The 69,132-nt window shown below is 58.9% G+C and overlaps 3 protein-coding genes across 3 annotated transcripts; 2 read left to right on the top strand and 1 right to left on the bottom strand.

Moving 5' to 3' along the window:
• Positions 1-2,419: 2,419 nt before the first annotated feature.
• On the bottom strand, positions 2,420-3,127 carry NFILZ (NFIL3 like basic leucine zipper; the record flags this gene model as incomplete). Its single annotated transcript, XM_080715462.1, has 1 exon — positions 2,420-3,127. One exon carries the CDS (start codon positions 3,125-3,127, stop codon positions 2,420-2,422), a length of 708 nt encoding a protein of 235 aa, XP_080571588.1.
• A 17,966-nt stretch (positions 3,128-21,093) lies between these two features.
• Positions 21,094-39,664, top strand: ADAMTS10 (ADAM metallopeptidase with thrombospondin type 1 motif 10; the record flags this gene model as incomplete). Its single annotated transcript, XM_080715461.1, has 24 exons — positions 21,094-21,181; positions 21,790-22,136; positions 22,457-22,613; positions 23,942-24,159; positions 25,085-25,168; positions 25,238-25,383; positions 25,973-26,016; positions 26,082-26,187; positions 26,259-26,405; positions 26,484-26,625; positions 30,243-30,350; positions 30,940-31,085; positions 31,158-31,221; positions 32,952-33,054; positions 33,523-33,656; positions 33,725-33,848; positions 35,637-35,717; positions 35,789-35,952; positions 36,040-36,166; positions 36,240-36,369; positions 36,753-36,957; positions 37,022-37,198; positions 37,743-37,902; positions 39,555-39,664. 24 exons carry the CDS (start codon positions 21,094-21,096, stop codon positions 39,662-39,664), a joined length of 3,312 nt encoding a protein of 1,103 aa, XP_080571587.1.
• A 3,932-nt stretch (positions 39,665-43,596) lies between these two features.
• On the top strand, positions 43,597-67,071 carry MYO1F (myosin IF; the record flags this gene model as incomplete). Its single annotated transcript, XM_080715460.1, has 30 exons — positions 43,597-43,602; positions 44,305-44,378; positions 44,810-44,927; positions 47,979-48,116; positions 49,217-49,306; positions 49,381-49,475; positions 51,012-51,099; positions 51,175-51,264; positions 51,654-51,785; positions 52,301-52,435; positions 52,581-52,713; positions 53,098-53,294; positions 54,106-54,186; positions 54,267-54,353; positions 55,335-55,421; positions 56,554-56,721; positions 57,716-57,801; positions 59,399-59,480; positions 60,355-60,461; positions 60,569-60,667; positions 60,737-60,881; positions 62,192-62,306; positions 62,611-62,780; positions 64,048-64,193; positions 64,283-64,429; positions 65,017-65,165; positions 65,458-65,541; positions 66,205-66,400; positions 66,487-66,656; positions 66,995-67,071. The coding sequence occupies 30 exons, from the start codon at positions 43,597-43,599 to the stop codon at positions 67,069-67,071; spliced, it is 3,492 nt and encodes a 1,163-aa protein (XP_080571586.1).
• Positions 67,072-69,132: the final 2,061 nt, after the last annotated feature.

The raw sequence follows: 69,132 nt of genomic DNA, 5'->3' as shown, positions 1-69,132 counted from the left end.
AGAATGCCCCTGGGTTCCATCTCCAGTACCGCAAAAAAAAAAAAAATGAATAAAACAAATAAATAAAATAAAGGGATAAAGGGAGCAGGTCCTCTGAGGAGACTGAACCCCCACCGCCCTGTCACTGACTGGTGGAGCCATAACCAGCAGCAGAGGCATCTGGCCGGTCCTTGCTCTTTGCTGGAGGGCCAGCACGGGACTGAATAGCCTGACAGCCCTGGTCCCTGGACCAGAGCAAAACACAGCAGGCTGTGTGTTTGTGTGCAATGCTAAGGGTCCTGGGACTGCCCGGCGGGACCAGGGCCTCAGTCCCGGTCAGTGATGCTGTCTGTGTCCTGGTTTAACCAGCAACGGGGAGATGCCCTGATGCTCCGCTCTGCCCACGTTTATGGCCACTACAAACCCAGGGTGTCTGAAAACTGGCTCAGCCCCCACATTAGGGGTTTCCTCAGAAACCCAAAGACCCCGCCAGCCAGGGGTAGCCAATGTTCATGGATGACACGGGGCAGAGCGTCCCATCCACCTCTCCCCACAGTTGGAGCTAGAGCCTTCATTCAGAATGGAATAAAATCTCTGACACGAGAATGGTGTTTATTTATAAAAATATTTTGCATATTTATTTATGGATATGTGTGTATAAAGGGAAGATCCTGAGTGATTCTGGAGGAGAGAGAGGCTTTGGCAAGCTCTGAGGCTCCTGGGAGCCCCTTCCTGCAGAGGGACTCTTCTGCCCAGCTGGGAGTGTGTCTAGGTCCAAGAAGCAGCCATGAAGAGAGGACACTGGCCCCTCAACACACAAAAATATTACTGAGCTGTCCCAGCAGCCCAGGACCCTGATCCAAGACAGAGAAGGGCACGTAGCTGGGGAAGCCTGAGTCTCACATCCCTGAGAGACTCCAAGAAATGAGGATTTGAACATTTGAAACATTGCTTTCTCTGCTGGCATGGCCTCAGTAGGTCTCTCCCTGGAGGTCCATGTCTGCCCCCAAAGGAGGAATCCTAAGGCCAGGAAGGTGTCTCACACTGGCCAGTAAGCTGGACATAGGGCGGGATCCAGTCATGAGCAGGTAGAGGAGACACGTGAATTGCAAATAAAGTTAGAGAGAAAATGAATAAAGAACAAGGGAGGAATGGAAAGATAAATGATGAGCAAGTGGAGAGATGGGCAAAAAGCTGGTGGTGGACAGATGGATGGATGGATGGATGGATGGATGGATGGATGGATGGATGGATGAGTGGATGGATAGATGGGTGGATGAGTGGGTGGATGGATGGATGGATGGATGGATGGATGAGTGGATGGATAGATGGATGGATGAGTGGGTGGATGGATGAGTGGATGGATAGATGGGTGGATGGATGGATGGATGGATGGATGGATGGATGGATGGATGAGTGGGTGGATGGATGGATAGATGGGTGGATGGATGAGTGAATGGATGAGTGGATGAATGATGGATGATGGATGGATAGATGGATGGATGGATGGATGAGTGGATGGGTGGATGGATGAGTGGATGGATGGTGGATGGGTGGATGGATGGGTGGGTGGATGGATGGATGGATGGATGAGTGGATGGATGGGTGGATGGATGGGTGGGTAGATGGATGGATGGATGGGTGGGTAGATGAGTGGATGAGTGGATGGATGGATGGTGGCATACTCTGGTCACTCCAGTATTTGGGAGGCTGGGCCAGGAGGATTGCCAGTTGGAAAGGAGCATGTCGTAACTTAGCAAGACTCTGTTTCAAAATAAAATATGGCTGGGGTGTAGCTTGGAGGTAAAATGCCCCTGGGTTCAAGCTCCAGTACCACAAAAAGAAAAAGAAAGATGTTGGAGGATGCTTGGGTGGGTGGATGGATGGATGGATGGATGGATGGATGGACAGACGGACGGATGGACGGATGGATGGATGGACAGACGGACGAACGGATGGATGGATGGATGGATGGATACATGGATTGATGGGTGGGTAGATGGATGGGTGGATGAATGGATTCATGGGTGGATGGAGGGTTGGATGGATGGGTGGGTGGATGGGCAGGTGGATGGGTGGGTGGGTGGATGGATGGACTGATGGGTACATGGGCAGGTGGACAGGAAGCTGGCAGGCGGATGCCGGGATGGCTGCATGGACTGATGAGATGGATACATAGATGGATTCATGGATGAATGGGAAGATGGTGGATGGATTGAAAGGTGAGTGGATTTGGGACATGGACGGAGAGGCGAAAGGAAGGGAAAAGCCCAAAGCGCAGATAGAATCGGGCAGAGCAACAGTTATGGCAGAAGCCCAGATGGCGGCACCTCCCCTCCACGCAGAGGCCTGGTCTGCATCCCCAAGGTGGACCCTCAGGGCCAGGAGCCCCATCTTCCTCCAGGCCTGCCAAGTTCTAGCTAGGAACAGAGGAGCTGCCTCAGAGGGGGCCCCTGCCAACCTCCCAGCCCCCAAACGCCCTACCCAAGCCTTGGGATTTGACTCGCAACTTATGGGGCAGAGAGGGCAGGGCCAGACCCTCAGGACTGCTCCCTGGGCCCGGGCAGGTGCCCACCGCAGAAAGCCCGCCCTCCGAGGCTGTCAGCAAGACGCCGGGGGCCGCCGAGGCCGGGCAGCCAAGGGGCACCGGCGGCCACAGTTCCCAGCAAGGATGCAGCTGGGGCCGGGGCCCCCCGTGCCCACCCAAGGCCTGGCACCCGAGGAGGCCGGCGGGGAGCGCAGGCTGCAGGCTCATCCCCATCCTCCCGGGCGCGGGGCAGGCCAGGCCCGGCCACCCGCGAGCCAGCAGGCAGGCCGGGCAGCTCGGACTCGCCGTGGCCAGGGCGCAGGGCAGGGCCCCCCAGGGCGGGCGGGCAGCGTGGCCCGGGGTGCCCAGGCGCCGCAGCTCGGCCCGCAGCGCCGCGTTCTCCTGCAGCAGCGCGCTCAGCCGACCCTCGGCCGCCGCGTCCTGCAGCCGCCGCTTCTCCCGCGACTTCTTGGCCGCCTCGTTGTTCTTCCTCCTCTTCTCCCAGTACACCGTGTCCTTCTTCTCTTCTGGCATGAACTCCCGCTGCCTGCGCACGGCTGGGCCCCGCGGCGTCCTGCAGGGAGCCTGGGGTGCCGGTGGCCCGGAGATGCCCGCGTCCATGGCGGCCGGGACCTGGGGGCAGGGCCGGGTCCACGTTACTTTTTTCTCTTTTTTTCTTGGCGATTCTGGGGATGGAACCCAGGGGTATGCTACCTCTGACCTACAACCCCAGCCCTAGTTTTTATTATTTATTTATTTACTTATTTATTTTTGCAGGTTTTAGGATAGAACCCAAGGGAATTCGATCTCTGAGCTATACCCCAGCCCTATTTTTGTGTGTGTGTGGGTCTAGAGATGGAACCCAGAGGCTTTTGACCTCCGAGCTATACCCCCTGCCCTATTTTTTATTCTTTAATTTGAAACAGGGTCTCACTAAGTTGCAGAGGGCCTCACTAAGTAGCTGAACCGCGATCCTCTGGTCTCAGCCTCCCGAATGCTGGAATTACAAGCGTGCACCACCATGCCCGGCTCCCCCAGCCCTATTTTTTATTCTTTATTTTGAAACAGGGTCTCACTGAGTTGCGGAGGGCCTCACTAAGTAGCTGAGGCTGTCTGCGAACCGCGATCCTCCTGTCTCAGCCTCCCAAATGCTGGGATGACAAGCGTGCGCCACCACGCCTGGCTTCCACAGGTCCTAACAGAAGCCAAGGTGGAGACAGAGCTGTACCGGGAGGGGACAGGGAGCCGGTGAGCGGTTGGATGCGATGGGTTTGCGAGTGACACCACCAGGGCCAGTCCTGGGCTGTAGGAGGCTTGAGAGCACCCACAGGGATGTGGGAGAGCACACCTCGAAACCCAGTACTGGGAAGGCGGAGACAGGAGGACCGCAGGTTGGAGGGCAGCCTCAGCAAGTAGTGAGACTGTCAGCAACCCGGTGAAACCCTGTTACAAAAATAAAAGCAAAGCCGAGCGTGGTGGCACACTCTTGTCATCTCAGCATTTGGGAGGCTGAGACAGGAGGATCTGGGTTCCCGGCCAGCCTCAGCTGCTTAGTGAGGCCCTTTGCAACTTAGTGAGACCCTGTTTCAAAAAAAATAAAGAATATACAATCAGGCTGGGGTGTAGCTCGGGAGTAAAATGCCCCCGGGGTTAAATCCCCAGCACCGCAAAAATAAATAAATAAATAAATAAATAAATAAATAAATAAATAAATAAATATAAAAGATAAAAAAATTTGGGCTAGCCCAGCATGGTGGCACACTCTTGTAATCCCCACGCTTGGGAGGCTGAGACAGGAGGATCGCACAGGGTCGAAGCCAGCCTCAGCTACTTAGTGAGGCTCTCAGCAACTTAGTGAGACCCTGTTTCCAAATAAAATAGAAAATAGGTCTGGGAGTATAGCCCGGAGGTAGAAAAAAGCCCCTGGGTTCCACCCCCAGTACCACAAAAAAAAAAAAAAAAAAAAAAAAACACTAAGATGTCAGGAGGCTCCATGCCCAGGGGCTCGTCCCAGTCACTCTCCTTACCACTGAGAAGGGCCGCGAAGAAGCCAGAGGTTCCTCTTAATCACAGATCCAGGGTCAGTGCTCGCAGACTCGGGAGGGCGGAAGAGACGGCCTGGAAAGAGAGGCTGTGGTCATACGGTCAGACCGGCCGCATCAGCATCACTGAGAATATAAGGCGTCGCGGATGCTGACGAGGACCACAAACGGACTCCGAGATGCGGCCAGGGACTGCTCAAGGCCAGGCTCGGCCGCGCCGTGAGGCCCGCAGCCACTTAGCAAGACTCTGAGTCCAAATAAAAAAGGAAATGGGCCGGGGGCATGGCTTGGAGGTAGAATGCCCCTCAGTTCAATTTCCAGCATTCCCCCTAAAAAATTTAGTAAAACCAGTATAGAGATCAGTATGGAAGTTCCTCTAAAGAGTAGGAGAGGAGGCCCATAGGAGCAGCTACGACCCCCCCCCCAGCATCTTTCAAAAACAAAAATAAATAAAGTCAAAAATACTAGAGCCGAGTGTGGTGGCACACGCTTGTCATCCCAGCATTCAGGAGGCTGAGACAGGAGGATCGCGGTTCACGGCCAGCCTCGGCTACTTAGTGAGGCCCTTTGCAACTCAGTGAGACCCTGTTTCAAAATAAAAAATAGGGCTGGGGGTGTAGCTTGGAGGTTGAATGCCCCGGGTTCCATCCCCGGTCCAAAAAAATAAATAAATAAAACAAAACAAAGCCAGCCTCAGCAATTTAGCAAGACCCTGTTTCCAAATAAGATATGAACTTGGGCTGGGTATGTAACTTGAAGTTAGAATGACCTAGTACAAAAAAAAAAAAAGCAGGAATGAAATTTACTTATTTATTTATTTTGATGCTGGGGACTGAACCCAGAGGCATTCTACCTCCAAGTCATACCCCAGCCCAACTTTTCTTTTTTTTTTTTTTTTTTTTTTGCTGCAGTACTGGGGATGGAACCCAGGGGCATTCTACCTCCCAGCAACACCCCCAGCCCTATTTTTATTCCTTGTTTTTAAACAGGGTCTCACTGAGTTGCAAAGGGCCTCACTAAGTAGCTGAGGCTGGCTGCGAACAGCCACCTTCCTATCTTAGCCTCCCAAATGCTGGGATCACAAGCCTGGGCCACCACATCCACCATTTTTTTGTTTGTTTGTTTGTTTTTAATTTGGAAACAGGATCTCCCTAAGTTGCAGAGGGCCTCACAAGGCTGCTGAGGCTGGCCGTGAATCTGCGAGCCTCCCATCTCGGCCTCCCAAGTACAGATGACAGACATGACATTTGTAAGCACCAGCAAATGTCCAGGGTGCGTGACTCTGGGCCACCGCCGCCCCCAGCCCGGGCCCCAGATGCCCTGAGAGCGCGGCCTGGGTTTATTTAGAGCAGACGCCACTGCCCTGTGGTCAGGGAGGAAGCGAGGCACGGCCCAGGGGACGGGGAGGCAGGAAGGTGGTCCCCACCCACCCCACCCGGCCGCAGGCTGGCTTCCCGCGGGTGCCGGGCTCCTGCCCTCCAGACCCGCTGCTGCCGGGGCTCCGGGTGAAGAAGGTTCCAGAGCCCAGCTGGACCCTCCGAGCCGGGGCGCAGCTCGGAGCCCGACCCCATCCCCAGCCCTGCAAAGAGGAAAACCTGTTTCTACACCCTTCCGGGTTAGAATAGGTCAGGGTTTTGTTTTTGGTTTGTTTTTGTTTTTTGTTGTTATTTTTGGAGTTTTTTGTTTTGTTTTGTTCAGTACTGGGATGGAACCCAGGGGCATTCCACCTCCAAGCTGCACCCCCTGCCCTATTTTGTATTCTTTATTTTGTATTTTGGATTTTTTTTTTTTTCTGGTCTGGCGATGGAACCCAGGGGCATTCTACCTCCAAGCTACACCCCCTGCCCTATTTTTTATTCTTTATTTTGAAACCAGGTCTCACTGAGTTGCAGAGGGCCTCGCTAAGTAGCTGAGGCTGTCCGCGAACTGCGATCCTCTGGTCTCAGCCTCCCGAATGCTGGGATTACAAACAGGTACCACCACGCCTGGTTTAGGTCAGTTTTTTTCTAAGCTTTAATTTTTTTTTTGTTTTTGTTTTGTTTGATGGTACTGGAGATTGAACCCAGGGTCATTCCACCTCTGAGCTACAGCTCCAGCCCTATTTTATTTATTATTTTTTTAGTACTGAGAGTTAATCCCAGAGGCATTCTACCTCCAGGTTATACCCCAACCCAATTTTCTTTCTCATTTGAAAACAGGGTCTTACTAAGTTGCCGGGACTGGCTTCAAATATGTGATCCTCCTGTCTCAGCCTCCCAAGTACTGGGATTATAAGTGTGTACCACCATGCCCAGCCCCAGCCTCTGTGTGTGTGTGTGTGTGTGTGTGTGTGTGTGTGTGTGTGTGTGTGTGTGTGGTACTGGGGATGGAACCCAAGGGCATTCTATCTCTCTGAGCTATACCTCCAGCCCTATTTTATTTATTTTATTTTATTTTTTGAACTAGTGTCTCACTAAGTTACTGAGGCTGGTCTCAAACCTACGATCCTCCTGTCTCAGCCTCCCAATTCCTGGGATGACAAGCGTCCACCACCACACTGGATTTCAAGGTGGTCTTCGATGAAAGGCCTTCTGGGGCATGCCATCCCCCTTCTTCAAACCCCGAGACACCCCAAAGGAGGAAGGAGACGCTGCAGGGACCAACTGCCCGACAGAGGAGACAACTGAAACTTTGAAAAGACAAAAAGAGCCCGCGTGATGGGCACGCTTGTCATCCCCGCGCGTGGGAGGCGGAGACGGGAGGATCGCGCAGGTTCGAAGCCAGCCGCGCTGGCGTAAGAGACCCTGTTTCCAAATAAAAATATAAAAATAGATCTGGGAGTGTAGCCCGGAGGTAGAAGGGCTTCCAGGAACCCCAGTACCACCAAAAAAAAAAAAAAAAAAAAAAAGACAAAAAGAAAGCTGGGTGTGGTGACGCACGCTGTAATCCCAGTACTTGGGAGGCTGAGACAGAAGGACCGCAGGTTTGAGACCAGCCTCGGCTACTTGGAGGCCGCCTGCAACTTAGTGAGACCCTGTCTCAATGTAAAGAATAAAAATTAGGGCTGGGGGTGCAGCTGGGAGGTCGAATGCCCCTGGGCTCCGTCCCCAGTACCACAAAAGAAAAGATGGATAAAATGCTGGAGCGGACGAAGCGAGGCCGCCGCGGCCTCCCTCTGCTTCCCGCTGCGCAGAGGGCGGCGGCGACCACGGCCCGGCGGACGCGGCTCCCTCCTCGGGCCGGGGAAAGCTCGTCCCCTCACCGCCACGCTGAGATGACACTTTTTCCCACCGAAATCGGCAGAGATCTTAAAAAGTGATAGTGCCCAGTGCTGGCAAGGATGCGGTGAGACAGACGCTGGGCAGTCGGTACCCAGAAGGCGGAGGTGTGACGATTCCCAGCGAAGTCGAGAACCTATAGGAAGCCAAAGCCCGGCCTGGCGGCCCACGCCTGTCATCCCAGCAAGCGGGAGGCTGAGACAGGAGGATCGCCATTTAAGGACAGCCTCGGCTGTTCAGTGAGGCCCTCTGCAGCTCAGTGAGACCCTGTTTCAAAATAAAGAATAAAAAATAGGGCAGGGGGTGTAGCTCAGACGTAGAATGGCCCCGGGGTTCCATCCCCAGCACTGCAAAAATAAATAAATAAAATAAAATGGGCTGGGGTGTAGTTCAGAGATGGGATGTCTTTCAATTCGATCCCCAGTACCAGTGACTAATCCATGTATTAATTAGATAAAAATGAAAAAGCTGGAGCGTGGTTTAGCTCAGAGACAGAACGCCCCTGAGTTCAATCCCCAACATCAAAAAATAAATTAATTAAACTAAGACTCAATAAATAAGCCAAGAGTGCCGGGGCACGCTTGTGATCCCAGTACTTGGGAGGCTGAGAGCGGAGGATCGCAGGTTCGCGGCCAGCCTCAGCTATGCAGTGGGGCCCTCTGCAACTCAGTGAGACCCGGTTTCAAAAAATAAAATAAAATAAAATCGAGCTAGGGTGCAACTCGGAGTGGAATGGCCCTGGGCTCAATCCAGATAAATAAAGAGAGGGCTGGAGGCTTCGGTGCGGCCGGCTCCGGAGGGGTTTCCCTAGGCAGGCAGCCGGGTTGGTGGACCGCCAGCCGCCCGCCCGGGTGTGCAAGTAGCCGGCGTGAGAACTCCCGGGCCGAGCCGCAGGCCGCGCTCCCACGCTGCCCACGAGCCCCTCGGCACCCCAGCCGCACTCTCACAATGAGCGCGCCCTCGCCTCATGAAAGCTCCCAGTGAAACCAGCCTCTAATACCGAGAGGCCTCGGCGGGCGCTGGGATCTCGGGGAGGCCGGTGGCCAGGAAGCGGGGCTGGGCCACGCCGTCCCTCCCCAGCCAGCCTCAGTTTCCCCACCCGTTAAGTGGGCGAGAGACGGACGCAAGTTGAACAGGAGCCTTGCTGGGACAAAAGCCTGCTAGTATCTGTCTATATGTCTCTCTGTCTCTCTCTCTCTCTCTCTCTCTTTTTCTTTTCTTGTTTTCTTTTTTTTTGTGTGTGGCTCTGGGGATTGAACCCAGAGGCCTTCTACCGCCCAGCTACACCCCAGCCCTTTTTATTTTTATTTTATTTATTTATTTATTTTTGGTGGTTCTGGGGTTCCTGGAAGCCCTTCTCCCTCCGGGCTACACTCCCAGACCTATTTTTACATTTTTACTTGGAAACAGGGTCTCCTAAGCCAGCGCGCACGGCTGGCTTCGAACCTGCGCGATCCTCCTGTCTCCGCCTCCCAAATACCGGCATGCCAGGCACCCGCCACCGGCCCAGGTGAGGGTCCCCTTCTCAGGCATCTGAGCTGCCCGGTTCCCCACGCCCCTGGAGCACTAAGCCCTGAATATGGCCACGACTCGGCCCAGCACCCAACTCCCGCCACCGGCTTCTTCTCTAAGTCACCCAGCTCGGTGGCATCGGGTGTTTAGGCCCAAACCTCAGGGCGGCCCCCACTTCCCTCTCTCTCCCCCATACCGAGGCCCCTACCCAGAAACTACCGCTTCTCCTGCAAAAGTTCATCGACAATCTCTGCACCTCTGGCCCCATCCTGGGGCGCAGCAGAGCCCGCGTCCCCGCTCCGCAGACCCCAGGGCCTTTGTACCGGCCTTCCCCAGCTTAGGACGCCGACCCTGGGATTCACAGTCCCCCCGCCCTGTGATGTGGGACTCTATCACCCCCTTATCTTTTTTCCTTTCTTATTTTAATTGACAAATAATAAATATATAAGCTGGGCCTGGTGGCACTCACTTATAATCCCAGCATTCAGGAGGCTGAGACAGGAGGATCGCAGTTCGCGGACAGCCTCAGCTGCTTAGTGAGGCCCTCTGCAACTCAGTGAGACCCTGTTTCCATGTAAAAAAGTAAAAATAAGGCGCCTGCATCCCTGACCGGGCGGGCAGCCCGCGAGGCCTCTGAGCCCGGCGCCTCCTCCGCTGGACACTTACGCGTGTTATCTCCGGGGGATCTTCTCACCATGCAATCAGACTCTGCCACTTTCCTGCTTAAACCTCAGCACCGCGGCCGCACCGCGCACCCGCCCAGGGGCCTCGCGCCCGCCCGGGCCGGCCTGGCCCAGGACCCTGCAGAGACGCCCCCCTGCCCTGAGCCTTCTCGCCGGCCCCCGCAGGGCAGCGGCCTCCTGGGCGTTTCTGCTTTTTTTTTTTTTTTTTTTTTTTGTACTGGGGATGGAACCCAGGGGCCTTCTGCCTCCGAGCTACACCCCCAGCCCAAGTTTTTTTTTTCTTTCTTTTGAACCAGGGTCTCACTGAGTTGCAAAGAGCCTAAGTAGCTGAGGCTGTCCTCCAACCTTGAGCCTCCTTTCTCAGCCTCCTGAATGCTGGGATTCCAAGCGTGTGCCCTGCCCGGCCATTGGTGAGATTGTCTGAAGGGCGCCTGTTGCCCCGAGGAGGCCAGGGCCTGGGTGCGCTTTAGCCCACATACAGCTTGGCATGAAATGGCGCTTGTTGATTAAGTACTGGATGGGTGGGTGGGTGGGCTTACCCCATCCTGGGTCACCCAGGATGCCCGTTCCCAGTGAGCAACCGGCCACCTGAGGTCACAGCCGGGCGGAGCCCGCCAGCGCCCCTGGAGCAGACTCCGCCAGCCCCCACGCAGACCCTCCCGCCTGCCTCCGCCTCAGAGACTCCAGCGGCCGGTCCCAGGGGCCGTGGGTGCCCTTCGGAGCTGGGCAGAGCCGGGCGCTGGCAACCACTCGGTGCCAAGGAGGCTGCAAGCGCTCCTCAGCCGTGCCCGCGCCGGGAAAGGCGGGAGGGAAGCGAAGAAGGAGAGGAGGGGGAGAGGGCACCAAGCTCGGCCCCACCGAGCGGGCAACAGACAGAGGCAGAGGCGCAGGGAGGGACGGACACCCAAGGAGGCCAGAGCCCCGGGACAGAGGGCGAGAGACGGGAGACAGACCCCAGGGACAGGGACAGAGACCCCCGAGACCCCCAGGGACAGAGGGAGCTGGCGAAAGACACAGGACAGACACGCCGCAGGGGCAGCAGAGGAGAGAGGCCGGAGCTGAGAGGAGGCTGAGGCAGGGAGGCCGGGCAGGGGCCGAGGCCGGCCGCCGCCCCAGGGGTCTCCCCTGCACGCCGCTTACCTCCTGGCCCCTCGTGCGGGCCGGCGAGGGGGACCCTCCAGCCGCGTGGCCGCCGGGTTCAGGGTGCCCTCCACTTCCTCAGGTGCCAGGGCGCCCCCACCCTGCGCCCTGAGGGAGGTCCCCGACACCCAGCCCCCCAGGAGGGCGCGGGAAGGGGCTAGAACACACGCCAGCCGCCGGGCACCCCTCTGGGGAGCCCCAGCCGCAAACAGAAAGCGGCCGGATTTCCTGAGACCACGCTCCTGAGACCACACTCCTGCTCAAACTCCCGCCATGGCTCCCCACGGACGCTGAGGCTCGGCCTCAGCACGGCAGAAAAGCACGCGCACCTCGGGCCTCCCGGGGCCGGCCATTGTGGGCAGCAGGTGCCGCAGATGCAAAGTCCCGGGGGCCGCCGAGCCGAGGCGGAGGCGTCGCAGACACCGGAGGGCCGGCGCGGGCCAGGCGGCCGAGGCTGAGCCTCCAGGAGGCTGGGAGAGGAGGCAGCCCCGCCGGGATGCAGGATGCCCGCGGGTGCGGCCGGGAACGGCGGCCCCTGGTGGGCGCCTGCGGAACTGCACCCCTCCTCGTTGGCGGCCAGGGCGGGTACTGGGGTTGAAGCCAAGGACGCCATGCCTCGGAGCTACACCGACAGCCCTACAAAATGATAACGAAAAAAATAATAAAATAAAAGAGGCGGGCCGGGCGTGGGGGCTCACGCTTGTCATCCCAGCATTCGGGAGGCTGAGACAGGAGGGTCGCGCAGGTTCAAAGCCAGCCTCAGCTGGCTGAAGAGACCCTGTTTTCAAATAAAATATAAAATATGTCTGAGAGTATAGCCGGGGGTAGAAGGCCCCTGGGTTCCATCCCAGGACCACCACCAAAAAATAAAGAAAGAAGAAAGGAGAAAAATAGAGCTGGGGGTGTAGCTTGGAGGTAGAATGCCCCTGGGTTTCATCCCCAGTACTGCAATAACTATATAAATAAACAAATAAATACATTTTTTGGTGGTACTGGGGTTCCTGGAAACCCTTCTAACTCCAGGCTACACTCCCAGACTATATATATATATATATATATATATATATATATATATAGATATAGATATAGATATATATAGATATATCTATATATATATATATAGATAGATAGATAGATAGAGATATATAGAGATATATAGAGATATAGATATATATAATTTTTTTTAAATCTGGAAACAGAGTCTCTTAAGCCAGCACGGCTGGCTTCGAACCTGCACAATCCTCCTGTCTCCGCCTCCCAAGCGTGGGGATTACAAGCATGCGCCACTACACCCAGCTAAATAAATAAATATTTTTAAAAATTAGAGCCAGGCCTGGTGGCGCGCACTTGTAATCCCAGCATTCGGGAGGCTGAGACAGGAGGATGGCGCTTTCTGGCCAGCTTCAGCTATTAGTGAGGCCCTTTGCAACTCACCGAGACCCTGTTTGAAAATAAAGAATAAAAAAATAGAGTTGGGGGTTTAGCTCAGAAGTAGAATAGCCCCCTGGGTTCCATCTCCAGTACCACAAAAACAAACAAGTAAAAAAGAATTAGAAAAGGGGCTGGGGTGTAACTCAGTGATTAGCACCTGCCTAATATCCTCAAGGCCCTAGGTCCCTCCCCAGCAGTTAGTAAGTAGCTGTTGTTCCAGGTGCTACATTTTAGGAGTTTGTTGTGCAAAAAAGGCTAATCGATACAATGTTTCAACACATTCTCTTTGAGACATGCAGTCTCCTAAGTACTCCTCGGGTTCACTGAGGGATTGAATCCCCAGACACCTGTTACAAGTTGAAAAAACTGAGAGCCAAAGACCTATTCAGGGCGGGGGTGGGGGGGGTGGGGGGGGTGTAGCTCAGTGGCAGAGCATTGGTCTAGCTTGCACGAGCCCCCAGCCCTGCAAAAAAGAAAAATAGTAACTATTTTTCCAACTGCTAGATTAGAATTTGGGGATACTTTGTTACATGGCTAAGACTAACTGATACAATGTATAAACAATGTATGTACAATGTATTCTACCTCCCAGCGACACCTCCAGCCCTCTTTTTAATTCTTTATTTTGAAATAGGGTCCCACTGAATAGCAAAGGGCCTCCGCACCTGAGGCTGTCCACAAAGTCTGTGCTGTTCAGCACGTGGCCACGAGGTGGCAGGCGCTCTTTAATTCAAACTTCTGCTACGGGGAGGCCTCCACTTTTTTTGTTTTTTGTGTGTCTTTTAGTTTGTTTAGGTTTGTGGTACTGGGCATTGAACCCAGGAGCATTCTTTCTCTAAGCTACACCCCCAGCCCTATTTTTTATTCTTTATTTTGAAACAGGGTCTCACTGAGTTGCAGAGGGCCTCACTAAGTAGCTGAGGCTGTCTGCGAACCGCGATCCTCCCGTCTCAGCCTCCCCAGTGCTGGGATGACAAGCGTGCGCCACCACGCCCGGCTTGAAATGACTTTTTAACACCCCAAAGTAGGCCCTGCCCTGCCTGTGTGCCCCGACTTGAAAGCATCTCTGGTCCCTGTGCTGTGCCTGGCTTTGCTGCCAAGAAGCCAACCTCTGTCCTAACAGCATTGAGTGATATAGAAACCGGGAAAAGGACCCACAACCCATTCCACCTGCAGCCCACGCCTGACTCCAACAGCTGGCTGGACATGGCTGTCTCTGGTCCGTTGAGGTTTGCCTGGGATTTCCTGCTATGTGTGTATGTGTTTGTGAGTGTGAGTGTGTGTGTGTGTGTGTGTGTGTGTGTGTGTGTGTTACTAGGGATTGACCCCAGGGGCATTCTATCTCTGAGCTACACTTCCAGCCCTTTTTTTCTTTCTTTCTTTTTTTTTTTTTTTTTTTTTTTTTTTTTGCTTGAAAAAAATAGGGTCTAGCAGGCATGGTGGCGCACGCTTATAATCCCAGCATTCGGGAGGCCGAGACGGGAGGATCCTGGTTCGCGGACAGTCTCAGCTACTTAGTGAGGCCCTTTGCAACTCAGTGAGACCCTGCTTCAAAATAAAGAATAAAAAATAGGGCTGGGGTGTAGCTCAGGGGCAGAATGCCTCTGGCTTCCATCCACATTACCACAAAATAGATAAATAAAATTTAAAAATGTAAAAAAAAGACAAATAGGGTTTTGCTATGTTGCTGAGAGCCTCACTACTTGCTGAAGTTGCCCTCAAACCTGCGATCCTCCTGTCTCAGCCTCCCAAGCACTGGGATGATGGGTAGCAGGCGCCCCCAGGCCCGGCTGCTACTGTCTCTCTTAATGGTGCAGCCTGGATTTTTACTTATTTATTTTTTTTCCGGTACTGGAGATGAAACCCAGGGGTCTCACTGAGTTACTGAAGCTGGCTTTGAACTTGCAATCCTCCCGTCTCAGCCTCCGGAATGCTGGGATCACGAGCGCGCGCCACCACGCCCGGCCCCAGTCTGCACTTTCGACAGGACAGCCGTGGTCAGCCCTCTGGCCCGGGCTGCCCTTGACCTTGGGTGTCCTCGGCAGGAGTCCCCTTCTCAGAGCCGGCTGCTGCCTGAGCCAGTTAGGAGCAGTGGTTATGCAAGAGACGAGTCTCCCTGCCAGCTTTTCAGTTCTCCCCAGACAGCATCCTACCCCGAAGCTAAACACTGTCAAACTCCAGAGAGGCAGAGGCCTGGCAGGCGGGCACTGCGCGGGGTGTGGGGAGAGGGCCTGCCAGCAACCTGCTCCCCTACCCGCTGGCCTGCGAGAAATGCTTTTAAAAACAGGACAGGGAGCCCGGCGTGGTGGCGCACGCTTGTCATCCCGGTCCTGCAGCCTCGGCTCCTTAGCGAGGCCCTCTGCAACTCAGCGAGACCCTGTTTCAAAATAAAGAATAAAAAATCGGGCTGAGGTGCAGCTTGAAGATAGAATGCCCCTGGGTTCCATCCCCAGTACCGAAAAAAAATTTTTTTTTCAAGAGCAGGAGAGGGAGCCGGGTGTGGGGACACACACTTATAATTCCGGTACTTCGGAGGCTGAGACAGGAGGATCGCAGGTTCGAGGGCAGCCTCAGCAAGTACTGAGACGCTCATCAACCTGCCAGACCTTTTTTCAAATTAAAAAATAAATAGTAGGGCCGGGGGTGTCCCTCGGAGGTAGAGCGGCCCTGGGTTCCATCCACAAAGGGGTGGCCCCGGGGAGGCAAGCCCACAGCAGACAGATGCCCTGGGAACTCGGTGCGGGGCCTCCCGCGGGTCGTGGGAGAGAGGCGGCCGGTCTCCCAGGGCCACTGACCCTGGATGACATCTGCCATACCAAGCCGGTCCTCGCCAGAGAACTGCGGCCTCACGGGGCTTCCCACACGTCTGGACAGTGGTCTTTGTATGCTTTAGAGGGTCAGCCCAGGGCACTCTACACACAAGCTACACCTCCAGCCCTTCTTACTTTATTTATTTTTTATTTTTTAATTTAATTTTTTCGGTACTGGGGATGGAACCCAGGGGCATTCTACCTTCGAGCTACACCCCCACCCTATTTTTTATTCTTAAACAGGGTCTCACTGAGTTGCAGAGGGCCTCACTAAGTAGGTGAGGCTGTCCGAGAACCGCGATCCTCCTGTCTCAGCCTCCCAAATGCTGGGATTACAAACATGCACCCCCACGCCCAGCTTATTTGTTTTTATTTATCTATTTATTTTGTTGATACTAGAGATTGAACCCAGAGGCCTTCTACCTCTGAGCTAGACCCCTACCCTTTTTATTTTTGTTTTTGAAGCAGGTTCTCACTAAGCTGCTGAGGCTGGCCTCAAACCTGTGATCGGAGGGATTCCAGGTGTGCGCCCCACGCCCGGCTCTGTGTCTTCCCTGAGTGGCCCCAGCAGTAAAGCACAGGGGATCAGGTCCCCACGGGCGGCCCGAGGGGAGACGGCCGGCTGAGGCCTGCCAGGCATGGCTGCGGGCAAGGGCGCAGGGCCAGCTTGTCCACTGGCAGGGCAGCGGGCCGCGCCTCCCACTGTGTCCCGGCCTGGGGGACGGAGGCCAGGAGTGCAGGAGATGTTTCTCTGCTGAGCTAAGCCCTGGACTTTTCCCAGGGGACTCGGCAGCCTGTCTGCCTGGAGACCCCCCAGAGATGAGGGCGTTACCCACAGACAACTGAGCGGAGCCCTGCCTCTCCGGCCCAGCCCACCCCCATCCTGCCTGGGCTGACCGCGCCGCCCCGCGGGCCACCCCAGAGAGAGCTGTGGGACTCGGGCCTGGTTCTCCAAAGCCTGGGCCTGGGAAGAGGAGGAGGAGGAGTAGCCAGGAGATGACTTGGGCTAAAGCAGCCTTTTCTGTATCTCATCCAGAAGCCGGCAGCGCCCCCACCCCCACCCTCCAAAGACCTCCCGGTGGAGGGGGACATTGTGCCCCTCGGAAAATCTGCAAAACACGGGAATAAAGTGAGGCCCGGTGGCGCACGCCTGGAACCCCAGCACCTGGAGGCCGAGACAGGAGGACCGCGGCTTCTCAGCCAGCCTCAGCAATTTCGCGAGGTCCTGTTTCAAAATAAAGAGTAGGAAATAGCACCCGGGCGTGGCGGCACTCGCTCGCAATCCCAGCATTCGGGAGGCTGAGACCGGAGGATCGCGGTTCGCGGACAGCCTCAGCTACTTAGTGCGGCCCTCTGCAACTCGGTGGGACCCTGTTTCAAAATAAAGAATAAAAAATAGGTCTGGGGGTGGAGCTCAGAGGTAGAATGCCCTTGGGCTCCATCCTTAGTGCCACAAAAAATTTAAAAAGAAACGCTGGCTTCTGAATTAAACCTCTCCTCCCACACTCCCGCCCCACAAAGGTTGTTACCACCACCACCACAGAAACCGGACTCACCACCTCACCCCATCCTACTCACAGGCACCAAGGGGCTCCACCCGGGGTCTGGGGGCCAGCCCAGGGCTGATCAGGACCCAAAGGGAGCCCCCTCTCCAGCCTCAACTTCCCCATCTGTGAAAAGGGCCCACCACCACCACCTCATGGTGATCCCAGCATCTGGGAGGCAGAGACAGGAGGATCCCAGGTTCTCAGCCAGACTCAGCAATTTTTTTTTTTTTTTTTTTTTTTTTGGTGGTACTGGGGGTGAAACCCAGAGGCTTTCTACCTCCAGGCTATACTTCCAGACCTGTTTTTTGTTTGTTTGTTTGTTTTTTGTTTTTTGTGGTACTGGGGTTCCTGGAAACCCTTCTACCTCCGGGCTACCCTCCCAGACCTATTTTATATTTTTATTTGAAACAGGGTCTCTTTTTTTTTTTTTTTTTTTTTTTTTTTTGCAGGTCTGGGGATGGAACCCAGGGGCATTTGACCTCCGAGCTACAGCCCCTGCCCTATTTTTTATTCTTTATTTTGAAACCACGTCTCACTGAGTTGCAGAGGGCCTCACTAAGTAGCTGAGGCTGTCCGCGAACCGCGATCCTCAGGTCTCAGCCTCCCGAATGCTGGGATTACAATCATGCGCCACCACGCCCGGCTGGAAACAGGGTCTCTTAAACCAGCGCAGCTGACTTCGAACCTGCGTGATCCTCCTGTCTCCGCCTCCCAAGCGCGGGGATTACAAACGTGCGCCACCACGCCCGGCTCCAGACCTATTTTATACTTTATTTGGAAACAGGGTCTCACTGAGTTGCTGAGAGCCTCACCAAGTAGCTGAGGCTGGCTTCAAACCTGTGCGATCCTCCTGTCTCAGCCTCCCATCGCTGAGATTACAAGCGTGCGCCACCACGCCCGGCTAGACTCAGCAATTTAGTGAGGCCTTTTGCAACTTAGTGAGACCCTGTTTCAAAACAGAATAAAAGAATAGGGCTGGGGGCGTCGCTCAGCGGTTGAATGCCCTGGACTCCATCCCCAGTACCAAAAAAAAAAACAAAGACAAACCCCGGGAGGGGGGCACCCAGCTGAGATTTAGCCCCCGCCCTGGCACTCGAGTGGCGCCAAATATATGCTTGTCTGATGGAGGACCAGCTCTCAATAAATTCCAGCTGGCGGCCGCTGGCCGGGCCTCCTCGGGCTCCCCCGCCCCGGCCGGGCTCCAGGCGGCAGGCGGGGCTTGGCGGGCGGCCGGGCCTGGCCGGCCGGGCGGCGCTTGCTGAGCCCTGGCCGCCGCCCTCGCGTCCGCCCTGCCTGCCCGCGGGCCCACCGGAGCCGGCAGGTAGCGGGGCCTGGGCGGGGGCGCCACGTCGCGGCGGGCCGTGTGTGCGTGTGCAGCGCGTGTGCAGCGCGTGTGCAGCGCGTGTGCAGCGCGTGTGCACGGCGGCCTCGCCTGTGCAGAGCTGGCGCGGGGCGGGGGGCGGCGGTGTCTTTGTGTGTCTGTGCCCGCGTGTAAGCCGGGCGTGTGCACCGCAGATGCCTGCGCGTGTCTGGGAGGCCGGTGTGTGCAGACGTGTGCGGGGGAGGCCCGCGCGGCCGCGGGGGTGTCTGGGTGCAGCACTTTCGTGTGTGGGTGTAAATTCGGGCGTGTGTGTCCACGAGTGCGTGCGTGTACGCTAGTGTGTCTGCCGGCCTAGGCCCCGGGTGTGGGTGCGGGTCTGCACACGCGGGTCTGGGGTGTGCCTGTGTGTCCGTGCGTGCGCTCGGGGTGTGGGGACCGAGTGGTGGGGGGCCCGCGCTGCCAGCCGTGCCCGGTTTGTGATCTAATGTAGGGGTGCCACCCTCTGCCCCCCGCGCGGCCTTCCAGAGCTGCTGTTTGGGGAGGACTGCGGCGCCCCCTCCCCCGGCCTTTGTCTGCGTCGCCTGCCAGATGTGCGACCAGATGTGCCGTGGGGCTGCAGCCCGGGGCCTCAGCGGCCAGACGTGGCCGGGGCTGGGCGGGGCTGCAGGTCCCTCCAGGACCCCCGGGAGGGGACAGAGCCTGGTTTCCGGCATCCAGGGGGCATTTCCTTCCCTAGGTGGCCCCTCCCAAGCTGGCCCTCCTGCCTGTGGAGGAGGGGAGGGGAACCGAGCCTGGGTGTGCACACACACACACACCCTCACCTAGTGTAGATCCCTCCCCAGGGCCCCCACCCCAGCCCTGGCCTGCACCCCCAATCATAGACAGATACTGGAGACCCCCAACCCGGTCCCCACCCCATTGTGGGAACACCAGCCCAGCTCGGGGGGCTCCAGTGAGGACTGGGGGCTGACTGTGTTGGGGGCACCCTAGGGCCGAGGGTGGGCAGTGAGACAAGAGGGGGTTGGCTGAAACCGGAGGTGGGGACCCCAGCTGGCAGTGTTGGCCCCAGGGCTGGCTGAGCTCTCCAGAGGAGGAGCAGGGCCGTGCACCCCTGTAATCTCAGCATTTGGGTGAGAGGACCGCAGGTTCAAGGCCAGCCTGGGCAAGTCCGTGCCCTCCACAACTGAGACCCTGTGGAGGAGGAGATAGAGCAGGGCTGGAGATGTAGCTCAGAGGTAGAGCACGCCGGCCACCATCTCAGCACCCCTGCCCCACAGAGGAGGGCCGGAGGAGGCTAGACCGAGGCAGGGCAGGGAGAGCGCCAGAGAACCCGCAGGGCCCCGATGCCAACCCGGCCCTGCCCCTCTCCTTTGTGCCCTCCCCGTGCCTCCCCCAAGAAGGCGCAGCTGAGACCCCGCCCCGCACCTTTGAGCACCCCGGGGAACGGCTGGTCCCGGGTTCCTTCCACACCTCGCACAAACAGACGGCCGCCCCCACAAGGTAAATAAATAACCAGCCACCAAGGGGTGGGCCTCAGCTTAGCAGATGCTGGCGGGCTCTCCCAGGATCTGAGCGGAAGGGGGTGTGGGCTCCTCGGGGCAGCTCGCAGGAAACCTCGCCCCCTCCCTCCCTGGCTGTTTGGGATAGACTCGCAGGCTTGGCTGGACCGCAAAGAAAACAGGACCGTGTGTGGTTAAGGGGGCTTTGCAAGGCTGAGGGCGGAGACTGGTGCCTGGGCCGGCCAGAGACCTGCCGACCTGCCGAGGGGGAGGCCGCACTCTCGGGGTGGGGAGACCCCTGGCTAACCCCAGTGGAGTGGGGAGGGCGGGGCAGAGCATCTGCAGGCGGCCTCTACGGTGGTCGTGGGTGGGTGGGTTGCTAAAGGGCCTCAGCTTTGGCCGTGGCCGGGCTGGGTTGGAAACTCACGCAGACCACCACCCAGCCTTCAAACGCGCCCCCTGCCAGTACACTCTGTCTCCCGCCTTCCAGTCCTGGCCCCCGTGCCTGGGGCCTCCCTGCCGGCTTTAGCCCTGCGGTCGCCTGGCCTGGGCCAGCCAGGCCCGTCCCCACCCACAGTCCAAGTTTTCTTGACCCTCAGATCTCTGCTTCCAGCTCGGGGAGGGGCAGTGGCGCATGCCTGTCATTCCAGTACTTGGGAGGCTGAGATAGGAGGGTCACAGGTTTGTAGGTTCCAGGCCAGCCTCAGGAATTTAGGAAGGCCCTGAAAAACTTAGTGAGACCCTGCTTCAAAATTTAAAAAGTAGGGCTGGGGCCAGGCAGTTCACAGACAGCCTCAGCTACTTAGTGAGGCCCTCCGCAACTCAGTGAGACCCGGTTTCAAAATAAAGAATAAAAAATAGGGCAGGGGTATAGCTCGGAGGTTGAATGCCCCTGGGTTCCATCCCCAGACCCGGAAAAAAAAAAAGAGAGAGAGAGAGAGAGAAGAAAGGAAGGAAGGAAGGAAGGGAGGGATGGGTGGAGGGAGGGATAGATGATAGACATAGACAGATAGATAGACATAGATAGATAGATAGGCAGACAGACAGACAGACAGATGATAGATAGGTGGGTGATAGATGATATCACCTCTGGGCCATGTTGGCAGACAGGAGCTATTCACCAGCCCTGGTCCCTGCCGGTCCTGAGAGGGGCTGGGGCAAGACCCACCAGGCGAGCAGGCATCTGGGATCTTTAGGGGTGCCGTGAGCAACCTGGGCTCCTCTCCCTGACCCAGCTCCCTCTCCCAGGAATCCAGGGATGCTGTGTAGGCTGTGAGCGGGGCGGCGGCGCTGCAGGGGCTGCCGGCGGCCGGGGCTGAGAGAGACATGTGGACACGAGGCCCGCATGGCTTCCGCCTGCCAGATGCTCTGCTGGGCCCTTGCCCTGGGGCTGGGCCTCACGCTCAAGCTCACGCATGCCTTCCGGTCTCAAGGTAGGCGCCCTCTGAGGGCAGTGAGGCCAGGGGGGTGGGGGGGAGCTAAGGAGGCCATTTGGAGCCTGAGAGGCAAAGGGGTCCGCCGGCATGGCGGTAACTGCCTGTCATCCCAGTACTTGGGGGAGTCACAGGTTCGAGGCCAGGCCCTCAGGAACTTAGCGAGACCAGATGCTGTTGCAAAATAAAAAAAAAAAAAATAAGAGCCGGGCGTGGTGGCGCACGCTTGTCATCCCAGCATTTGGGAGGTTGAGACGGGAGGATCCAGGTTCACGGATGGCCTTTGAGGCCCTTCTTTGCAACTCAGTGAGACCCTGTTGCAAAATAAAGAATAAAAAATAGGGCTGGGGGTGTCACTCGGAGGTAGAAAGCCCCTGATTCCATCCCTGTGCGGCTCAGAGGTACTGGCTTCAATCCCTAGTAAAAACAAACAAACAAACAAACAAACAGACGTGGGTCCGTAGGCTCAGATGGAGAGGCCGAGTGGAGAGGGGCTGGTCCTTTAGCCTTGTGATCGAGGGTCTCAACTCGGAGTCTGTTCCAGAAACCAGGATGCAAGGGTCCCCCCACATCAGAGCCCACCCCAGGCCTCTGACCCGCCCCTGCAGACGAGTTCCTGTCCAGCCTGGAGAGCTATGAAATCGCCTTCCCCACCCGCGTGGACCACAACGGGGCACGGCTGGCCTTCGCGACGCCTGCCCTCCGGAGGCCGCGCCGTGGCACCGGGGCCCCGGCCGAGTCCCGCCTCTTCTACAAGGTGTCTGCGCCCAGCACCCACTTCCTGCTGAACCTCACCCGCAGCCCCCGTCTGCTGGCAGGGCACGTCTCCGTGGAGTACTGGACGCGGGAGGGCCTGGCCTGGCAGAGGACAGCCCGGCCCCACTGCCTCTACGCCGGCCATCTGCAGGGCCAGCCTGGCAGCTCCCGCGTGGCCATCAGCACCTGCGGGGGCCTGGTGAGCTGAGGATTCTGGGAAGCAGAGGGAGTGGCCGCACTTGGGGAAATTAAGAAAACAAGACACTTCTACATAGAAAGAAGCTGGTGAAAGTGGGACCTTTTTAAAGTCATTTAAGGTCATGTGGACTTGGGGGGTACATCTAAAGCAGCGCCTAGAGGGAAATGTGTAGCCTTTGGTAAGGTTAGAAATCCAGTGAACTGAACACCCATGACAAGAGATGAGAAAAGGACTAGGAACGAGGTCGTGAAGACAGACGGGCCCTGCGGGCCCGCGCGCCAGAGCCTGACCTGAGCTTTCTGTCCCGCTCCCGGCCCCAGCACGGCCTCATCGTGGCGGAGGAGGAGGAGTACCTGATTGAGCCCCTGCAAGGTGGGCCCAAGGGCCCCCGGGGCCCAGAAGAAAGCGGCCCCCACGTGGTGTACAAGCGGTCCTCTCTGCGTCACCGCCACCTGGACACGGCCTGCGGAGTCAGAGGTATTCCTGTCTCGGGGCAGCAGCGGGGTCACGCGCCTCTTTCCACGGAGGCAGAGCTGGGCCGCAGTGCACCCCGCAGGTCAGCAGGCAGCTGCGTTAGGGGAACACGGAACTCTCCAGAAAGACGCGGTGCTGTGGGTGGGAGTCCATCCCCCTGCAGGCGGTGAAGGGCAGGACGCGGCTTATCGGGTCTGATAAGGCCTTAGGCAGTAGAGCAGTTGTACCCAACACAGTCATGGTTGTACGGTCAGAGTACCCCAGCGGGGCGCCATGGCACAGGCTTGGAACTCCGGTGCTTGGGAGGCTGAGGCGGGAGGACCCCAGGTTCAAGGGCAGCCTCATCAACTTAGTACGCCTCTGTTTCAAAAATAAAAGCCGGGTGTGGTAGCGCACGCTTGTAACCCCAGTACTGGGGACGCTGAGACGGGACGATCGCAGGTTCAAAGTCGGCTTCCCGAACTCAGCGAGGCTCCCGGCAACCTAGTGAGATCCTGTTTCAAAATAAAGAATACAAAATGGGGCTTGGAGGTAGAATGCCCCTGGGTTCAAAAATAAAAAATTAATTTTAATAAAAAGGGCCAGCCGGGCGTGGTGGCGCACGCTTGTCATCCCGGCATTTGGGAGGCTGAGACCGGAGGATCGCGCTTCCAGGACAGCCTCGGCTACTTAGTGAGGCCCTCTGCAACTCAGTGAGACCCTGTTTCAAAATAAAAAATAACAAAAAAAAATAGGGCAGGGGTGTAGCTCAGAGGTAGAATGCCCCTGGGTTCCACAGAAAGAGAAAAAGCGGGAGGTTTCATTAGCGAGTCAGCAAGGCTGCATTAGAGCCAGAGGCACAGAATGCCCGGTTAATCTGCTGTGCCAGGAGCCCAGTGGGACGCGGGCGCGAGTCGGCCGGGAGCTGGCGGCCCCTCCCACCGATTCCAACACTGGAATCCTCGTGGGACCGTCCAGCAGCCTGGTCATAGCGGCACACTGGGAGGGTGCCCCGCCAACCCGCGTGGCGGTTGCATGTCTGGTTGGTCACTGCGATGTCGGTCCGTCTGGTGGCTGAGCGGAGGCGCTGGGTTGCCCGCTGGCAGGGAGGCCGGGCTGTTCTAGAACGGGGTCGGTGCACACGCTGAAGCAGGGTGCCTAGGACCGGCGGTATGCTGCCAGGTGCCAGGCAGAGCGGGGAGGCGCTGGCCAGGGCGGCCGCGGGGCCACTGGGCAAGGGCACAGGCTTCAGAGGCAGCAGAGCGCCCGCGGGCCCGGAGGCGAAGGTTCCAGGAGACGCCGGCAGGCGCGGTGCCGCCGTCCACAGGGGCTTATGGGCTCCGCTTCCCCAGATGAGAAGCCCTGGAAAGGCCGGCCCTGGTGGCTGCACGCCCTGAAGCCGCCGCCCGCCCGGACCCCGGGGAACGAGACGGAGCGCGGCCAGCCGGGCCTCAAGCGCTCGGTCAGCCGCGAGCGCTACGTGGAGACCCTGGTGGTGGCCGACAAGATGATGGTCGCCTACCACGGGCGCCGGGACGTGGAGCAGTACGTGCTGGCCATCATGAACATTGTAAGTGCCTTCCCCTGCCCGGCTCGGGCCGGGGCCTCGCGGGGCCACAGACTGGGGCCCACTGCTCCAGCCTAGTCCCGGGCCTGGGGCCAGAGCGCAGCCTGGGGAGGGGGCGGCTGGAAAGAGGCCTCCCCAGACATTAACAAGGAGAGAGAAGCCGGGCGCGGTGGCGCACGCTTGTAATCCCCGCGCTTGGGAGGCTGAGACTGGAGGATGGCGCGGGTTCCAAGCCAGCCTCAGCTACTTAGTGAGGCTCTCAGCAACTCAGTGAGACCCTCTTTCAAAAACAAAAATAAAATAGGGTGGTGGAGGCGTGGCCCAAGGTGGAAAGTCCCTAGTACCACAAAAAGTAGATAAGTAAAAAATAAATACATAGATATAGGGCTAGGGCCATAGCTTAGAGGTAGAATGTCCCTGGCTTCAATTCCCAGTACCCCAAAAAGTAAATAAGTTTATATATATATATATATATATATATATATATATATATATATATATATATATATACACACACACACACACACACACACAGTGCTGGGGTTGTGTAGTGGTAAAATGCTCCTGGGTTCAATCACTAGTACCACAGGGAGTAAAACAGAAAAAAAAGCAGACAGATGTGGTGGCGCATGCTTATAATTCCAGTATTCCTGAGGCTGAGACCGGAGGATCGCGGTTCGCGGCCAGCCTCAGCTACTTAGCGAGGCCCTCTGCAACTCAGTGAGACCCCGTTTCCAAATAAAGAATAAAAAGTAGGGCTGGGGGTGCAGCTCGGAGGTAGAAGCCCCTGGGTTCCATCCCCAGTACCAATAAATAAATAAATAGCGAGAGCGGGTGGGGTGTGTGGCATGGCCGCCCGTATCCCTGCTTTGCACTCCTCCTCTGGGCCCCTCTTAAGACTCCGTTTCTCTTGTTTCTTGGAGGTCAGGTTGCCAAACTTTTCCAGGACTCGAGTCTGGGAAACATTGTTAACATCCTGGTCACCCGCCTCATCCTGCTCACGGAGGACCAGGTGCGGGGCGGGCCCCCTCCTCCCCTCCCCCGGGATGGGCGGCCACCCACTGCTCACTCTCCCACCCAGCCCACCCTGGAGATCACCCACCACGCGGGGAAGTCCCTGGACAGCTTCTGTAAGTGGCAGAAGTCCATCCTGCACCGGGGCGGCCACGGCAACGCCATCCCTGAGCACGGCGTGGCCAACCACGACACGGCCGTGCTCATCACGCGGTGAGCGCGGCGACCGGGGCGGGTGGGGGGCCTGAGGAGGGCCCCATTCCGGCCCTGACGCGGTCCTTCGTTCGCTCCCCATCCATCCGTCCGTCCACCCGTCCAGTCAGTCACTCATGCCGGGTGTGAGGTTCGCAGGGTCGCGGCCAGCCTCAACTACTTAGATGACTGTCCTCTCATCCCAGTACTTGGGAGGCTAAGACAGGAGGATCACAGGTTCGAGGCCAGCCTGGGCAACTCATCGAGAGCCTGATTCGAAATGTTAAAAAATAAGCCGGGCGTGGTGGCGCACGCTTGTAATCCCCGCGCTTGGGAGGCTGAGACAGGAGGATCGCACGGGTTCAAAGCCAGCCTCAGCTACTTTAGTGAGGCTCTCGGCAACTTAGTGAGACTCTGTTTCCAAATAAAGTATAAAATAGGACTGGGAGTGTATCCCGGAGGTAGAAAAGCTCTGGGTTCCACTCCAGTACCGCAAAAAAATAACAAAATGCATGCAATCAGCCAGTGGGGTCCCCAGCACCCCAAGGCAGCTGCAGGTGCCCCGGGCGTCCACGGCGGTCCCTCACCTCCCTCCTTCCCTCCTTCGCAGCTACGACATCTGCATCTACAAGAACAAGCCGTGCGGCACCCTAGGTAGGGCGCGGGCCGGCGGGCGCTGGGCCGGGGCGGGCGGCCGGGCTCACGCGCGCCCTCCCCAGGCCTGGCCCCCGTGGGCGGCATGTGCGAGCAGGAGCGGAGCTGCAGCATCAACGAGGACATCGGGCTGGCCACGGCCTTCACCATCGCCCACGAGATCGGGCACACGTGAGCCGGCGGCCGGGCGGGCGGGCGGGCGCCCCCTCCCCGCGCCCTGCGAGCCACGGCCCTCTCCCCAGGTTCGGCATGAGTCACGACGGCGTGGGCAACAGCTGCGGGGCCCGCGGCCCGGACCCCGCCAAGCTCATGGCGGCCCACATCACCATGAGGACCAACCCGTTCGTGTGGTCGTCCTGCAGCCGTGACTACATCACCAGCTTCCTGGAGTGAGGACCCGGGCGTCCGCGGGGCTCCCCCCGGCGCGTGCGTGCGCGTGTGCACGTGTGTGTCTTCTCTCCCTGCAGCTCGGGCCTAGGGCTCTGCCTGAACAACCGGCCCCCCAGGCAGGACTTCGTGTACCCGACGGTGGCGCCCGGCCAGGCCTACGACGCAGATGAGCAGTGCCGCTTCCAGCACGGAGTCAAATCGCGCCAGTGTAAATACGGGGTAGAGAGAGCCTTCCTGCTTTCTTCCTGGGAGGGGAGGGCTGCCAGGGCCACGAGGGCACCCTCCAGGAAGGGCACAGCCGGGAGGGCGGGCACGGCGCGTGGGCAGGAGTGCCCCCGGCCAGCACCAGGAGTGCCTGCGCTGGGGAGGCTGAGAAAGGAGGACCACAGGTTGGCCAGCCTTCAACGTAGTGAGGCCCCGTTCAAAGTTTAAAAAAAGTAAGCCCGGCGTGATGGCGCACGCCTGTCATCCCAGCATTCGGGAGGCCGAGACAGGAGGATGGCGGTTCGCGGCCAGCCTCAGCTACTTAGTGAGGCCCTCTGCAACTCAGTGAGAGACCCTGTTTCAAAATAAAGAATAAAAAGCCGGGCGTGGTGGCGCACACTTGTAATCCCCGCGCTTGGGAGGCTGAGACAGGAGGATCGCACGGGTTCGAAGCCAGCCTCAGCTACTTGGTGAGGCTCTCGGCAACTTAGTGAGACCCTGTTTCCAAATAAAATAAAAAAGGTCTGGGAGTATAGCCCGGAGGTAGAAAGCCTCTGGGTTCCACCCCCAGTACCACGAAAGAAAGAAAGAAAGAAAGAAAGAAAGAAAGAAAGAAAGAAAGAAAGGGCTGGGGGTGTGGCTTGGAGATCAAATGCCCCTGGGTTCCATCTCCGGTACCACAAAAAACAAATAAATAAATAATAGAATAGGACCAGGGTTCTAACTCGAGGCAGATGCCCCTGGTGTAATCCCCGGCACCGCACAAAAAGGGATTGTGTCACTCTGGCCCCCAGAGCCCTGGTGGAAAGGGCTGGCGCTGGCCGCGTTGCACTGAGCGATCCAGGCCGCCCGCAGTGCATCCTAAGTCCGAGCACCACTGCCTGGGCGGTCTGTGCGGTTTTGTTTGCTCATTTTTGTTCTTTGCAGAACTGGAGATTGAACCCAGAGGGGTGGTACCGCTGAGCTACACCCCCATTCTATTTTAGTTTTTATTTTTGAGACAGGGCCTCACTACCTTGCTGAGGCTGACCTTGAACCTGCAATCCTCCTGTCTCGGCCTCCCAAGTCCTGGGATGACATGCATGCCCCACACTCAGCTTACCAGGGCAGTTTTGTTTTTGTTTTTGCGGGTCTGGGGCTGGAACCCAGGGGCATTCGACCTCTGAGCTAACACCCCCAGCCCAATTTTTTGTGTGTGTATGTGGTACTGGGGTTCCTGAAAGCCCTTCTACCTCCGGGCTACACTCCCAGACCTATTTTTATTTTTGGAAACAGGGTCTCCTAAAGCCAGCACGCGCAGCTGGCTTCGAACCTGCGCCATCCTCCTGTCTCCGCCTCCCAAGCGCAGGGATTACAAGCGTGCGCCACCACGCCCGGCCCAGCCCAATTTTTTTATTCTTTATTTTGAAACCGGGTCTCACTGAGTTGCGGAGGGCCTAACTAAGTAGCTGAGGCTGTCCGCGAACCACGATCCTCCGGTCTCAGCCTCCCAAATGCTGGGATGACAACTGTGCGCCCCCACACGCGGCTCGGGGCAGTTTTTAACTAAACATTTCAGGCCTGATAAAAAGTTACCCTGGAGACGGCCATCTACTTGACTTGGCAAAGAAGCAGGACTTTTCAGGGCCGCCCTCCACCCTGACCTCCGTACACTGACGGTTCCCAAGGGTTCCTGGACCCACCCCTGGCCGGCCCGCTCCGAGCTTCCTAACTGCTCCCCACTCTTTCTTGAGGTTCAAAACACTCACCATTAATCTGTATGCATCTCAAAGGGGCAGAGGTGGCGGACACCTGGTATCCCAGAACTAGGGAGGCAGAAACAGGAGGATCGCAGGTTCCAGGCCAGCCTCAGCAACTCAGAGAGCCCCTTGGCAACTTAGCAAGACCCTGTTTCAAAGTTGTTGTTTATTTTTTTAAGACCTGAGGGTATAATTTGGAGGTAGAATGTCCCAGAATTCAATCCCTAGTACAAAAAAAAAAAAAAAAAACACCCAAGAACTGAGTGACGTTTCAGGATTACGCTTGCAATCCCAGCATTCAGGAGGCAGAGACAGGAGGATCGCAGTTGGCAGACAGCCTCAGCTACTTAGTGAGGCCCTTTGCAACTCAGTGAGACCCTGTTTCAAATAGAAATAAAAAATAGGGCTGCAGTGTAGCTTGGAGGTAGAATGCCCCTGGGTTCCACCCCAGTACCGTAAATAAAAGAAAAAAAGAAAAGCCCGGAGTCCTTTGCAGGACAAGAAGGTGATCCCGGAGCTCAGAGCATGGCATTGTCCCTTCCCACCAACCTAGCTGACACCAGCCTTGAAGGCATTCTGAGCTACCCCTGCAGGTCTGCTGGGTCCTGGGCACCCTGATGAGGAGGGCTGAGGCCTAGCCAGCGGTGGGGACATCTTACCGTCTCACTGACGCCCTTGACAATCCCAGTATCCCCAAGTTCCAGACACAATCTGTACCTAGGGAGGGCCAGTCACCCCAGGCCACGGTTCTTTTTTTATTTTTATATTTATTTATTTATTTATTTATTTAGTGGTACTGGGAATAGAACCCAGGGGCATTCTATCTCCGAGCTACACCCCAGCCCTGTTTTTTGTTCTTTATTTGAAACAGGGTCTCACTGAGTTGCGGAGGGCCTCACTAAGTATCTGAGGCTCTCCTCGAACCGTGACCCTCCTGTCTCAGCTTCCCGAATCCTGGGGTTACAAGCGTGCGCCACCACGCCCGGCTTCAGAGGTATCTTCTTAGAGGGAGCAAAAAGACTGGGGTCCTCTGGGGAGGTTCGAGGACAACCCTCATCTCTCAGGCCTGAACCTAAAAGTGTGACTTCTTACAGCCTTCTTTAGTCCGATCCCAGCTCTTCAAAGCTGGGAAGAATTCAGGTCAAATAGAGGACTGCCCGGGAAGGGGGAGCAGATGTGGGGGCGGAGGGGGTGGGCCACTGTGAACCCGAGGCCGCTTCTAGCAGGATGATAATTACACAGGCTGAAAGTCAGACTGACTCCCCGCCGCTAGCCCGGGGCCAGCGGAGTCCAGACAGGAAGAAAGTGTTTAGTGCTCCCTGGGGAGGCCGCGGCCCCGCCCGCCCAGCCCAGCCCGGGGCTGTGTGCGCTGGAAACACCCCCACCTCCGGCTGAAAGCTCTGGGGTCCCCAGGGCAAATGGGGCCCAAGAGAACCGCCCCCGAAGAAGCTGGGCCGGCTGGACTGGGCCCCAGCCCCACCTCCCAGGACCCCACCCTCACCTCCCAGGACCCCACCCTTCCCGGGCTCCTCCCCTCCCAAGGAGGAGGCCCAACCCTCCGCAGGCTTCTCCAGACGCTCCGGGAAACTCAGGAGGCGCGGGGCCCTGAGCTAGGTGCAGTCCTCGAAGGCGGACCCTGCCCCCGGCGGCTCAGACGCCAGGCCGCCCCTGGCCGCAGTGCGAGCCGCAGCCAGGGACCGCGGTTTTGTTTAGAGACAAAACGGCCACAGCAATGTCCCCGTTTACGGCAGACATGTGTGTTCCTTGAGCACAAGGAATGGCAGAGGAGACTCCCAAGACAGGCCCCAGGGGGTGTCAGGGGAGCGCTGGGCCGGCTCCCCGCCTGCAGAGACAGGCAGGGAGAGGGCGCGCTGACGGCGCCCCGGCCCGCAGGAGGTCTGCAGCGAGCTGTGGTGTCTCAGCAAGAGCAACCGGTGCATCACCAACAGCATCCCGGCCGCCGACGGCACCGTGTGCCAGACGCACACCATCGACAGCGGGGTGAGCGCCGCCCGCGCGGCTGCCTGCGTAGCCCCGCCCCGCCCTCCAGGCCCCGCCCCCACGGCGGCCGGGACCCGCGCCACGCCCACCCAGGCCACGCCCCCACGGCGGCCGGGGCTCAGGCCACGCCCCCACGGCACCCCGGGCTCGGGCCACGCCCCCACGGCATCCCGGGCTCAGGCCACGCCCCCACGGCATCCCGGGCTCAGGCCACGCCCCCACGGCATCCTGGGCCCAGGCCACGCCCCCACTGCAGTCCGGGTTCATGCCACGCCCATCCAGGCCACGCCCCCACGGCATCCCGGGCTCGGGTCACGCCCCTCCAGGCGCTGGTCACGCCCACTGATTGCGTGTCCCGCCTAAGACCACGCCCCCGGTCTAAAGGCCACGCCCCCTGAGTGCCGCCTGCTTGGCTTCGCCTCCTCTGGGTGCCCCTACGCCCTGGCCACGCGTCTGGCCAAAGCCCGGGGTCCCGTCCCTATCCATCCCCTTCCGCCCATCCCAGGGGGGCTGAGAGGTGCTCCTGGGGGGTCGGGAGCACCTGCGAGGCCAGGCTCCGACCCCCATCTCTTCCCCGTGTCCCGCCCAGTGGTGCTACAAGCGGGTGTGTGTCCCTTTCGGGTCGCGGCCGGAGGGCGTGGACGGGGCCTGGGGCCCGTGGAGCCCGTGGGGCGACTGCAGCAGGACGTGCGGCGGCGGCGTGTCCTCGTCCAGCCGGCACTGCGACAGCCCCAGGTCAGCCTGCGGGACGAAAGCGAGCGGCCAGCCGCCCCGCCCCGGCCCTGCATCTCTCCCGTCCCCCTCCAGGCCTACCATCGGAGGCAAGTACTGTCTAGGCCAGAGACGGCGGCACCGGTCCTGCAACACCGAGGTGACCCCCTGAGCCCCCAGGGCCCAGCCCCACCTGGGCTCCCGCCCCCACACCCGAGGTCCACCCTTTGGGGGAGAGTTATCAAAGGGCACAAGGCCTGCCCTCCTCCGGCCCCGCAGCCCCTCCCTAGCCCAGGGCCACCTGCCCAGGGCCTGCTCCCCCAGACCTGGTTCCTTCCCCGCTCCCCTCCCTCCAGCCTTCTCCCTCCCAGTACAGGCATCTCCCCAGCCCCCTAAAACCCCTGCTTTGCCCTCAGGCCCCTCCAAGGCCAGCCCAGTGTCCCCCACCCCCCGGCCTAGCTGCCCCCAAGAACGCAGCCCTGCCCTCTGCCCTCGTACAGCCCGGCTGAGCTGCCAGCCAAACACCGATGGTGTCTTCCGCCTGCGCCTTGGTCTGACCAGGGACCTCAACGCCGTCTTTCTGGGCCCCAACCGCGACTCCTGGGGCTTCTGAGCTGCCCCTGCCTTAAATACTGGGGTTCCCTATGGTGGGGTGGTGTCTGGAGCGTAGGTGTGCACTCGGGTACGCCAGAGGCCTACTGCAAAAGGGACGTTCACAGGGCAGGAAGAGCTTTGGGGTGAGGAGCGGCCTTCCCGGCCCCCACCTGGGGAGGTCAGCGCATCAAGGAACCCACAAAGAAGAACTCAGGCCCGGCCCCCAAACCGCACCCCATTCTAGGCCTCCTCTCTTGGGAAGGGCCTCCTGGGAGCCGGCTCGGTGGTACACGTCATCCCAGTGACCCTGGGGGCTGGACCAGCAGGATTGCAAGTTGGAGGCTAGCCTGGTCCACTTAGACCCTGTCTCCCGCCCGGTGCAGGCTTGTAAGCCCAGCACTCGGGAGGCCGAGACAGGAGGATCCCAGGCTTGAGAGCAGCCTCAGCTACTTAGTGAGGCCCTCCGCAGCTTAGTGAGACCTCCACAATTTAATGAGACCTTGTTCCAAAATAAAGAATAGAAAGTAGGGCTGGGGGTGGAGCTCAGAGGTGGAACGCCCCTGGGTTCCATCCTCAGTACCACAAAACTAAGTTAACTAATTAGTTACGTAAACGAATAACTATAAAGGGCTGGGAGTGCATCTCAGTTGGTAGAGCTCCCCTGAATTCAATCCCGTTTTACACACACACACACACACACACACACACACACACACACACAATAATACACAAATATTTTTAAGATCCTGAGCCAGGCATGGCAGCACATACTTGGGAAGCTGAGACGGGAGGATCGCAGGTTTGAGGCCAGAGCATGGTAATTTAGCAACGCTCTGTTTCAAAATAAAATATTAACAAAGAGCTGGGCTGTAACTCAGAAGAGGAACACCAGCCCGGCGTGCTGTTGCGCGCTGGCAGTCCCCATGCTTGGGAGGCTGAGACAGGAAGAGCGCGGGTTCTTAGCCAGCAACTCAGTGAGGCCCTGCGCAACCTGGGGAGACTCTGTTTCCAATTAAAAACTAAAATAGGGCAGGGGGTGTAGCTCAGAGGTAGGATGCCCCTGGGTTCCATCCCCTGTACAAAAATATCAATCTCCAGTACCACGATAATAATAATAAAGGCCCCCTGGTCTGAAGCAAGAGGCAGGCCCCACCCTGCTCACCCTAACGAGCCACGAGCCCCAGCCTAGACGCTGCACCTGGACCATCACGGCCTCCTTCCTGGCCTCCCTGCCTCCAGCCTCCCCTCCCACCCCATGGCACTCAGAGTTTCTTTGCCCTGACGTCCTCCCCTCAGGACTGTCCCCCCGGCTCCCAGGACTTCAGGGAGATGCAGTGTTCTGAATTCAACAGCGTCCCCTTCCGTGGAAAGTTCTACACTTGGAAAACGTACCGGGGAGGTGAGCAGGGGTGGGGGCCTGGGGCGGCGGAGGGAGCATACGGCAGCAGGTGGGATTCACAGCGCCCCGGAGCCCCGAGCCCCAACTTGTCTAAAGAACCGGAGCGCTAAGCCGTGTGCGCGTGGTGGCCGGCGCTTGTAAGCCCAGCATTCGGGAGGCTGAGACGGGAGGATCGCGGTTCGCGGACAGCCTCGGCTACTTAGTGAGGCCCTCTGCAACTCAGAGAGACCCTGTTTCAAAATATAGAATAAAAAACAGGGCAGGGGGTGTAGCTGGGAGGTAAAATGCCCCTGGGTTCCATCCCCAGGACTGCAAAAAAGAAAAAATAAAGGGCAGGGGTGTCGCCGGAAGGTAAATAATGCCCCTGGGCTCAGTGCCCGCTGAGGAGGGCAGGGAGCTGGCGCAGCACCGCGTCCCCCTGGCCGGCCCTCCTGGGCGTGGGTCGGGTCTGACTGGGCCGGGCCGCAGGGGGCGTGAAGGCCTGCTCGCTCACCTGCCTGGCCGAAGGCTTCAACTTCTACACGGAGCGGGCGGCGGCCGTGGTGGACGGGACGCCCTGCCGCCCCGACTCGGTGGACATCTGCGTCAGCGGCGAGTGCAAGGTGGGGGTCTCCCGGGGAGGGGGCAGGGGATGCGGCTGGGCCCGCTAAGCCGCGCCCTCTGCACGCAGCACGTGGGCTGCGACCGCGTCCTGGGCTCCGACCTGCGGGAGGACAAGTGTCGCGTCTGCGGGGGCGACGGCAGTGCCTGCGAGACCATCGAGGGGGCGTTCACCCCTGCAGCCCCCGGGACAGGTGAGCCGCTCCCGGCCGAGCCTGGTGGCTGGGGACCCGTCGCCGAGACTCGCTAGCCAAGACCAGCAAGACTCCGGGGGGGCCCTTGGACTCCAGGGGCCTGTGGCTTCTGAGTTAGGGTTAGGGTTCAGGCTTGGGGCTCGGGGAGCCCCCCCAAATCCTGCAAGCACAGAAATGCCCACGCTCAGGGTCAAGAAGGGCCCGGCCGCTGGCTTGGGCTATGCGGCTTGGAGCTTGGAGCTCGGGTGCCGTAAGGGACAGGAGCCTCTCACCTCCCGCTTCAGGCTGGGACCGTTTTCCATTCAGAAGGCTGCCTTGTGACCCCAGTACTTGGGAGGCTGAGACAGGAGGACCGTAGGTTCGGAGCCAGCCTCACAACTTGGTGAGGCCCGCAGCAGCAACTTAGTGAGGTCCTCAGCAACTGCATGAGACCCTGTTTATCAAAAATAAGAACTCAAGAGGGTTGGGCTATCGCTCAGGGGTAGAATGCCCCGGGTTCCATCTCCAGTTCCCCAAAAGGAAAGAGTCATCTGAGTCAGGCGCGGAGGCCCGGCCTGGAGTCCTACTACTTGGGAGGCCGAGGCTAGAAGCCTGGAGGTTTCAAGGCCGGGTGGGGTCCCAGGCAGATAAGCCAGGACTTTTTGTGGGGTACAGGTGGATTAAGGAAGAGGGGCCACAGAGGTCCAGAGGGTCGGGAGTGGAGTCTGCTGCAGACCCAACCCTGACCACTGAGTCCGCGTCACCCCTGGGCGGAGAGCAGCCCAGCCTTGCTGCACGGCAGGAGTTGCCAGAGCCGGACGAGACCGTTGTGGTAGAGAGGCAGGAGGCCGCGAGTTCAAATCCCACCCCAGGAGGCCGCGAGTTCAAATCCCACCCCAGGAGGGTGCGGTTCAGCGCCAGGGTGTTTGCCTGGCATGCAGGAGGCCCTAGGTTTCATCCCCCAGGACTGCCAAAAGAAAAAAAAGCCATGGTGGTGCACACCTATAATCCTGGTACTAGGGAGGCTGAGAAAGGAGGATCGCAGGTTTAAAGCCTCGACAGCGTAACAAGACTCTCAGCAACTTAGCAAAATCCTTTTTCAAGCCGGGCGCGGTGGCGCGCTCGTCATCCCAGCATCCGGGAGGCTGAGACCGGGGGATCGCGGTTCGCGGCCAGCCTCGGCTACTTAGTGAGGCCCTCTGCAACGCAGTGAGACCCGGTTTCAAAATAAAGAATAAAAAATAAGGCAGGAGGTGTAGCTCAGAGGTCAAATGCCCCTGGGTTCCACCCCCAGACCCGCAAAAAAAAAAAAAAATCCTTTTTCAACTTATTTATTTATTGCAGGTTTGGGGGTGGAACCCAGGGACATTCGACCTCTGAGCTATACCCCCAGACTTATTTTTTCTTCTTGATTTTGAAAAAGGGTCTGACTGAGTTGTAAAGGGCCTCACCAAGTAACTGAGGCTGTCCATGAACCACGATCCTCCTGTCTCAACCTCCTGAATGCTGGGATTACAAGCGTGTGCCACCATGCCCGGCTTCCATTTCAAATTTAAAACTAAAACGCGGCTGTAGGCACAGCTCAGAGGTAGAATTTCCCTGGGTCTGACCTCCAGTGCCAAGTTAAAAACAAAACAAAATCTCTCGGCCCCGCCACTCCCTCGCTGCAAAGGCCTGTGTCTCGGGGTGCCCTGCTAATCTGAGCGAGACATCTTGGGGTGCCCTGCTAATCTGAGCGAGACGGGCGTGCGCTTCTGGGGAGGCCACGGGCGTGAGGGGCTGGCCCGCGGTGACCTCGCGCTCCCCCAGGCTACGAGGACGTCGTCTGGATCCCCAAGGGCTCCGTCCACATTTTCATCCACGACCTGAACCTGACCCTCAGTCACCTGGGTACGCAGAGGCGGGGGGCTGCGGAGGGGCCAGCCTGAGCGCAGCGCCCTGAGCCCGGTGCCCTCCTCTAGCCCTGAAGGGGGACCAGGAGTCCCTGCTGCTGGAGGGGCTGCCCGGGACGCCCCAGCCTCACCGCCTGCCCCTGGCCGGGACCACCTTTCACCTGCAGCAGGGGCCGGACCACGCCCAAAGTCTAGAAGCCCTGGGACCCATTAACACATCTCTTGTCGTCATGGTAACGGTGGGGCTGGGGAGGACCGTGGCCTCCTGAGGGATGGAGACTCGTGAGAACCCTCACTCCCCTGCCTCCCCCCATCCCCAGGTGCTGTCCCGGACGGAGCTGCCGGCCCTGCGTTACCGCTTCAACGCACCCATCTCCCGCGACACGCTGCCCCCCTTCTTCTGGCACTACGCGCCCTGGACCAAGTGCTCCGCCCAGTGTGCTGGAGGTGAGGCCGCGGGAGCACCGGGCGCCCGGCACCCGCCGGAGGCTGTGGCTGAGCCGGCCTCTCCCTCCACCAGGCAGCCAGGTGCAGCTGGTTGAGTGCCGCAACCCGCTGGACAGCTCGGCTGTGGCCCCCCACCACTGCAGCGCCCACAGCAAGCTGCCCCGGAGGCAGCGCGCCTGCAACACGGAGCCCTGCCCGCCAGAGTGAGTGGCCGGCGGCCTTGGGAAGCGGGCTGTGGGGGGGGGTCTGGTTCCCCTTGGAGGGGTGCACCCTGCCCCCACCTGGGCGTAGAGCTTGCTAGTGCCTATGCTGAGGCACGCCTGCAAGCCCGGGACCTGGGAGGCCAAGACAGGAGGATCACAGGTTCAAAGCTAGCCTCAGCAGCTTAGCGAGGCCCTCGGCCACCCAGTGAGGCCCTGTTTCCAACGAAAAATAAATAAAAAGGGCTGCGGGTGTGGCTTAGTGGTGGAACGCTCCTGGGTTCGATCCCCAGTACTACCCCAAAAATAATGTGCCCGCGGAGCCTCGACGGGAGGGGAGGCCGGCCGGGGGGCGCAGCCGCAGCCTCAGAGCCCCCTCCCCGCAGCTGGGCGGTGGGGAACTGGTCCCGCTGCAGCCGGAGCTGCGACGCGGGCGTGCGCAGCCGCTCGGTGGTGTGCCGGCGCCGCGTGTCCGCCGCCGAGGAGAGGGCGCTGGACGACGCCGCCTGCCCGCAGCCGCGGCCCGCCGTGCTGGAGGCCTGCCTGGGGCCCGCCTGCCCCCCGGAGTGGGCGGCGCTGGACTGGTCCGAGGTCAGTCTCCGCGCGCCCGGGGGGGGCCGGGGGGCGGCCGCGCGCTGAGCCCGGCCCTCCGCAGTGCTCGCCCGCCTGCGGGCCCGGCCTGCGCCGCCGCCTGGTGCTCTGCCGCAGCGCTGACCAGCGCGCCACCCTGCCCGCCGCGCTCTGCCCGCCCGCCGCCCGGCCGCCCGACACCGTGCGCTGCAGCCTGCGCCGCTGCCCCCCGGCCCGCTGGGTGGCCGGCGACTGGAGCGAGGTGCGCGGGGGGGGGGGGGGCGGGGGGGGGGGGCGGGGGGGGCTGGGGGACAAGGGGGCAGGGGGCAGGGGGAAAGGGGACAAGGGGGCAGGGGGAAAGGGGACAAGGGGGCAGGGGGAAAGGGGACAAGGGGGCAGGGGAAAAGGGGACAAGGGGGCAGGGGGCAGGGGGAAAGGGGACAAGGGGGCAGGGGGAAAGGGGACAAGGGGGCAGGGGGAAAGGGGACAAGGGGGCAGGGGGCAGGGGACAAGGGGGCAGGGGAACTGGGGGACAAGGGGGCAGGGGGCAGGGGACAGGAGGACAAGGGGGCAGGGGAAAGGGGGAAAGGGGACAAGGGTGCAGGGGGCAGGGGACAAGGGGGCAGGGGGAAAGGGGACAAGGGGGCAGGGGAAAAGGGGAAAAGGGGGCAGGGGAACTGGGGGACAAGGAGGCAGGGGAAAGGGGACAGGAGGACAAGGAGGCAGGGGAACTGGGGGACAAGGGTGCAGGGGCCGAGGGGGGCCTGGGCCGGGCCGGGGGCCCAGGCTCAGCGCCTCTCCCGCAGTGCTCCGCCCAGTGCGGCCCCGGCCAGCAGCAGCGCGCCGTGCACTGCAGCAGCCACACCGGACAGCCGTCGAGGGACTGCGCCGAGGCCCTGCGGCCGCCCAGCACGCGGCCCTGCGAGGTCAAGTGCGACGCTGTGCCGCCCGACGACGGCCCCGAAGGTACTGCCCCGCCGCACCCGGACGCCCAGCCCGGACCCAGCCCCGGACACAAAACCCAACACCCAGCCCCGGACACCCAGCCCAACACCCAGCCCTGAACATTCATCCCCGACGCCCAGCCCGGACACCCAGCCCGGACGCCCAGCCCCGGACACAAAACCCAACGCCCAGCCCCGGACACCCAGCCCCGAACATTCATCCCGGACGCCCAGCCCCGAATATTCATCCCCAACACCCAGCCGGGACGCCCAGTCCCGACGCCCAGCCCCAGACACCCAGCCCCGACGCCCAGCCCCGGACACCCAGCCCCGGACACCCAGCCCCAGACACCCAGCCCGAACGACCAGCTGTGACACCCAGCCCCGGACACCCAGCCCAACACCCAGCCCCGAACATTCTTCCCAACACCCAGCCGGGATGCCCAGCCCCGACACCCAGCCTCAGACACCCAGCTCCGACACCCAGCCCCGGACACAAAGCCTCAGACACTCAGCCCCAGATGCCCAGCCCGACGCCCAGCCCGGACACTCAGCCCCAAAAGCCCAGCTCTGACACCAAGCATTCTCCCAACTGCCTCCTCTTCCTCCCCCTTTTCTCTTCTTCCTCTTCCCTTTTCTTCCTCCTCCTCCTCCTCCTCCTCCCGTACTGGGGTTGAAACCAGGGGCCTTCTGCTTCTCAGCTACATCCTCAGCCCTATTTTATTTATTTATTTATTTATTTATTTATTTATTTATTTATTTACTGCATTACTAGGGATGGAACCCTCAGGGGCATTTTACCTCTGAGCTACACCCCCAGCCCTATTTTTAGCTCTGTATTTTGAACAGGGCTTGCTAAGTTGCAGAGGCCCTCACTAAGAACCTGAGACTGCTGGCAAACCCACGGTCCCCCTGTCTCGGCCTCCCAAGTACTGCCTATCTTTATTGTATTTATTTATTTTGCAGTCCAGGAGGTTGAACCCGGGGGCATTCCACCTCTGAGCTACACCCTCAGCCTTATTTTTAATTCTTTAATTTGAAACACTGAGTTCTGGAGGACCTAAGTAGCCGAGGCTGTCCGTGAGCCATGATCCTCCGGTCTCAGCCTCCCAAGCCCTGGGATGACAAGCGTGCGCCGCCACGCCTGGCTACACCCCCTTTTTCATTTTTTTATTATTTATTTATTTATTTGGTGGTACTGGGGGTGGAACCCAGAGGCTTTCTACCTCCAGGCTATACTCCCAGACCCATTTTTACATTTGATTTGGAAACAGGGTCTCACTAAGTTGCTGAGAGCCTCACTACTTAAGTAGCTGAGGCTGGCTTCGAACCTGCGCGATCCTCCTGTCTCAGCCTCCCAAGCGCTGGGATTACAAGTGTGCGCCACCACGCACACTTTTTTTTATTTTATTCCCGGCCATTTTTTTTATTTTAGAGTCTCGCCAAGTGGCTGAGGCTTAAGCCTTCCATCCTCCGGTTTCAGCCTCCAAGTACACCCCCACGCCCAGCTCCCTGCACACTTTAAGTCCTCAAAACGCCTCGTGACATAAGGCCCCTTTGCGGGTGGGGGAGACGCGGGGCCAAGCCCGCAGCCAGGAGCCCCGCGCGGGCGGCGGACGCGGCCCGGCGAGGGGGGGCGCTGAGCCCTGGTTTCCGTCCTCTCGCGACCCCCAGAGTGCAAGGATGTGAACAAGGTCGCCTACTGCCCCCTGGTGCTCAAATTCCAGTTCTGCAGCCGAGCCTACTTCCGCCAGATGTGCTGCAAAACCTGCCACGGCCGCTAGGGGGCGCCGGCCGGACCCGCGGAGGGCGGGGCTGCGAGTTATTTATTGGGAAGCCCCGCGGGGCTCCGGGCTCCGCGGCCACCCCGAGGGGACGTCCGTCTGCTGTCCAGGGGCCGGGCAGCGCCCCTGCGCCCCGGGGCCCACCCCCAGGCCACCCCCGGTGCTACGAGCCCGGCCCCGCAGGAAGCCCTCCATCAATAAAGAGCGGTCCCTGTCCACCGCGCGTGCGCAGGCGTGTGTCCTTCCCCCGGCGGCCTCCAGGAGGGCGGGCGGGGCGGCGGGGCGCGGCCCCGGGGGGCGTGGGGCCTCCATTTCCCCCCAAGATGAAGGTGTGGGGCCCTGGTGAGCCAGGCCTGGCCGGGAGGGTACAAGCAGAAATGGGGAAACTGAGTCATCCCGCAGTGGTAAAGCTGCGGGGGGCTTTATGTGTGGCACTGGGATTGAGCCCAGGGCCATTCTACCTCTGAGCCGTGCCCCCGGCCCTATTTTATGCTTTTATTTGGAAACAGGGGCGCGCTAAGTTGCTAAGGGCATTGCTGGGCTGTGCAGGCTGGCGTCTGGTCTGCGATCCTCCCAAGCACTGGGACGACAGCTGTAGGCCACCACGCACGCCTTTATTGTTTTATTTTTTTATTATTTTTTATTGATGCATGTAGTAATACATCTTTTTTTGTATGGTACTCGGGATGGAAACCCAGAGGCATTCGACCTCTGAGCTCTTTATTTTTGAAACAGGGTCTCACCTAGTTGCAGAGGGCCTCACTAAGTAGCTGAGGCTGTCCGCGAACCGCGATCCTCCGGTCTCAGACTCCCCAGTCCTGGGATGACAAGCGTGCGCCCCATGCCCGGCTCCCCAGCCCTATTTTTTATTCGTTTGTTTGTTCGTTTGTTTGTCGTGGTACTAGGGTTCCTGGAAACCCTTCTACCTCCAGGCTACACTCCCAGACCCATTTTTATATTTTTATTTGGAAACAAGGTCTCTTAAGCCAGAGAGGCTGGCTTTGAACCTCCACCTCCCAAGCGCGGGGATTACAAGCGTGCGCCACCACGCCCGGCCTATTTTTTATTCTTTATGTTGAAACCGGGTCTCACTGAGTTGCAAAGGGCCTCACTAAGTAGCTGAGGCTGTCCGCGAACCGCGATTCTCCTGTCTCAGCCTCCCAAGTACTGGGATTACAGGCGTGCGCCACCATGCCCAGCTTGTAGTCATACACCTTACAGGAGTCCAAGATGGTGGAGGCATACGTGTGCACACACGTCACCCAATATTCTTTTGTTTTGAAGCAGGGCCTCGCGGAGTTGCTGAGGCTGGTCTCCAACCTGCAATCCTCCTGCCTCAGCCTCCCAAGTCCTGAGATGACGGGCGTGCACTACCACGCCCAGCTAAGGCAATCTTTACCCTTCAGGCCCACGGGGAAGAAGCTTGGTCCCCGCCCCACCCTCACACCCAGCTTCCCTCCCCAGCCTCGCCCCTCCCGGCAGAGGAAGTGAGAGAGGCCGGGGTAAGAGGAACTAGGGCCGGAGTCCTGGAGGAGCTGGAGTAGGGTCATGCCCAAACCGCCCCCCAGAGCCCCCTGAGCCCGCACCCCTGTCGCCAGCCCACACAGGTGTCCCTGCCGCAGGAGCCCCGCCACCCACCGTCACCATGGTAAGTCCTCAAGGGTGGGGCCAGGTGGAGCGACCCTGAGACCAGCGTCAGAAAGTCGTGCAGTGGAGAAGAGAGCCCCTCGGTCCCTCACCGGAGGCCACAGCTGTCGGAGGGGGCCGGCGCGGCTGTGGGAGCCACGGGTGGGCTTTGGCTGGAGGACGGGCCGCTGCCCCCAGGAAAGCCCACGGGGCGGGACATCCTCAGATCCTCTCCCAGCTCAGATGCTTAGCACGGCGAGCCTGCGGGCCAGGAGGTGGACCTGCCTTCCGGGGGTGGGTGGCGGCGTTTGGTGGGGGCTGGGGCTGCGGCGCGGGGGCCGCCTGAGCCCACGGGTGGGGACCGTCTCGCGGCGTGGGGGCCAGTGTGGCGGGCACGCGAGGACGGGGTGGCGTCGGAGATTCCCACGGCCCCCTGCCTGGCTGCGTGTGCGGTTGGGGATGTTGGGCTCCTGGGTCCAGCCCCAGCAGCCCAGCCAGGGCTCACACGCGCATGCACACACACGCATGCACACACCCGGCCACTTCAGCTTTCTATTATTGTCACCCTGCCGACGGGGACGGTGTGCGCTGGGCAGGCTCGGTTCTGGGCCGCGCAGGTTGAGACCCCAGCTAACTGGGCGGAGCCGCCCCAGGCATCTCAGGGCATCCGCGTAAGATCCTGGCTTGGAGCGAATCGTCCCGCATCCTGGAAAGTTCTGGAGCTCAGATGGGCTGGCCGTGATCAGAGGGACAAGTTCTGGAGCTCAGATGGGCTGGCCGTGATCAGAGGGACGCAGGAAGCTACTTCACAGGGCCCTCCTCCCCGCCAGGAGGCCCACCGGGAGCAGAGGAGCCTGGGCCGCCCGGGAGGCCCGGCCGGGACGGTGCAGGAGCTCTCTCCTGGTTGGTACTCTGGAAGAGTCACCTGGGCGGCCCTGTGGCGTCTCTGGTGTGCCCGTCGAGGGTGTCACGGCTGCTGGTTCTCAGCCGGCCGTGGTGGCACACACCTGTCATCCCAGGACTCGGGAGGCCGAGACCGGAGGACCCGGGGTTGGAGGCCAGTCTTGGCAGTTTAGACCCTCAGAAACTTAGCAAGACCCTTTTTCAATTAAAAAAGTGGAGGAGAGGGTGTAGCTTGGAGGTAGAATGCCTTTGAGTTCAATCCCTAATACTATTAAAAATTTCAAATTGAGCCGGGCGTGGTGGTGCACACTTGTAATCCCAGCCTTTGGGAGGCAGAGACAGGAGGATGCTGGTTCGCGGACAGCCTCAGCTACTTAGTGAGGCCCTCTGCAACTCAGTGAGACCCTGTTTCAAAATAAAGAATAAAAAATAGGGCAGGGGGTGTAGCTCGGAGGTAGAATGCCCCTGGGTTCCATCCCCAGTACCACAAAAAAATAAAAATAAAAAATAATTAAAATCGGGCTGGGGGTGTACCTCAGAGGTAGAATATTCCTGGGTTCAATCCCCAGTAACACACACACACACACACACACACACACACACACACACAAAGGAACGGTGGTGGCGCACGCTTGTAATCCCCGCGCTTGGGAGGCGGAGACAGGAGGATCGTGCAGGTTTGAAGCCAGCCGCGCTGGCTTAAGAGACCCTGTTTCCAAATAAATAAAAAATATAAAATAGGTCTGGGAGTGTAGCCCGGAGGTAGAAGGGCTTCCAGGAACCCCAGTACCACCAAAAAAAAAAAAAAGAGCGGTGGTTCTTGTGGGCGGTGGTGACTGTCTTTGATGACCGCCGTCTTTTGCTGGTCATGAGTGGTGGGTCTTTTTTTTTTTTTGGTACTGGGGATTGAACCCAAGGGCATTTTACCTCCAAGCTACACCCCTAGATGTGTGAGTGTGTGTGAGTGTGTGTGTGTGTGTGTGTGTGTGTGTGTGTGTGTGTTGCTGGAGATTGAACCCAGGGGCATTCAGCCTTCAAGCTACACCCCAGACTTTTCTTTCTTTTTATTAATTTGTTAATTTTTTATTGTTTGCAATACTGGGGGCGGAACCCAGGGGCGCTCCACCTCCCAGCTTCACCACCCAGCCCTTCTTTCTATTCTTTGTTTTGAAACAGGGCCTCACTCAGTGGCTGAGGCTGGCCGGGAACCTGGGGTCCTCCGGTCTCAGCCTCCCCAGCGTGGGGCGCCCGCCTGGTCGGGCGACTTACGGGGTGATGGCGTGGTGATGGCCGCGCTCCTCTCCGTCCGACGACGTTGGCTGCCTTCGGGCCATTCGCAGTTTCTGTTTGACTTTGTGGGTGAGGCGGGGCGGAGGTAGTGACTGGTTGGCAATGGCGGGAACATGAGGGTGAAGGCGGTTGTTTTAAAAGTACAGACAAGCCGGGCGTGGTGGCGCACGCCTGCAGTCCCAGCATTCGGGAGGCTGAGACAGGAGGATCACAGTTCGCGGACAGCCTCAGCTACTTAGTGAGGCCCTTTGCAACTCGGTGAGACCCTATTTCAAAATAAGAATAAAAAGTAGGGCTGGGGGTGTAGCTCGGAGGTCGAATGCCCCTGGGTCCCATCCCCAGTACCACAAAAATAAAAAAATAAAAATAAAAATAGTAATCCCAGTGTTTGGGAGGCTGAGACAGGGGGATCGTGGGTTCAAGCCAGCCTCAGCTACTTAGTGAGGCCCTCTGCAACATAGAACCTGTTTCAAAATAAAAAATTAAGAAATGGGCTGGGGGTGTAGCGTAGAGGTAGACTGCCCCTGGGTTCCATCCCCTGGACCACAAAAGAGCGGGCGAGCAGACCTGGCCCAGGGTGGTGTGCGGGCGAGACGCGGGTGGCCGGGGACCACCGCGCAGCCCAGCTGAGATCCCGGGACAGGGCAAAGTGGCAGGTGGCTGTCCCCGGCCGCTGAGGGCTGGGGGCTCAGCACCTATGCCGTGTGAACCCCCAGGGACCCCATTTTCCTAAGAAGAAACTGAGACCGCGAGAGGTCAGGTAAGGTGCCGCACAAAACAGGCAGGGACTCCAGCCGGCCCATCCCCACCCTCCGACCCAGAGAAACCAGAAGCCCAGGAGTGGCCAGGTCCTGTCTGCCCCCACCACCGCCCAGCGAGCCGCAGAGATCGGGAAGTGAGCGGGCCCGGGCGCCACCTCCACGCCAAGCAGCTTGCCTTTTTTATTTTATTTTATTTATTTATTTTTTGGTACTGGGGATGGAACCCAGGGGCATTCTACCGCTGAGCTACACCCCCAGCCCTGTTTTTTAGTTTTTATTTGGAAACAGGGTCTCACTGAGTTGCAGAGGGCCTCACTAAGTAGCTGAGGCTGGCCGTGAACCGCGATCCTCCGGTCTCAGCCTCCTGAATGCTGGGATGACAAGCGTGCGCCCCACGCCCCGCTCAACCTGCCCCTCTCTAGCGCCAGGAAGGCGCCGGCCCACCCCCGTGGGCTAGGAGCCCCTCTGAAGAGCCGAGGAAGACACGGCCTCCCCCGGGCCCCAGCCCCGCCGCCTTTCACAAGAGCCCCACAGATTGAGTCACCCTCTGCTTGCTTGCGGTCAGCTGCGACCACAAACCCTTCTTTGCACCCCCTCCCCCCGGGAGGGGCTTGCACACAGCTCTGGCTGGACCCATGGAGCCACGGGCGCAGGCGGGCCTGGGCCAGGCAGCCCCAGCCGCGGTACCTCGGCCATGCATTCACTGGGCCAGTGTGCGTTGAAGCGCCTCTATCCCCGGTTCTCCAGAAGGTCTTCCTGGAATCCACTTGATAACTTGGGGAAACTGAGGCTTGAAGTAGTGAAGGGGTCTCCCCAGAGTCGGGCAGGAGGTCAGTTATCAAGCCAGACCCTGAACCCAATTTATCATCAACTTATGTACCAAAATTCTTTTTTTTTTTTTTTTTTTTTTTTTGCTGTACTGGGGATGGAACCCAGGGACATGCTGCCTCTGACCTACGCCCCCATCCTCCTGTTTCAGCCTCCCGAATCTTGGGATTACAAGTGCGCGCCATCATGCCTGGCTCCCAGAATCCTTGTTTTTTTTTTTTTTTTTGAGGGGGGGGGTGCTTACTGGGAATTGAACCCAAGGATATCCTATCTCTGAGCTACACCCACAAGCCGTGTTTTATTTTATTTTTATTTGGAAACCAGGTTTCACTGCGTTGTGGAGGGCCTAAATTGCTGAGGCTGGCCTCGAACCAGCCTCCTCCTGCCACAGCCTCCCAAGCACCAGGCTGACAAGCAGGCCCCGCCGTACCATGCCAAGATTCTTGACTGTCCCACTCCGCGCTCTGGGACGAAGCCCCCTCTCCCTCCCTTGCAAACGGCCCCTTTCTGACTGGCTGGAGCCAGCAGAGTCTGGGGGCCTGGATCTGCAGCCAGTCAAGGGAGGGATGGGGGGCAGAGGCCGGGGCTGCAGGGAGGGGAGCGCGGGAAGAGGAACCAAGCTGCGGCCAGACGCCCTGGCCTCCGAGCCCTGACCGCAGCTAGAGGAAGTGACCGGGCCTCAGCTCGCCCGAGGGGCCCGGACACAGCCAGCCCCAGGCCACAACCCCGAGGGCCGGTGCTGTCCACCTGGCCCCTCCGCCCGGCCTCTGGGGCTGTAGTTTTCCCTTCTGCAAAAGGGATCCAGGAAGAATCCTGACCTCGGCTGTGTGGACAGGATGGCATGAAGTTAGTCACTTAACCAGCTTAGATGAGGCCGGGCGCGGGCGCACGCTTGCCATCCCAGCCCTCGGGAGGCTGAGACCGGAGGATCAGGGTTCGCAGACAGCCTCAGCTACTGAGTGAGGCCCTCTGCAACTCAGAGAGACCCGGTTTCAAAATAAAAAATAGGATGGGAGGTGGAGCTTGGAGGCAGAATACTCCTGGGTTCCATCCCCAGTGCCACTTAAAAAAAAAAAAGCTTAGATGAGCCAGGCGTGGTGACGCATGACTGTCTTCTCAGGACTTGACATGCTGAGACAGGAGGATTGCAGGTTTGAGGCCAGCCTCAGTAATTTAGCAAGATCCTCTTTCAAAATAAAAAGGGCTGGGGGTGTGGTATAGAGGTAGAACACCTCTTGGTTCAATCCCAGTGCTACACACACACACACACACACACACACACACACACACACACACACAAAATTATTCCAGGCCTGGTGGCCCACACTTGCAATCCCTGTAATTCTTTGGGAGGCTGAGACAGGAGGATCACAGGTTCAGGACAGTCTCAGCAAGTAGTGAGACTTAGGTCAATCTAGGAAGACTCTGTTTCCAAATAATAAATTTTAAAATTTAATAATAAATTAAATAAATAATTAATTAGATTAATTAAAATTAAATTAACTTTAAATTAATTTAATTAATTAATAATAAATTAAATTTAAAATTTAATAATGAATTAAATTAATTAAAATTAAATCAACTTTAATTTAATTAATTAATAATAAATTAAATTTTAATTTTAATAATAAATTTTAAATTAAAAACTTTTCCAAATAATAAATTTTAAAAACGTAGCTTGAAGGTAGAATGCCTCTGGGGTCAAGCCCCAGAACCACAAAAAAAAAAAAAAAACAACTAACTGGGCGTGGTGGCGCACACTTCTAATCCCTGCACTTGGGAGGCTGAGACAGGAGGATCGCGCAGGTTCAAAGCCAGCCTCATCTGGCTTAAGAGACCCTGCTTCCAAATAAAACATAAAATAGGTCTGGGAGTGTAGCCTGGAGGTAGAAGGCCCCTGAGTTCCATCCCCAGTACCATGCACACAGAGGGAAAAAAAAACTAGTAGAGCCCGGTAGGCTAAGTGTGTTATCCGTGTTGACCAACCAGACCACACTCCTCAGAGTCCTGGCCCCCGGCCCCTCAACCGGCCGTACCAGCCCCCATAAAACATCGCCTGACCATCAGCTCAGACACAGCAGACGGCAGCGCCTCTCCCTCAGCACATGCCCGGGGCTTCCCCATCTTGAAAAGAGGAAATGCCGGCTCCCTGACCCCAGGCTCCGGCCCATCCCTCTGGCCCTTTCCAGCCCTGACAGCATCTCAGCACCCACGTCCTCTGCGCCTCCCAGCCCCAACCCCCCATGTTGGTGATGGAACGCAGGGGCATTCTACCTCCGAGCTCCACCCCCAGCCCTACTATTTAGTCTTTATTTTGAAGCAGGGTCTCACTGAGTTGCAGAGGGCCTTGCTAAGTAGCTGAGGCTGGCTGCGAACGAAGCACAACCTTCCTGCCTCAGCCTCCCAAGTGCTGGGATGACGGGCCTGCACCGTCACACGCGGCTCCACACACCCTTCTTGATGGCAAACGCCTGCCTCACCGAGGTGTCTGCAGTCCAGCAGAGCCCGGGACACACCACCTCCCTGTCATCCCAAACACAGTTGCGGAGACTGAGCCCCGTGGTGCAGAGGAGAGCACAGTGCACTGGAAACTTCATCTCCAATAGAAAAGTGCTCGGAGCCGGGGTGGCGGCGCACGCTTGGGATCCCAGCACCTGGGAGGCTGAGACAGGAGGATCTTGTGCACAGAGAGGCCGGGGAGGCTGGCTGTGGGTCTGGGCAGAAAGGAGAGAGGGCCGGGAGGTGCCCAGCCAGCCTCCCGTCCCCTCGGTCCACAGCCCGCCGGCGCCCGGCCGGCCTGGCATCCCCGTCTACCCCCGTGTCCGCAGTGGGGCGGGCTGGCCGGGGCCTGAGTGCGGCCTGGCGCCCAGCCAGGCGCCCGAGAGAGCCGTGCCCCTCCTCCCCAGGGCAGCAAAGAGCGCTTCCACTGGCAAAGCCACAACGTGAAGCAGAGCGGCGTGGACGACATGGTGCTGCTGTCCCAGATCACGGAGGACGCCATCGTCAGCAACCTCCGCAAGCGCTTCATGGACGACTACATCTTCGCATCCCATCCGGGGCGGGGGCAGGGGACGAGGGTGGCTGAGCAGTGAGAGAGGGGACCCGAGCCGCGGGCCTGAGGCTCGGACAGAGGCGCGGCGACCGACGGACGAATGGGTGGAGGATGGATGGTGGATGGGAGGATGAGTGGGTGAATGGATGGATGGATGGATGGATGGATGGGTGGGTGGATGGATGGGTGGACAGACATGTATGGATGGGCGGATGGACAGATGGATGGGTGGATGGTGGGTGGATGGATGAATGGACAGACAGATGGATGGGTGGGTGGATGGATGGGTGGATGGACAGACAGATGGGTGGATGGATGAATGAACAGTTGGGTGGATGGACAGATGGACAGGTTGGTGGATGGATGGGTGGGTGGATGGACAGATGGGTGGATGGATGAATGGACGGTTGGGTGGATGGATGAATGGACGGTTGGGTGGATGGATGGGTGGACGAGTTGGTGGATGGGTGGATGGACAGACAGAGGGTGGATGGACAGATAGGTGGATGGATAAATGGGCGGTTGGGTGGGTGGATGGGTGGACAGGTTGGTGGATGGGTGAATGGACAGACAGCTGGGTGGATGGACAGATGGGTGGATGGATGAATGGACGGTTGAATGGGTGGATGGATGGATGGACAGTTGGGTGGATGGACGGGTGGACAGGTTGGTGAATGGATGGATGGACAGATGGGTGGATGGATGAATGGGCAGTTGGGTGGATGGATGGATGGTAGATGGATGGACGGGTGGACAGGTTGGTGGATGGATGGGTGGGTGGATGGACAGATGGGTGGATGGATGAATGGATGGTTGGGTGGATGGACGGGTGGACAGGTTGGTGGACGGGTGGATGGATCAGTGGATGGATGGTGGGCAGCGAGGGCACCAGGTTGGAAGACAGAAAACGGCCGCTGGGCTGTGCCATGGTCACCTTTCTGGATCCAGCCCTGTTTTTCCTAAGAGTCTCAGGAGCGCCTGAGCATGTCCATCCATCTAACCCTCCAAGCCCTGGGGTGAGGTGGCCCCAAGGGAGCGGGACAAGGGGACGGGGTCCCCAGGGACACTGGACGCTCCTTAACTATCTGCCAGACCTACATCGGCTCCGTGCTCATCTCCGTCAACCCCTTCAAGCAGATGCCCTACTTCACCGACCAGGAGATAGACCTCTACCAGGGCGCGGTGAGCCGGGGTGGGAGGGAGGGAGCGCCCCAGAGCCCACCCCTCGGCCGCGCTGAGCCCCGGCCCTCCCCCAGGCCCAGTACGAGAACCCCCCCCACATCTACGCCCTCGCCGACAACATGTACCGGAACATGCTCATCGACTGTGAGAACCAGTGTGTCATCATCAGGTACACGGGCCTGCCGCCGCCAGGACGCCCCGGGCTCTGCTGGCCCGGCCTGCTACCGCCCCTGCACCCCACTCCCGCGGGGAGTCATTCATTCGGTTCTTCCCCTCCTCCCCCCTTCCTCTCCCTCCTCCTCCCCCTCCCCCTCCTCAGCCTCCTCTTCCTCTTCCCCTTCCTCCTCTTCATCTTCTGCCTCCACCTCCTCCTCCTCCTCATTTTTTTTGGTGCTAGGGACTGAGCCCAGAGGCATTTTTCTACCCCTGAGCTGCACCCCAGCCCCATTTTATTTGGAAACGGGTCTCACTCGGTTGCCGAGAGCCTTGCTAAGTCACAGAGGCTGTCCTTGGACCTGCAACACTCCAGTCTCAGCTTCTCAAGTACTGGGATTACAGGCATGGGCCACCACACCCAGCTCTCTGCTCCTTCTAAACCTCACAGGATGGAGTTTTTATGTTGTTGTTTTTAAACTGGGAGTTATATGTAGGTGTTTAACATCCAAGCTACACCGATGACCCCCCCCCTTTTTTTTGTAGTACTGGGGTTCCTGGAAGCCCTTCTACCTCCGGGCTATACTCCCAGACCTATTTTTATATTTTTATTTGGAAACAGGGTCTCTTAAACCAGTGCAGCTGGCTTCGAGCCTGCGCGATCCTCCCATGAACAAGAGTGCACCACCATGCCGGCGCCCAGTGGCCCTTATTTATTATTTACTTAGTGGTACTGGGGATTGAACCCAGGAACAGTCTACCTCCAAGCTACCCCCGGCCCTTTGTTTTGTTTTTTCTTTTGTTGTTGTTATTTTGAAAGAGGGCCAAGAGTCTCACTAGTTGCTGAGGCTGTCTTTGAACCTGCAATCCTCCTGCCTCAGCCTCCCAAGCACTGGGATTACAGGCATGCCCCAGGGCACCAGTTTCGTTTTTTGGGGGGTTTTGTTTGTTTGTTTGTTGTTTGTTTGTTTTTGTGGTACTGGGGATGGAATCCAAGGGTATTCTACCTCTGAACTACAATCCAGCCCTATATTTATTTATTATTTTGCGGTACTGGGGTAGAACCCAGGGGCATTCTACCTCCAGGCTACACCCCCTACCCCTATTTTTTATTCTTTTTGTGTGTGTGGGTCTGGGGATGGAACCCCCATTCAACCTCGAAGCTACACCCCCTGCCCTATTTTTTTTCTTTCTTTCTTTCTTTTTTTTTTTTTTTTTTTTTTTGTGTGTGTGTGTGGGTCTGGGGATGGAACCCAGGGGCATTCGACCTCGGAGCTACACCCCCTGCCCTATGTTTTTATTCTTTATTTTTGAAACAGGGCCTCCCTAAGTAGCTGAGGCTGTCTGCGAACCACGATCCTCCTGTCTCAGCCTCCCAAAGGCTGGGATCACAGGCGTGCACCACCACGCCCGGGTTGAGAGCAGGGATTTCTCTCTGTCTTCTCTGCCTCAGTCACTGCGGAGCCCCTAGTACCTGGAACCATGCAGTAGATACGGTCAGAGAGGGCCGCCCCACCCACTGCCCACTGACCATCCCTCCTCCATCCCGCAGCGGAGAGAGCGGAGCCGGGAAGACTGTGGCCGCCAAGTACATCATGGGCTACATCTCCAAGGTGTCGGGCGGAGGGGAGAAGGTCCAGGTGAGGCGCTGACCGGGAGCACCGGCTGGGGCGGCAGCCGCGCGGCCCCCTGAGCTCTCCCGCCTCGGCCCACAGCACGTCAAGGACATCATCCTGCAGTCCAACCCGCTGCTCGAGGCCTTCGGGAACGCCAAGACCGTGCGCAACAACAACTCCAGCCGCTTCGTGAGTCCCCGAAACAGTCTTAGAGCGTTACTTACGATTCTCCCATGATTGGGAGACGGGAGGACCGCAGGTTCCAGGCCAGCCTCAGCAAGTACTGAGACTCTCGGCAACCCAGGGAGGCCCTACACTTGTGATCCCAGCACTCGGGAGGCTGAGACAGAAGGATCAAGGTTCGAGGACAGCCTCAGCTACTTAGCGAGGCCCTTTGCAACCCAGTGAGACCCTGTTTCAAAATAAAGGATTAAAAAAGGGCTGTGGGTGCAGCGCGGAGGTAGAGTGCCCTGGGTTCCACCCCCAGGACCCAAAAGAAAAGGACCAGTAGTGAGCCCCTGTGGCCGGGGGGCCGCGGCACCTGTGCTCTGAGCCGGCCGCCGGCTCTCTGGGTCCAGGGCAAGTACTTTGAGATCCAGTTCAGCCGCGGCGGGGAGCCTGACGGGGGCAGGATCTCCAACTTCCTGCTGGAGAAGTCGCGGGTGGTCACGCAGAACGAGGGCGAGAGGAACTTCCACATCTACTACCAGGTGGGCGTGTCCGGGGCGGGGCCTGCAGGGCCTGGGCGTGTCCGGGGCGGGGTCTGGGGTGTCTGGGGCGGGGCCTGCAGGGGCGGGACGGAACTGGGCGGGGACTGGGAGTATCTGGGGCGGGGCCTGGGGGGGTCTGTGGTGTCTGGGGCGGGGCCTGTGGGTTGGGCTGTCTGGGGCGGGGCCTGACTGTCCGGGGGGCGGGGGCTTCGGGGGCGGGGCTGTCGTGGGCGGGGCCTGGGGTCTGGGCGTGTCTGGGGCGGGGCGGGGGACTGGGCGGGGCCTGGGAGTGTCTGGGGTGGGGCTACACGGGGCGGGGCCTGCAGGGGGCTGGGCTGTCATGGGCGGGGCCTGCAGGGCCTGGGGGTCTGGGCGTGTCTGGGGCGGGGCCTGGGGATCTGGGCATGTTCGGGGCGGGGCCTGGGGGATCTTGGCATGTCCGGGGCGGGGTCTGGGCATGTCTGGGGCGTGGCCTGCGGCAGGGGCGGGACTCTGATGCCCTCACACCCCGGCAGCTGCTGGAAGGGGCCTCCCAGGAGCAGCGGCAGAACCTGGGGCTCATGACGCCCGACTACTATTACTACCTCAACCAGTCGGACAGCTACAAGGTGGACGGCACCGACGACAGGAGCGACTTCGGGGAGACCCTGGTGAGCACCCGCCTGCCCCAGCCAGGGAGCGCAGACATCAGCGGTCTGGGGGCGCGGAGGGTGCAGGGCGCCCCAGGTCAGCCCAGGCCAGGCAGGGCAGCGAGGTCGGGCGGGGGCCACAGCCTGGGTGCCGGTGCGTCTGCAGGGAGCCATGCAGGTCATCGGGATCCCGGCCAGCATCCAGCAGCTGGTCCTGCAGCTGGTGGCGGGAATCTTACACCTGGGGAACATCAGCTTCTGTGAAGAAGGGAACTATGCCCGGGTGGAGAGTACAGACCGTGAGTGTGGGCGCTGGGCAGGGAGGGCGGGCGCTGCTGCCCCTCCTAGTTAAAACATGGGAGCCGGGAATCTCGGGAGGCTGAGACGGGAGGTTCGCGGTTCGCGGACAGCCTCAGCTACTTACTGAGGCCCTCTGCAACTCAGTGACACCCTGTTTCAAAATAAAGAATAAAAAATAGGGCTATACCCCATATAGATCGGAGATAGAATGTCCCTGGGCTCCATCCCCAGTACCAAAAAAGAGAAAAAAACAAAAAGTAGGGCCGGGGGTGTAGCTCGGAGGTGGACCGGCCCTGGGTTGGCCCTGGGTACTGGGTGAGATGCGAGACAGGGAGGGCCCTGCGCGGCCGGAGGCTGAGCCCTGCGCCGTCCTGCCCCCGAAGTCCTGGCCTTCCCCGCCTACCTGCTGGGCGTGGACAGCGGGCGGCTGCAGGAGAAGCTGACCAGCCGGAAGATGGACAGCCGCTGGGGCGGCCGCAGCGAGTCCATAGACGTGACGCTCAACGTGGAGCAGGCGGCCTACACCCGGGACGCCCTGGCCAAGGGCCTCTACGCCCGCCTCTTCGACTTCCTGGTAGAGGTGAGCAGGTGGGCCCCGCAGGACGGCCTCACCAAGTCCTGGCCAGCACCGAGGCGGAGCACGAGGAGATGCAGAGGGCCCAGGGCTGGGCAGGGCCGCCGGGCCTCAAGTGGATCCAGGCCCAGGGAGAGGGTGGGTGCAAGGCGAGGCGAGCCGAGGGAGGGCGTCGGGCTCCGGGGACCCAGGGAGGGGCAGAAGGGACCCCGTGGTCAGTTATCACCGAGTACTGCGAGGCTTTCATCAACCTAGCAAGACCGATCTTTCTTTCCTTTCTCTCTTTCTTCTTTCTTTCTTTCCTTCTTTCTTCTTTCTTTCTTTCTTTCTTTTTGCGGTACTGGGGATGGAACCCAGGGGCATTGTACCTGTGAGCTACAGCCCAGCCCTAGTTTTTGTTTTGTTTTTTTTATTCTTTACTTTGAAACAGGGTCTCACTGAGTTGCAAAGGGCCTCACGAAGTAGCTGAGGCTATCCGCGAACCACGATCCTCCTGTCTCTGCCTTCCAAATGCTGGGATGACAAGTGTGTGCCACCACGCCCGGGATCTGTTTTTCTTTTTAAACAGGTTCTCATAACCAGGCATGGTGGCGCACGCTCGTCATCCCAGTACTTGGGAGGCAGAGACAGCACAGGTTCGAGGCCAGCCTCCATTACTTAGTGGGGCCCTCCAGAACTTAGTTTGATCCTGTTTCAAAATAAAGAATAAAACCCAGGGCTGGGGTGTCACTTGAGGGGAAACGCCCCTGGGGGAGCACACAGGAGAGCGTGACGGGCTGCGGTCTGACCGCCCGCTGGCCGGGCCTCGCTCTTGCAGGCCATCAACCGTGCCATGCAGAAGCCCCAGGAAGAGTACAGCATCGGAGTCCTGGACATCTACGGCTTTGAGATTTTCCAGGTGCGGCCCCTGCGCCCCGCTTCCCATCCCGCCCTCGCCGCAGCCGCCCCGGCTGAGCGGCCCTGCTCCTCCCGCACCAGAAAAACGGCTTCGAGCAGTTCTGCATCAACTTTGTGAATGAGAAGCTCCAGCAGATCTTCATCGAGCTCACGCTGAAGGCCGAGCAGGTGCGCGGCCCGGGGTCCCCGCACCCACGCGCGCACGCACACGCACGCACACATACACACACAGACACACACACGCACACATATACACATGCGCACACAGCACACGTATACACACATACACATGTGCGCACACACGCAGACACAGACACACATGCACACATACACACACGCATGCACACGCACACATATACATATGTGCACGCACGCAGGCGCAGACACACATGCACACATATACACATGCACACACGCATGCACACGCACACATATACACACATACACGCGTACGCGCACACACATATGCACACATATACACACAGACGCGCACACACGCACGCACAGACACACACATGCACACATACAGACACACACGCGCGCACATATACACACATACACATGTGCGCACATGCACGCACACACAGACACATGCACACATATACACACATACGTGCACATACGCACGCACACGTGCACACACGCGCACACACAGACACACATACGTACGCACACGCACACACGCACACAGACACATGCATGCACACACATGCATGTACACACACATCCACACACGCACACACGCGCGCACACAGACACACATACGTGCGCACACGCACACACGCACACAGACACATGCATGCACACACATGCATGTACACACACATTCACACACGCACACACGCACGCACACACACAGGCACACAGACACACATGCATGCACACACACAGACACACGCACACACGTGTGCACATGCACACATGCATGCACACACATACACACATACATACACACATGCACGCACACACGTGCACATACGCACACACACACGTGCACATACACACACACAAAAGTAAATAAATAAAAATATTAAAATTTAAGAGTAGGAAAACAAAGAAAGGCGGGATGTGGTTCCCTGGCCCACCCCGCCGGGATCTTGTGGCCAGGACAGTCGTGAGTGACCAGTGGCCCGACCTCTCCCACCCCAGGAGGAGTACGTGCAAGAGGGCATCCGCTGGACCCCCATCGAGTATTTCAACAACAAAGTTGTCTGTGATCTCATAGAAAACAAGCTGGTGAGCACTGGGCCCACTCCAGGGGTCTCCCTGGGCCCGAGCTGGGCCTTGGAGACCCAGGAGGGGTTACGGAACCCTAGGGCCCCGGTACCCAAAGCCCCCGGACTCAAACCGATGAGGCCCAGCTGAGAGCGCGCCTCGCCAGTTCATTCTGCCCACCTGCTACCAACTCTGGTTTATTCATCCACAAACCTTCCCCTGGGTGGTCAGAGGGTTCAGAGTCGACCTTCAGATGAGTCCAGAGGCACCGATCCTTTGGGGCCCCCACCCCTTCCTGCGCCCCAGGGGGCTTCCACAGCAGCCCCCCCATGTCTACCCTACCATCACGTGTGTGTGTGTGTGTGTGTGTGTGTGTGTGTGTGTGTGTGTGGTACTGGGGTGGAACCCAGGGGCCTTCTACCTCCGGGCTACACTCCCAGACCTATTTTCTATTTTATTTGGAAACAGGGTCTCACTGAGTTGCTGAGAGCCTCACTAAGTAGCTGAGGCTGGCTTTGAACCTGAGTGATCCCCCTGTCTCAGCCTCCCATCGCTGAGATTACAAGCGTGCGCCACCACACCTGGCAGCTTTATTTATTTATTTATTTATTTATTTATTTATTTATTTATTTTGGTGGTACTGGGGATGGAACCCAGGGGCCTTCTACCTCTGGGCTACGCTCCCAGACCTATTTTGTATTTTATTTGGAAACAGGGTCTCTTAAACCAGCAAGGCTGGCTTCAAACCAGCGCGATCCTCCTGTCTCCGCCTCCCAAGCGCGGGGATTACAAGCGTGCGCCACCACGCCCGGCGCTGCCGGGGATTTTAAAATACAAAAAGTGTTTCTGGAACGGAAGATTGAAGCAGGGTGCTTCCAAGCTATGTGCCCAGGCCTCCCATCCCCCTTGGGACTGGGGATGGAACCCAGGGACATTCTTCCTCCGAGCTACACCCCCAGCCCTAGTTTTTATTCCTTACTGAAACAGGGTCTCACTAAGTTGTAAAGGGCCCCGCTAAGTAGCTGAGGCTGGCCTCGAACCTCTATCCTCCGTCTCAGCCTCCGGGATGCTCCCTGTTTTGCTCTGGGTGGAGGCTGGAGCCCAGGCCTCCCGCGCCGCCCGTCCACGCCTGGGTCCCCCTTCCCTCCCGCAGAGCCCCCCGGGCATCATGAGCGTGCTGGACGACGTGTGCGCCACCATGCACGCCACGGGCGGCGGCGCCGACCAGACGCTGCTGCAGAAGCTGCAGGCAGCCGTGGGCACGCACGAGCACTTCAGCAGCTGGAGCGCGGGCTTCGTGGTGCACCACTACGCCGGCAAGGTGCGTGTGCCGACCCCGCGGCCCCCCGCGTGCCAGGGCGCCCACGGACCCCGGCCTGGCCCACGGGCTCCCCCAAACCACCCCCAGGACCCTGCCCAGCGTGCAGGGAGCAGAGTAGAGACTGATCCCAGGACTACACCCCGCCCTTTGATTATTCGTCATGACATATACAGACCAGCTGGTGGCTCGCGCTTGTCATCCCAGCATCAAAGGCTGAGACAGGAGGACCGCGGTTCGCGGCCAGCCTCAGCGACTTAGTGAGGCCCTCTGCAACTCAGTGAGACCCTGTTTCAAATTAAAGGATAAAAAATAGGGCTGGGGGTGCAGCTCGGGGGTAGAATGCCCCTGGGTTCCATTCCCTAGGACAGAGAGACAGACACAGGCTGTGTCCTGAGCCCAGGCTGCTAAAGCCCAGCCCAGGACTGCAGAGAACCCCCACCAAAATACTGAGGCTGGAACCCAGGGGCATTCAACCTCCGAGCTACACCCTCAGCCCTGTTTTTTATTCTTTATTTTGAAACAGGGTCTTACTAAGTTGCAAAGATTATCACTCAGTAGCTGAGGCTGTCCGCGAACCTCGATCCTCCTGTCTCAACCTCCCAAATGCTGGGATTACAAGCATGCGCCACCACACCCGGCTCCCCCACTTCAGAGAGCAAATCCAGCCCCAGCTCTGCCGCCCCACAGCAAGGCCTGCAGACCCTTCCCCAACACAGCGCGCAGCCACCCAAGGGACCCATACACTCGCCGCCGCCTAACCCTAGCGGCCAGGCCCCTGCCCGGCCTCCATCCTGCCCCCGCCCTGGGCGTCACCTCGCCTCTGGCTCGGCCTCCCTCCCTGCAACCTGAACGTCACACCTCCCAGGAGCCCGGGCCCGAGCAGCAGCCCCCAACCCACTACTCGGAACCACAGATGTCCCCCAAAGCGGCGCTGTAGAGAGAGCCAAGCCCTGCACCCCGGGCTTCGTCCTCACCCCCAACCCGCCTCCTCCAGGTCTCCTACGACGCCAGCGGCTTCTGCGAGAGGAACAGGGACGTCCTCTTCTCTGACCTCATAGAACTCATGCAGAGCAGTGACCAGTGAGTGGCCCGGGACCCCGGGGACCAGCGAGGTGGGCCCGCTCTGTCTTCACAGAGCGTCCGCCCGTTAGCCACCGGCTTTGGGGGGATCTAAAAATAACTCCTGTGCCTGGGAGGCTGAGACAGCAGGATCCCAGGTTAGAGGCCAGCCTCGGCAACTTGGCCAGACCCTGTTTCAAAATAAAAAATAAAGAGCCGGGCGTAGTGGCGCAGACTTGATACCCTAGTACTTGGGAGGCCGAGACAGGAGGATCCCAGGTTCACAGCCCCTCATCAACCTAGTGAGACCTTGTTTCACAACGAAAAATAGGGCTGGGGGTGTAGCTCAGAGGTAGAATGCTCCTGGGCTCCATCCCCAGTACTGCAATGAATTATTATTAATAATAATAAGCCGGGCGTAGTGGAGCGCACTTGTAATCGCAGCATTCTGGAGGCTGAGACAGGAGGATGGCAGTTCGTGGGCAGCCTCAGCAGCTTAGGAAGGCCCTTTGCCTCGCTAAATGACTCAAAATTAAACAGACTAAAAAAATGGGGCTGGAGGTGTAGCTTGGAGATACAATGCCCCTGGGTTCCATTCCCAGTACCACAAAAAAAGTAATAATAATAATATAATAATAATTAATAATAATAATAATAATCTGGGTGTGGTGACACGCTTATCATCCCAGTACTTGGGATCCTCCTGAGACAGGAGGATCACGCAGGTTCGAAGCCAGCCTCAGCTACTTAGTGAGGCTCTCAGCAACTTAGTGAGACCCTGTTTCCAAATAAAGTATAAAATAGGGCTGGGAGTGTAGCCCAGAGGTAGAAAAGCCCCTGGGTTCATCCCCAGTCTCATAACAATAACAACAACAACAACAATAATAATAATATTATAAAATACAAGTCACTCTGGGCTGGAGATAGAGCCTTTGCCTGGCATGGTGTGCCCGGGCTTCCCGGGTAATGGGGTGGGGGGACTCCAGATCCTCTTGGCGCCTCCTCAGAGGAAATAAATCACCAAATCAGTTGCTTACGTTTCCATCCGAGGCCCAGCTTCCTTCACTGGACCGCGGCCCTCCAGACCATGGAAACACACGCAGCTCCAGCCCTGCCCAGGGCCATCGCTGGGCTGTGCCACACCCGTGTGTGTGAGTGTGAGTTGTGGTACTGGGGATTGGACCCAGGACCTTCTACCGCCGAGCTACACCCGCAGCCCTGCGCTGTTGTATTTTTGCTTTTGTTTTTGTTTTTTTAGTACTGGGAACGGAACCCAGAGGCATTCTACCTCCAAGCGACACCCCCAGCGCTATTTTTTTATTTTGAAACCGGGTCTGAGTTGCAGAGGGCCTCACTGAGTAGCTGAGGCTGCCGTGAACCGCGATCCTCCGGTCTCGGCCTCCCGAGTGCTGGGATGACGAGCTGCCCGCCGCGCCCGGCTTCCGCTTTAGATTTTTCTACTTACCTGTGCCCCGTTTCACTTGCTCCTGAGTCCAGCAGGGTCAGGATAAGGCCGGGAGCAGCCAGGTCCGCCCTGCCCTTGCTGGCCGCCGCATTCAGAGCCCAGGGTGCCCAGGCCAGCTGCTGGGCCGACGCTCATGCCCCTCCTCCCTGCCAGGGCCTTCCTGCGGATGCTCTTCCCGGAGAAGCTGGACGCAGACAAGAAAGGCCGGCCCAGCACCGCCAGCTCCAAGATCAAGGTGTGTGAGGGCGGCCGGCTGGGGCGCGGGGCCGGGCCCGCCCGGTTCTGGTGTCTGTGTCTGTCTCAGCTACTTTGCAACTCAGTGAGACCCTGTACCAAAGTACAGGATAAAAATTAGGGCTGGGGGAGTCGCTCGAAGGTAGAATGCCCCTGGGTTCCAGCCCCAGCACCACAAAAAATAAAAATATAGTAAATAAAATATGAAGCCGGCCGTGGTGGCGCACGCTTGTCATCCCAGCATTCGGGAGGCTGAGACCTGGAGGATCACGGCTTGCGGACAGCCTCAGCTACTTAGCGAGGCCCTCTGCAACTCGGTGAGACCCGGTTTCAAAATAAAGAAGAATAAATAGGGCGGGGGGTGTAGCCCGAAGGTCAAATGCCCCTGGGTTCCATCCCCAGACCCGCTAAATAAATAAATAAATAAACAAAATAAAATATGAGAGACCATTTATTGAACATGTACCCGGTGCTGGACACTCTATACCCGTGAGGAGCTAGCTCGGCCCCACCAGTGGGGAGACCGGGGCTGAGAGGGGTCGCTCACCGTTCACCCCAGGCCCCGACCTGGAATGACTTCCTTCCTGCTCGCCCCGGCCGCTTCCTCCAGGGTAAATAGCAGTCTGCACACGCCGAGGCTGGCCTCTCAAACCCGCAGGTCACTCCCGGCCTCCAAAATTCCTGTCTCCCTGGAGGTCAGGGGGCTTCAGTCTGAGCAATGGATTCTTTGGTTCTGTGACTCAGACAACAAACCCTCCCTGAGCGCATCCCGTGCGCCCAGCTAAGCTGGCGGCTCGGGCAGGTCCTGGACCTGGTCCCAGGCCCGGGCGGGACGCGCACCCCTCACCCGCTCCCCCCACCCCACCCCGCCTCAGAAACAGGCCAACGACCTGGTGAGCACCCTGAAGCGGTGCACGCCCCACTACATCCGCTGCATCAAGCCCAACGAGACCAAGCGGCCGCGCGACTGGGAGGACAGCAGGTGAGCCGCCTCGGGGCCCGAGCCACCCAGGCCCACCCGCCAGAACTGGCCGCCCCAGGGCTGGCTCCCGGGAGCCCCCGCTCCACGCCTAAAACTGCGGCCCCCAGGGTCAAGCACCAGGTGGAGTACCTGGGCCTGCGGGAGAACATCCGCGTGCGCAGGGCCGGCTTCGCCTACCGCCGCCAATTCGCCAAGTTCCTGCAGAGGTGAGCCCGCGCCCCCCGCCCGCCCCGGGAGCTGCCGGGCTCCAGCCCACGGCCGGCCTCTGCCCGCAGGTACGCCATCCTAACCCCCGAGACCTGGCCTCGCTGGCGTGGGGACGAACTCCAGGGTGTGCAGCACCTGCTGAAGGCGGTCAACATGGAGCCGGACCAGTACCAGATGGGGGGCACGAAGGTGTTCGTCAAGAACCCCGAGTCAGTAAGTGGGAGGGACAGAGCGTGAAGGAGGTGTGCAGAAACGGGAGAGTGGGTGAAGCCGGCGGGGTGGTGCTGGGGAGGCCGAGACCGGAGGATCGCAGGGTCCGGGCCAGCCTCCACAACTTGGTGAGACTCTAAATATAAAATAGGGCTGGGGGTGTGGCTCGAAGGAATGCCCCTGAGTTCAACCCCCCCCCCGCGCACCACCAAAAATAAATAAAAATAAAATAAATAAAAAATAGAAGGGATCCAGGTAACGAGGGGGAGGACATGGAAACGTGTGCTAGGTATATTTTTTTAAAAGTCAGGACTTTTTTGAGCCGGGCGTGGGGTGCACGCTTGTAATCCCAGCATTTGGGAGGCTGAGACTGGAGGACAGCCTCAGCTACTTAGTGAGGCCCTTTGCAACTCAGTGAGAGCTGGTTTCAAAATAAAGAATAAAAAGTAGGGCAGGGGGTGTAACTTGAAGGAATGCCCCAGGGTTCCATCCCCAGACCCGCACCAAAAAATAAATAAAGAAAGAAAGAACTTTTTTTTTTTTTTTTTGCAACACCCACCAGGGGCATTCTACCTCTGAGCAATACCCCCTGCCCTATTTTTTATTCTTTATTTTGAAACCGGGTCTCACTGAGTTGCAGAGGGCCTCACTAAGTAGCTGAGGCTGTCTGCGAACCGCGATCCTCTGGTCTCAGCCTCCTGATGCTGGATTACAAACTTGCGCCACCACGCCCGGCTACATAGTTATCACTTAATACAGAAGAAAATACTGGAGCCCAGTGTGGTGGTGCCCACTGTAATCCCAGGCCCGGGAAAGCTGAGGCAGGAGGGTTGCAGGTTCAGAGTGAGTCTGAGACCCTGTTTCCAAATAAAGTATAAAATAGGTCTGGGAGTCTAGCCCGCAAGTAGAAAGCCTCTGGGTTCCACCCCCAGTACCACAAAAAAATATATAAATAAATAAAAAAGGGCTGAGGGGGTGTAGCTTGGAGGTAGAATGCCCCTGGGCTCCATCCCCAGTACCGCAAATAAAATAAAATCAAGAAGAATAGCCGGGCGTGGCGGCGCACGCTTGTCATCCCCGCGCTTGGGAGGCAGAGACAGGAGGATCGCGCAGGTTCTTAGGAGACCCTGTTTCCAAATAAAAATATGAAAATAGGTCTGGGAGTGTAGCCTGGAGGTAGAAAGGCTTCCAGGAACCCCAGTACCACAAATTAAATAAATAAATAAATAAATAAATAAATAAATAAATAAATTCAAGAAGAATAAAAAAAACGGAGCAGCCGGGCCGGCTCCTCCACGGCCGTGTCCCCGCAGCTTTTCCTCCTGGAGGAGATGCGCGAGCGCAGGTTCGACGGCTTCGCCCGCACCATCCAGAAGGCCTGGCGGCGCCACGTGGCCGTGCGCAAGTACCAGGAGATGCGCGAGCAAGGTGCGGGCCGGGGTGCGGGGCGCGGGCCCGGGGTGAGGCGCGGGGTGTGGGCCCGGGGTGCGGGGTGCGGGCGCGGACCCGGGGTGCGGGGTGCGGGCCCGGGGTGCGGGGTGCCGGCCCAGGGTATGGGCGCGGGGTGCGGGGCGCGGGCCCGGGGTGTGGGGTGCGGGGTGAGGGCCCAGGGTGCGGGGTGCGGGCCCAGGGTGTGGGCCCGGGGTGCGAGTGCGGGCCCGGGGTGCGGGGTGCGTCCGGCGGGGGTGCGGGCGGCCTCCAGGGCGGCCCTGACCTGCCCCTGCCCGCCCAGCCTCCAGCATCCTCCTGGGCCAGAAGGAGCGGCGGCGGAACAGCCTCAACCGCAACTTCGTGGGGGACTACCTGGGCATGGAGGAGCGGCCCGAGCTGCGGCGCTTCCTGGGCAAGCGGGAGCGCGTGGACTTCGCGGACTCCATCACCAAGTACGACCGCCGCTTCAAGGTGAGGCGGCCCCACCCGGCCCCGAGCCGGCCTGCGTCTCCCGTCTCCCGGGTGGACCTGGCCGGGCGGTGGCGCACACTGGTCATCCCAGCATTGGGAGGCTGAGTCGGGAGTATGGGGGCCCCAGACAGCCTCGGCTACTTAGCGAGGCCCTCTGCAACTCAGTGAGACCCTGTTCCCAAATGAAGAATAAAAAATAGGGCAGGGGGTGTAGCTCAGAGGCAGAATGCCTCAAAAAAAAAAAAAAAAAAAAATATATATATATATATATATATATATATATATATATATATATATATACATAATTGGATGGACTTTCCCTTAGCCCAGATACACCTGTCCAGAGGTGCAGTCACTGGGCCCAGACCACTTAGCAAGACACTGGTGCAAAATAAGAAATCACTCATCGACCTAGTGAGACAGTGTTTAAAAATAAAAATAAAATAGGCCTGGGTGTGTATCTTGGAAGTAGAGTGCCTCTGAGTTCAATTCCCAGAACCTCAAAATAAATAAATAAATAAAGCTGGGCGTGTGATCCTAGTGCTTGGGAGGCTGAGACAAAAGGATCGCAGGATCGCAGTGAGCCCCTCAGCAACTTAGCTGGAGACCCTGTTTCAAAATAAAAATCAGGGCCGGGCGTGGTGGCGCACGCTTGTCATCCCCGCGCTTGGGAGGCAGAGACAGGAGGATCGCGCAGGTTCGAAGCCAGCCGCGCGCGTTGGCTTAGGAGACCCTGTTTCCAAATAAAAATGTAAAAATAGGTCTGGGAGTGTAGTCTGAAGATAGAAGGGCTTCCAGGAACCCCAGTACCACCAAAAAATAAATAAATATAAAATAAAAATCAGCCGGGCGTGGTGGCGCACGCTTGTCATCCCCACGCTTGGGAGGCGGACAAGCTGGGTGCTGTCACTGATGTGAGCAGGCCCCTGGACACCTGTACGCAGAAGGTGCTTGTGCAAGCTGTCCTTTGCTGGCCCAGACAGCGAATCGATACACACACATTTTACTCTTGCAGGTGTGTGTACTACTGGAGATTAAACCCAGGGGCATTCTACCCCCAAAGCGACATCCCCAACCCTCTTTATTTTGAAGCAGGGTCTCACCAAGTTTCTTGAGGTCCTCACTAAGTTGCAATCCTCCAGTCTCAGCCTCCCAAGCACTGGGATCACAGGCATGCCACCATGCCGGGCTTTGCATGTCTTAAGCCCTACATCTTCCCCGACATACCACCCCGGCCCGGCTAAGGCTGCTGTTCCACACCCCACAGCCCATCAAGCGGGACCTCATCCTGACCCCCATGTGCGTGTACGTGATTGGGCGAGAGAAGGTGAAGAAGGGACCAGAGAAGGGCCAGGTGCGGGAGGTCTTGAAGAAGAAGCTGGAGATCCGGGCCCTCCGAGGTGTCTCCCTCAGGTGAGGCCAGGCCGCCACCTGCCTGCCCCCACTCCCTGCGGCGTCCCGGGCTGTCTGGCCCTCCCTCACCCCCTCTCCCGCCTCCCCAGCACGCGGCAGGACGACTTCTTCATCCTCCAGGAGGAGGCCGCCGACAGCTTCCTGGAGAGCGTCTTCAAGACGGAGCTCGTCAGCCTTCTGTGCAGGCGCTTCGAGGAGGTGGCTCAGAGGCCCCTGCCGCTCACCTTTAGCGACACGTACGCCCCCCACAGACACCGCACACCCTGGGCTGGCCTGGGACCCGGGAGGCCCCACCCTGGGCTGGCCTGGGACCTGCATCCTCTCCTGCCCCGAGAACCCGGGCAGCGCCACCCTGGGCTGGCCTGGGACCTGCATCCTCTCCTGCCCCCCGGGAGGCCCCACCCTGGGCTGGCCTGGGACCTGCATCCTCTCCTGCCCCGGGGACCCGGGCGGCACCACCCTGGGCTGGCCTGGGACCGGCATCCTCTCCTGCCCCGGAGACCCGGGCAGCGCCACCCTGGGCTGTCCTGGGACCTGCATCCTCTCCTGTCCCCCGGGATGCACCACCCTGGGCTGGCCTGGGCCGTGCATCCTCTCCCTGCCCCGGGGACCCAGGATGCACCACCCTGGGCTGGCCTGGGCCGTGCATCCTCTCCCTGCCCCGGGGACCCAGGATGCACCACCCTGGGCTGGCCTGGGCCCTGCATCCTCTCCCTGCCCCGGGGACCCAGGATGCACCACCCTGGGCTGGCCTGGACGCAGGCACCTGCGCCTCCGCCGGGCCCCCTCCCTGGCAGCCCACGAGTGTCGTCGTCTCCCACAGACTACAGTTCCGAGTGAAGAAGGAGGGCTGGGGCGGAGGCAGCACCCGCAGCGTCACCTTCAGCCGCGGATCGGGCGAGGTGGCGGTGCTCAAGGCTAGCGGCCGGACCGCCACGGTCAGCATCGGGGACGGGCTGCCCAAGAGCTCCAGTGAGTCTGCGCGGAGCCAGGGGCGGAGCCAAGGAAGCAGGGCGGGCCCGTGGGGGCGGGGCCATGGCGGTGGGTCTAAAGGAGGCCCTTAGAGAAGTGACCAATGAGAGGGAGGGAGATGGGAGGGGCGTGGCCAGAGGCTGCCCTGGGGCTGGCCGGCTGGGGGCGTGGCCCAGAGTGGGCGGGCTCAAGCAACAGGCATAGGAGTGGCCTGGAGGCGGGGCCACGATGGCGCTTTGGGCGGGGCCAGAGGAGTGGGCGTGCCCTCCACCCAAGTCCTTTCTCCTTTCAGAGCCCACGAGAAAGGGGGTAGCCCAGGGAAGACCCCGAAGGTCGGCGCAGACCCCTTCTCGGGCGGCCCCTGGGCCCCCCAGAGGTGAGGGGCCACCCCTGACTGCCTTCCTTTTTCTCTTGCGGACCCCGTGACTTAAGCCAAACCTAGAGTGGGGGGAGGTAACGGGCCGCAGCTCGCCCACTTCCCCGTCCTCAGCTCTCCTGCTCGCGTCCCCTGCGAGGCCTAGTTTGCCATTCAGAGCCCTAAAAGATCCGAGCCCAGAATTCTGGGCGAGGTGGCGCGCCTGTAATCCCAGTGCCTGGGAGGCTGAGGCAGGAGGGTCGCAGGTTCGCGGCCTGCCTGGGCAGCTCAGTGAGACCATGTTTCAAAGTAAAGAAGAAAATCCGGCTAGGGGAGTAGCTGGGAGGTCAAACGACCCTAGCAACACACGCACGCACGCATGCACACGCACAAACTACAATTTATTTTGCCAACTTGCCAAATTTATTTGTGCCCCCAGGCCGTTGCTTGGGCTCTGTCTCTACCCCCATTTCCCCACACCTGTTAAGCTCTTATTCCTCCAAGACCCCCACACACACAAAAGGCCTCCTATGGGGCGGAATATGCCCTGCCAGCCTCCTAGGGCCCCGAGCCCAGGTCCCTCCCAGACCCGGTACTTAGCGTGCTTGGAGCCAAGTACTCCTCGAATACTCCTCTTCCTGTATCTCCCTGACAAACACCCCGATCCTTGTGCCCACCCCACAGGCTTGGACCGGAACGGGGTGACCCCCTCTGCCAGAGGGAGCCCCTTGCCCCTGGAGATTACGCCTGGAAGGGGCTCCCAGCGGCCTCCCCAGGGCCCCCCAACCTCAACCCTGGGTGCCAGCAGGCGTGCCCGGACGCGGCCACCCTCGGAGCACAACACGGACTTCCTCAATGTGCCGGACCAGGGCGTGGCGGGGTAGGGGTGCTGGGAAGCAGCCCAGGGGGCGGCGGCTGTGGCAGGGAGGGCGGGCGGGTGCTGTGAGGCGTACCCTCTCCCCCCAGCATGCAGAGAAAGCGCAGCGTGGGACAGAGACCGGTGCCGGGCGTGGGGCGACCCAAGCCACAGCCACGGACACACGGCCCCCGCTGCCGGGCGCTCTACCAGTACGTGGGCCAGGACGTGGATGAGCTGAGCTTCAATGTGAACGAGGTCATCGAGATCCTGCTGGAAGGTGGGCGCCGGGGGAGGCGGGGGCATGGCCACAGCGCCCCACCCACCCCATCTCCCGAAAACTGAAGCTAGGGAAACATGCTTGCAATCCCTGCTGCTGGGGAGGCTGAGACAGGAGGATCGTGCAGGTTCAAAGCCAGCCGCGCTGGCTTAGGAGACCCTGTTTCCAAATAAAAATATAAGATAGGTCTGGGAGTGTAGCCCGGAGGTAGAAGGGCTTCCAGGAACCCCAGTACCACCAAAGAAAAAGAAAGACAAGTGGAGGGGACGGAGCTGCGGGGCCGGCAGGCAGGAGGGCTCAGGGTGATGCGTGCCACCCAAGCCGTCCGCTCCCCGCAGACCCCTCCGGCTGGTGGAAGGGGCGGCTGCACGGCCAAGAGGGGCTCTTCCCCGGGAACTACGTGGAGAAGCTCTGAGCGGAGCCCAGCTGATGGCGCCTCCCCTCCCACCTGACTGCGGGAGCCTCGGTTCCCGGCTGCGTGGACCAGGACGTCCAGGGGCCTCCAGTCGGGTCTGGCCCCGGGGTGGCCAGCGGGGCCTGCACCCACCACAGCCGCCCGTGCCAGACAGGACTAAGGGCAGAGCCGCCAGGCAGCCGCTGGCACAGGGAGGGTCCCGGCGGCTGGCGGGCACGGGGCCTTGGCGGGCCTCACTCCTCTCCCCTCACTGAGGTAATAAACATGTGCCAGGTGCATACCATTCTTGAGAGTCACTGAGAGTCTTGGCCCCAGGCCACGGCCCCCACTGGGCGCGGGTCTACCTGGGAGTCACGGTGCGAGGACGGGTGGGGAGGATCGCTGGCCTCCGTCTGCACATGTGACCCCCTTCTGGCATTTGGGGGTACATCTCTGTGGCCCCACTGCCCTGGAGGGCATACCCAGTCAGCATTCTGGCAGCTATAATAAAAAAGATTGACCAGGCCGGGCATGGTGGCGCACGCTTGTGACCCCAGCATTCGGGAGGCAGAGACCGGAGGATCGCGGTTCGCGGACAGCCTCAGCTACTTAGCGAGGCCCTCTGCAACTCAGTGAGACGCTGCTTCAAAAATGAAAAGAATAAGCCGGGCATCGTGGGGCACGCTTGTAATCCCAGCATTCAGGAGGCTGAAACAGGAGGATCACAGTTCACGGCCAGCCTCAGCTACTCAGTGAGGCCCTTTGCAACTCAGTGAGACCCTGTTTCAAAATAAAGAAAAAATAGGGCTGGGGGTGTAACTCAGAGGTCAAATGTCTCTGGGTTCCATCCCCAGACCCGCCAGATCCTCTAAAAAAAGAAAAAAAAGAAAAAAATAGGGCTGAGGGTGAAGCTTGGAAGTAGAATGCCCCTGGGTTCCACCCTCGGTACTGCAGAAGAAAGAAACAAAACCAATTGACTGACCATGTAACTTACAGGAAAGAAATTCTCTTTCGGTGTGGAGTTCAGTCCATGGGCGGCCGGGGACCTCAGGTCTCAGAGCATAGCAGCGGGAGGTGGAGAGAGGGAAGCCACGGGCTGCTGCGCTCCTCGAACCATGGAGGCTGCAGACGAGAAGGTGCAGGGAGGGACCGTAGGTGATCCCCAAGGCTGCACCCCAGGGTGCACCTCCTTCATCCGCACCCTCCTGTCCTGGTCTCTGCCCAGTAAATCAGAACTCCCTTAGGTCCCTGTCACATCAGCTCCAACATTGACAAATGAGCGCGTTAGGGGACATTTTATGTCTAAGCATAACAGAGGGTGCCCCACCTGCAGGAAGTCAGGCCTCTGGGCCAGATGGAGGATGCCCGAGGTGGTGGGGATGTGCCCATACTGGAAAATTGCTTTGGTATTAATTTCAAAGTGTCAAAAGCAGTCAGGGCCTGGGTGCTGCGCAGGCCCTCAGGCAAAGGGAGAAGCAGCTTGTTATAGGCAGAGTCCCCTCGCCAGAAGTGATTACCAAGTACACAGAAGAGGTGTAGCCCAGAGCCTTCGTATTTTAAAGACAAGTTTACATAATAAATAGCGTCTAGCGGACAGGCTAAAACCCTCCAAGGACGAACGCGGGAGGCTAGTACAGGCCTTGCTTGCATGGAGATAATGGGCGGGCCCACACCTAGTCAGTCAGGGGCAGATAGGAAGGCTATTGGTTAAGCAGGATGGGAGAGTATGCCTCTATAAAAACTGTGCTATGTCCCAAAACGTCAGTGTCTGATTTTCCAGGCTCTCTGCTGTGTCCCTCTCCCTGACGTAGTGTTTGATGAGTCTGTCCCTTCTTTCTACCTTTCTAAGAATAAAATTGTTTAAGCTTACGGCAGTATAGTTCTGGCTATTTTTTTCTAAACTAGCTAAGAACAAGAACCCACAGGTGGCTCCTCATATCAGTCATTACCTGAGGGTTGGCTGGGGCCCTGGGAAGGGACGAGAGAGGAAGATGGGGCTTAGGGGGGTATTGGAGTAGTGAGGATCGAACTGAGGGGCATTCTACCCCCAAGCTCTACCCTCAGCCCTTTTTACTTTGAAAC

Source organism: Muscardinus avellanarius, assembly GCF_963383645.1.
Source record: "Muscardinus avellanarius genome assembly, chromosome: 18".
NCBI classification, from domain to species: Eukaryota; Metazoa; Chordata; class Mammalia; order Rodentia; family Gliridae; genus Muscardinus; species Muscardinus avellanarius.
Note: the sequence above shows the minus strand (reverse complement) of the source record. Positions and strands in the feature narration are given on the sequence as shown.